This window comes from Eupeodes corollae, chromosome 1 (assembly GCF_945859685.1).
Source record: "Eupeodes corollae chromosome 1, idEupCoro1.1, whole genome shotgun sequence".
In the NCBI taxonomy this organism is placed as follows: domain Eukaryota; kingdom Metazoa; phylum Arthropoda; class Insecta; order Diptera; family Syrphidae; genus Eupeodes; species Eupeodes corollae.
The window spans coordinates 296892608-296964696 of record NC_079147.1 but is presented as its reverse complement, the minus strand read 5'-3'; the positions used below and the strand labels follow the sequence as shown (position 1 = coordinate 296964696).

The window sequence follows — 72089 nt, the reverse complement described above, 5'->3', positions numbered from 1 at the left end:
TCATTCCACAACGAAGGAAGGGTTTTACGGCTATATATATAAGAGACTCTAAAAGCTTTACTTAAAGAAGTTTCAAAGGTTATCACCTTTGATTCAAGGTTTCCTATCGATTCAGTTAGATTCGGTAAGTTGTAATTTACAACAAATTCTCCAAAAGTAAATCTTGTCATAGAGAGTGCTTTCTCAAGTTAGCCGTTTGGATTCGGCTTAAAAACTGTAGGTCCCCTCCATCCCTGACAACAGTACTCGCACACAGAAATGGTTGATGCTATATTATTGAAAGACTTTTATTAATCAATAAGTGTTCTTTATTTGAGCTTACAAAGTGAACTGAAAAATTAAGAAAATAGTCATTAATTTTTATGTTCATTTTGAGATAACTGTTGTTTAGACAAGTATGGTTAGAGATGGGACATTATACATCAGTTGAGAGTTGTAAGTCACTAGGCCCTAGTTCTCAACATGGTATTACCCAATTTTTTTATATTATACGTGACCATTTGTCTGACAAAAAGTCTCTTTATAAAAAACATCTTGTTTAAAATTAAATTGCCTCAATAAAAATCCAAATAAAAAAACTATAAAACTAAAATATCTAAAAAATCAAATCAATTCAAATTCTGCAACGGAAGCTATCTGATTTTCGATTATTATATCTGATGCCCTCTTTATATTTATATGTTCAACGTTCTTGCTCGTGCGAACATAATGCTTAACTCAAATCATAACTCACATCACGTCACACAAACATATCTTATAATTCCAAAAAGCAGTTTCAAAATCATAATAAAAATAAAAAAACAAATTAAATTACTCCCATCGTTATACATATGACATGATGTTGATGATATTATATAGATATGCATATGTATGTAACTATATACCTATGATAGTGTTATTATCCTCGCTCATATATGTATGCACATAATTTTATACATTTAAAGAATTTTTTGTTTTATTTTTTTTTCGTCTAATAAAATGGAAAAAAGGACATTTTGTCCGCCTTAACTGATTTCAATTCAAGCAAGAAAAAAACCGTTTAACGACATGTGGTTTTTATGGACGTTTCAGTGCTCGGTTGAATGCATCGAAGACGATTATTGGGACACCATTATAATCCAACCCAAACACCTCCTCTTTCCTAGTTTAGGGTCGTTCGGTAGCCAGCCAACTTACACTCAGCTCCGTAGGGGTATAGTGGCGCATCCGACCTAAAAGCTTCCTCCCAACTGACAAAAAAAAAATAAAATCCATAAAGATATTATATGACATGGATTCTATTGGATGTAGGGCGGGGTGGGTTTTGCGATATGGTGTGGATTTTAAGTACAAAAGCAAAATCCGCAACATCGAAATACAAAACAACAACAAAATAATAAAAAAGAAAAAGGTTTCGAGCTTTTGAACCTTCGATTTTAATGCCCTCAAAGTGTAATAACAATTTACCATCAACTTCAACTTTTATGGGAATATTATACTTTTGCTTGCGTCGTCTAGTGTCTCACATATCGGTCCTAGTCTTACTCTCAGTATCGGTGTTTTGGTTGTGGTTCTGGGTTAAGATTAAGAATTCGCTTGTTGAGCTACCTCAAAAGATTCCAACAGGAGAAGGAGCACAGCTGAGATCCAGACGCAGGAGCCGTCAACTTTTGAATTATCCTTTTGCACTGGATTAAGCTCGATATAAAGAAATAAAATCTACATACATACAGTTCCATATACGGATCAAGGTCGATTTAGGGCTACAATTGGAATGATTTTCTTCTTTATTTTATTTGTTTATATTCAATAAAATGTTGTGCTATTAAAGCTGTCTGGATAGGTACTGCAAAACGTCAATTTAACTTCATGTGAGTACTTCAACTTGCAAGAGCCTAGACAAAAATAAAGACGGTCCATCCAAAACATCTTATATAGGTGGGTTAGGTATCCAAAGCAGCAAATTCCACCTTCTCATCTCATCTTCAACATGGCAGGACGAAGGACTAAAATTGAAAACAAAAACAAGAATAAGAACAAGAAAACTTTTCCATTCAAATGTCTCTATTCATTGTCAATTCAATGGGATTTACCAAAATTCTTATATACCTTCTATAATGACACTTTTCGAAAATATAATCTGCAATAAAAGTTCTTAAAGTTCTTCAAACTTTTGAATGAAATGGGCTTTGTTATAGGTACTCTCACAATACTGGTACTTTTATATTTACCCTAACGATTGTGTTTTGCCAAAATCAGTATCATTCCAATAATTGGTCACTTTGTGTCTGTTTAATTCAATTTTTTATTTTTATCTTTATCAATTTAAATTATATCTTGGATTGTTACGAGACAGAAAAAATGAAGGTTAAAGAAAAGGTCGGTGATGAGTTGTCAGAAAAGGTGGGTTTACTTAGTCTGAGATATGTGTCGTTAAAATTAATGGGAAGTGCTTATATGAATTTGTGTTTTTTTACGCACAACAAAATTTATAAATTTAATTATTTTAAGATGGATTAAATTAAGTCATGTGTAACAGATTTGAGTTAAATTACTGCAAGCTTCATACATTACTTTTTTTCTGTCAGAAGATAAAGGTAATTCTAAATAAATGAAGAGAATTTAATTTTGGGAAGAAATATTTAACGCGACAACTGACGGATTATTTTGTTGATTATGAAAACATTTTAGACTGATTTCCTTAGATTTGGCCAGCAAGTGTATAAAAAACGTTAATGAAATACCGAAAATATAAATGTATCTATTAAAAAAGCTTAGGTTGAACTACTTAGGGAACACCTTATTGGGCTTCTACGGCATATTCAGAGCCTATGAATATAAGGAGCTAGCTCTAGCTCCACATCCTTGTATATGACGGCGACTGCTACCGAGAACAAAGACAGCGTCTGTTTGGGTGTGGTTTTTGTTGTTGGAACTAGACTTAGGAAAAAAGTCCTGTTAACAGTTAACAGTGTGAGCGAGCGCATCACGACAATCCGTATCAAAGCTAAATTCGCCAACATAAGCCTAATAATTATCAACAGAGGAGAAAGATGAAGACACCAAAGACATTATTCTTCGAGCTCTTGGACAAGACATATGAGCAGTGCCCTGGCTATGACATTAAAATTGTCTTAGGAGATTTTAACGGAAGGCTAGGAAGAGAAGACATCTTTGGTTGCATAATCGGGAGATACAGCCTGCACGACACTACCTCCGACAACGTATTCAGGCTGGTCGATTTTGCTGCGGAGCGAGACGTTCTGGTAGCTTGTACCCAGTTCAAACATCTTAATATCCACAAGAAACATGGAAATCTCCTGATCAATTAACTGTCAACAAGATTGACCTCATTGCGAACGACGCACGACACTTTTTTTCCAGTCCGAACATTCGTTGACGCCAAGACACGGCTACTGATATCCCTATTCAAACCAATACAAGTAAGTTCAGTAAGAATATTCAACGTAAGATAGCTACAATTGCAAGAGACTGCCATGTTCTTTTCCAATCGAGTCTCTATAGTAACCTCTCCTATGCTGCCTCCATTTACCTTTGGACACCAGTGGCAACATTGCCTTGCAGAAATTAGAGATGCCACCTCTGAAGTGCTATTGGTTTCACTCGGATACCACAGCGAAACCCTTGGTTTGATGACGCTTAGGTAAGCAACCGGCATACAGGCAGGTTTTTGGCAGGATGGTGATTAGCTAAGGTTGAGTTGGATCGCTGAATTGTTGTAACTCCTCAATAGTGCAACGTTCGGAAACCCAATTTAATCATAGTTTAGAGGTTCCTAATTTCAGTGAAGGTGTGAGCGTACTAGTACGAAAACCGTGCCGAAGAATGAAAGGCTGGGGGATAAACCAGCCGTTAACGAGCTCTTTCGGATGCTGTGGCAAGGTCCGTCATATTTCTGCCTTACCCTGGCAAGCGGCTCTGCCGGGGCTGACCGTCTGTCCGCCTTACTCGTGGGAATAAAATGAAAAAATTTAAAAATAAACAAACAAACAAAACTATCATAAAACAAAAAAATCGCACCAAGGCTGCCAATGCGGTCACATCACCTGAAAAGGCTGTCGAGCCAAATCAGGTGTGTGAACGTGTTGTCAACCGTGGTTGCTACTAGTGGCGAGAGTCCTTCTCCCTCTACTAGCCGCAACATATACTTGAAGGAATTACCCGTCAGTGGAACAGCTGTGACGCTTGGCAGTCCCAATGGCGGAAATTCCACACCCCACCTCTTCCCCGCTCCTGCTAGGACGTCGCAAGCGACCCCAAAAAGGGACACCCCATCCGGAGAGACAAAATCTGCGACATGTGGAACTGACTCAAAGGGTGAGGGCACACCCGGATTGGCATCGGTAGCGATTAAATCTGGAGGTGGACCCACATCTGTGACACACGGACATAGCTCTGGGCCGGCCAAAAAGAAATCCAAGAAGTCACAAGCCAATCGAGACCAACGCAATGCCGAAAGGATTCTAGCCGCAGTCGGTGTCATACCGGCGGCGGAAAGAACCCCAGAGCAAACGAGTAAACTCTAGTGGGCTAGTGGCTTTCTTAGCAAAAAAGCTAAACCGACCTACGGCGACTCAACGTCAAAGCGAGATAGGTCTTTCGAGGGTGACAAGCCCGAACCAAAAAGGCAGAAGGTGCTTTCCAACAGCACATCAGCCGTCAACAAAGATCTCTCCTTCAGCGACGCGCTCAAAGGTAAGATCATTGCCGCGGTCATTGACAGGAGTCATGTGGATGGTAACATCTCTCATGATCATTGGGCAGAGGTCAAGGCTCACCTCGGTTTCAGATTTTTATCTGTTATCGAGGAAAATCCGGGGCCTCTCCCAGATACAGCCGATGCAGGATGGTACCAAAATCGTATCAAACTCATCGCCTGTGGTGATCAGAGATCTTTCGATCTATACAGGGCTGCTGTCAATGGCTTGCCAGAAGTCTGGCCGGGTGCCAAGCTCGAGGTTGTTGCAAGGGAGAATATTCCTTGCCGGCCAAGAGCACGTATAATGGTCCCGGCTCTTCACAACTGTCCAGACATGATCATGAAACTGATCAAAACAAGTAATCCGGACCTGCCTACTCACGACTGGAAAGTACCAAAGGTTGAGAAGGAGACAGTGGGTCACTATAGATCGGCTCTCGTGCTGATCAATAGGGAATCACTGGCTCCACTGACCGCGACCAAAGGTGTGATTAGGTATGGTTTCGATGAAATCATGATGCGTATATATAAAAAAGATGAAGATACGCTAAACACGCCCCCCACAGAAGCCTCTTCAGCGGAGGGAAGCGATTCATTGGCAACAAAATTGGAGGTCGATGCAACACCAAAAGTGGAACCATCGACATCCACTGCCCCAAATAAGCCATCCGACGTGGAGGCTAAAACTAAAGTCGACAGTAACTCCGACATGGAGACTGAAGACGCCACCTTAGGCATCACCCAGAGTGAGGAAGACCTGCTTAGGTCCTCCTCAGACGAGGAAAACGCCGACAAAACAGTGGTGGAGGTTGATCTGACTAATATTAGCAATGCTGCGATTAGTACAGATTAATCTTCATCACGCCATCATGGCCACGAACAACCTGATACTCCGACTGCATATGAACAAGGAAGACATCGTCTTAATACAGGAGCCGTGGGGCTCAAACTCCATCATCAGAGGTCTCAGGACTCCTGGCTATAAAATATTGTATGCATCGGAGAAAGGTGAACCAAGGTCATGCATGTTAGTAAAAAATGACTTAAACATATTTTTACTCCCCAATTACAGCAACAAGGACACCACCACCGCTGTCCTAACAACGGATAAAGCCACCTACTGGCTCATATCCTCCTACCTTGGCCACGACAGACCAATTCCAGGAAACACCTTGAGGAAGGCAATTGCGGACGCGCAATCGAAAAAAGTTGGTCTCATAATTGGTTCAGACGCTAACGCCCATCACACGGTATGGGGTAGCTCTGATATAAATGAGAGAGGTGAGTACTTATTTGATTATTTACTAAGCACTAACCTAGTCATAAGTAATATTGGTAATGAACCCACTTTTTTAACCAAAAATAGGAAAGAGGTACTTGATATTACACTTACCTCTGACTCGATCCACAATATGATTTCAAACTGGCATGTCTCAAAAGAGAATTCCTTCTCTGACCACAAATACATTCAGTTTGAGCTCAAAGATGTAGCAAATACATCTACGGGATTTCGAAATCACCGGAATACAAACTGGGAGCGTTATAGGGAGGTACTAGCACAACTGCTTAATCACAACCTTCTTAAAAGCTCCTCCAGTAAAGATGAACTAGACCTTTCTGTAAATCATCTCACCGAAGCCTTAAATGAATCAATGAGATCTTCATGCCCTGTAACCATTTTAAAGGGTAAAAAGAAACCTCATTGGTGGCATAAAGAATTAGAACCATTCAGAAAGAGCTGTCGCAAACTCTTCAACAGATCTAAGTACACTGGATCTCCTTCTGACTGGGACTTATACAAACAAGCTCTAAAGCAATATAAAAAAGAATTAAGAAAGAGTAAGAGGTCTTCTTGGAGAAATTTTTGTGGTAAAATAGAAAATACTTCAGAAGCCTCAAGACTCAGGAAAATTCTCTCAAAAAGTCCAACAATACCTAGTGCTTTAAAGACAGAAGCAGGGACGTGGGCTATTACAGATGAAGAATCTCTTAATCTGTTATTAGACACCCACTTTCCAGGTAGTTCTAACATACTCAACGACTTAACATCAGAGTCTCAAGCTTCTACAAGCGATTTAGTTGATCTAATAACGCGGGAAAAACTGCAATGGGCCAAAGACAGCTTTGATCCATATAAATCTCCAGGACCAGATGGAATTATTCCGGCCGAACTACAAAAATGCTCAGACATGATTATTCCACCATTGGAAATCATTCTGACAAGCTGTGTAAGGTTGAGATATATTCCCAAAGCCTGGAGAATGGCAAAAGTAGTCTTCATTCCCAAAGCAGGGAAACCCTCACACGTTAACCTTAAAGATCTACGACCAATCAGCCTATCATCCTTCCTTCTTAAAACCTTGGAAAGATTGATTGAAATTTATATCAGACATAATTTAAAACCATGTCTCATTTCCACAGCTCAACATGCTTACTCTAAGGGAAAATCAGTAGAATCAGCACTTCACTCACTGGTACGTACTATTGAACATTCCCTCGAATACAAAGAATATAACCTGGTAGCGTTCCTAGATATTGAAGGAGCTTTCAACAACGTCAGTTACCAGGCGATCACAACAGCAATGGATAAGCTGAAATTAGAGAAGTCACTCATAGATCTTATAAGTCTCATGCTCAAAAGCAGGACAATAATTTCTAACTTGGAAGTTTTACTACCACCAGATCGGTGAATCGAGGCACTCCCCAAGGTGGAGTCCTTTCGCCTCTTTTATGGAACATGGTAGTAAACGACTTACTTACAACATTGGAAACAGAAGGTTTCAAGGTGATTGCCTACGCTGACGACGTTGCGATATCCGTATCTGGGAAGCACCCCCAAGTTCTCTCGGAACTCCTACAAAATGCCCTAAACAGGCTAACTAAATGGGCTAATCAATGTGGATTGGACGTCAACCCACACAAAACAGAATTAATACTCTTCTCGAGAAGATATAAAATTCCTCAGATTAGCCCACCCAAGATTAAAGGAATACCATTAAGCTTTTCCGACCAAGCTAAATATTTGGGCCTCATTTTAGACAAAAAACTAAATTGGAAGGCAAATATTGATGAAAGAGTCAAAAAGGCTACTGTAGCGCTTTTTACTTGTAAAAAGGCCATAGGATCAAAATGGGGCTTCTCCCCAAAAATAACCCACTGGCTATACACTTCGGTAATCAGGCCGATACTCATTTATGGAGCCGTCGTATGGTGGACCGCACTGGATGAGATGGTAAATCTAAATAAACTCATTAAAGTCCAGCGGTCAGCAGGTATGTGCATCACAGGAGCACTTCGCACAACACCAACCGCAGCACTGGAAGTGCTTTTAAACCTAACACCACTTGACATCTTCTCTAAAATGGTGGCTGCCAACTCATGTGTAAGGCTTAGAGCCACCTCTCAATGGACCAGTAACAATACTGGACATACAACTATTCTAGACAATTTCAGATCTATCCCAGATCGATTAGACTATACCACCCCAAAAATGGTATTTGGTAAAAGATTCCATGTGTCCATCCCTTCAAGATCCTCCTGGGAAGAAGACGGACCCCTGGAAGACGATGCGGTACACTTCTATACTGACGGTCCAAAGACCGATCACGAGTTGGAAGTGGTATCTTTTCAGAACAACTGAATCTCAGTCTATCCTATAGACTTCCCAATCAATGTAGTGTATTCCAGGCAGAAGTAATGGCGATTAAAGAAGCACTATCCTGGCTCAAAGAAAACGTTATATCTTGTAAGGATATACGAATCTTCTCGGACAGCCAAGCCGCTCTTAAATCTCTCGCGTCTGTCTCCACAAACTCTCGAACAGTCCACGATTGTCAATCATCTCTAAAGGAGATGACGGAACAGTTTAACATTCACCTCATTTGGGTGCCGGGCCACAGAGACATTCCGGGAAATTGCAAAGCCGATGAGCTCGCCAAAAACGGAACTCTTCTGCATTATGTTAGACAAAAACATAACATAGGAACACCACTTGCTACATGCAAATATCTTCTCAAGCAATATGCTTTAGAAACAACAAATACTATATGGTCACAAAGTACCACCTGCCTGGCAACCAAGCAAATATGGCCAAGTATTGACTTAAAACGGTCAAAAGGCTTGATATCACTAAGCAGACAAAGTATAAGCTCTACAATTGGAGTAATAACGGGACACTGCCTCATAGGTAGACATGCTCTGAGGCTAGGGGCCTACACAAATGACTTCTGTAGAAGCTGCATGGACGAGGAGGAAGAGGAAACAGTCCAACACCATCTATGTACATGTCCAGCACTCTCCATTAAAAGGAAATACTTTCTCGGTAATCCCTTCTTCGATAATACCAGTGAACTGGCAACGATTGACACAAAACGTCTCTCTAACTTTATTAGAAGTACAAAATGGTTTGTTTAAATTCATTACTCTCCCATGAGTAACCTCATTAGTGGTATCACAATGGACCCTTGAGGTCTACGTGTGTCAATAATATCTGGACAGCCACTCCAACCTAACCCTAGATGGATAAAAAAGGAGCATGAGAAGCGCGCGACCGAGGAAAACAAGGGATGTCGCAACAGGAATGAGGTTCGTAAATTTTACCAAAAGGTAAAAAAAACCTCCCAAGGGTACCAGCTACGAACCGAAGCCTATAGGGACGATCAGAGGAACATCGTAGTACAACTGCAGTCTATGTTGAGAATATGGAAAAGCCACTTCTCCAAATTATATAACGGCGATGACGAACCGAATTCCGCTGTAAAGGAGATCGAACCACTCAACAATTCCGCCCATCACCCGAACTCGACGAAGTGAAGAAAGCTATATCCAAACAGAAGTCTAACAAAGCTGGTGGAGCTGACGGCATTGTTGCCGAATTGTTCAAAAAAGCACGAGATGACTTGATAGGGAGCATGCACCAACTCATCTGCAAAATATGTTCGGAAGAAAGCCCGATGAGTGGAATCTCAGCATAGTGTGGCCGATACATAAAAACGGAGATCCTCTAAACTGCACGCTGCTCTATCAAGGTCGGAAAAGATCTCACCGATGTTTTGATGTCAAAAAAGGTTTAAGACAAGTCGATGCACTGTCATGCGACTTCTTCAATTTCGTTCTGGAAAGAATTGTGCAAAACTCAACGGTCCATCCAATTACTAGGATACACAGATGATATTGACACAATTGGAAGATCAAAGCGTGATGTCAGTGGAGCGTTTTTGAGCATTGCGACGGAAGCGAAGAAGATGGGTTTAGTGGCCAATGAGAGCAAGACTAAGTATATGCTTTCATCAAAAAGGGACATTGAACAACGGCGTCTTGAACAAAACGTCACCATGTACAGCTATAACTTTGAGGTAGTTAGGGACTTTATCTACCTTGGCACTGCTATAAACACAGACAACGACACCAGCGCTGAAATCAAACGAAGGGTAACTCTTGAAAACCGCTGCTTTTTTGAACTTAGAATGCAATTGAGAAGTAAAGTTCTCTCTCGTGTATCTAAAATCACCATCTATTAGACACTCATCATCCCAGTTCTCATTTATGGAGCTGAGGCCTGGACCCTGTCAAAGAAAGATGAGAGCGTCTTAAAATGCTTCGAGCTAAAAATTCTTCGGGTGAGTTTTGGTCTGCTATGAATAGATGGAGAATGGAGGAGAAGATATAACGATGAACTGTACGGGCTGTACAGCGACACTGACCTAGTTGGCAGAATTAAAGTAAGTATATATTTTTATTCTCAAGACATATAGGTGTCGAAAATTATTTTTTTCCAATTAGCACAGTAATATTCCTTGAAGGTTTTTAACTTCTCATAGTTAATAATTTAAAATCAATTTCGAATTGAAAATTTTGACATTTCTCGAAGTTCCTAAATCGAAAGTTCAGAATATATTTCACGTTCAGAATACGTAAAGAATCTTTTTTACCTCCAATATTTTAGAAAAAAAAAATGAAATGTCCCTTAGTAGAATTGTTTGCATCAGGGAATAACAATTTGTGCATCTTTAGGGTTTGAATGTTACAAACTTGATTGTGGTACCACATGGGTTGAAATACATTTTTTCGACTGCTGATGCTGAAGTACATTATTGGAAATTATTAAATGCACTTTAAAACTTGACAATAGGTTTTATGACTTCACGTAATAATAGATGTTGTTGAAATAAGTGTTCTTTTTTTATTGAAAATGTCACTAATGATATAATTGGGGAAGGGAATCAATATGTTTCAGAACATACCGTACAATTTAAACGAACCCAATGTTCGTAGATAGTTACAGTTTTCAGAATTTCAAAAAATAAAAAGAGGCTTGGATGCGACCGTCCCTTCCGTTGATTTGTCTTGCTAAAAAAGGTTTGAAGGTTTTTGTGTTCTGCTAAAAAAGTTTTCAGTTGTATTATTCTAAAAACATTAAAGATGTTTGCATATAATGAAATAGTTTGATTTCAAAATATATTTTTGTTTACGAGATTTTTAGTGGTTAAAAAATATAAGTAGCATCCTTAAAAGTTTTTTTTTCTTTATAAACAAATACAAATTGGATGAATTAAATTAATTTGAAGTCAATATCTTCTGTTTTTCACGAGATATCGAGAACCGAACATCAATTTTTACCAATTTTGCGTACTATTTTTTAAAAATTTTATTTTTTATGAAAAAACTGACTGTTATATTTTTATAAAAAAAATTACTGAATGTTGAAAACAATATTTTTTAAGAAATAAAATAAGTTTAAAGCCAATTTCTTAAAGTTTTGAAAAGTTATTTGCGTCGAAAATCAATTTTTACTAACTTTTATTAATTTTTGGTTAGGTTTTTACTTTTTATAAAAAATACTGTAAGTTTGAATTTTCTCAAAATTTCACCAGATCTTAAAAATGTTATTTTTTTTTAACACAATTGTTTTGGAGATAAAATCATTTTGTATTCGTAAAATTTTCGAGTTGACAAATTTATAAAAAAAATCGTTAATTGGATTTTTTTTTTTCAAAAAATATACTTGGTTGGTATCACGTTACAATATATTTTATAAAACTTTATTTAAGTCTCTTGAGTTTTTGATCCTAAGATATTGTTGAGAGAAAGCAAGCGTTTTTGTTTCTCTGTCTTTAAACTCCAATGCAAGATACGATCTTGATGGATTGCCTTATTAATTAGAGATTTAAATAAAGACACGGTCTTTACTTGTTCACAGTTTTATTAAGAAGAAGGAATTATATATTGTTACGTTTTGACAACCGGAAGGGTTTTTCTTAAAAGCTCTGATACTTCATAAAATTTACTTTGTAAACAACTCAAAAAAACATAGACTAATTTACAGGGTGCTTTAATTCAATTCAATTTTATAGGAAGTGTTTAGCGATGTTAAAAAATAAGTTTAATAATGAAAAAATTTAAATTAAAGTAAGCATCTGACATGAGTATATAAAATAAAGGTATGTTTAAGTCTCAACATTCTCCCCCCCTTGAATGGACTCAGGTTCTTCAATAGGAAGTCGTCGAATTCTCGTAACAGCTCGTTGGACTTCGCCGGTGGATGTTTTGAGAGTCACGACTCTCACGACATTATCCTTTCCAGGATGAACTTGGACAACTCTTCCAAGTCTCCATTTTAGTGGCGGAAGGTTTTCATCTTCGATGGTAACCAAATCGTTGATAGAAATTGGATACCCACACTTACTCCATTTAGCGCGAATTTGCAAGCCTTGCAGGTATTCTCGAGACCATCTTAACCAAAATTGTTGGAAATACCATTGTAATTGCTGATAACGTGTTAAGGTGTTGACGTTACAATTGTGTAACTGCGGCTCGACTGCTGCTGTGAGAGGTGTTCCAATCAGGAAGTGACCTGGAGTAAGCGCCTGAATGTCGTTAGGATTCTCAGATAAAGGTGTTATAGGCCTAGAATTAAGAATAGATTCAATTTGAATTAAAATAGTGTTAAGTTCGGGGTATGTTAAAGAAGAATTTTGTAAAGTTCGCTTCATATGAAACTTGCAGCTCTTAACGGCTGCCTCCCACAAACCCCCGAAGTGAGGTGATCTAGGAGGAATGGTTTTCCATTCTATCCCATCTGCCGCACACGTTTTTATAATCTCCTCCCTGTTCTCGTTCTGCATGAACATCTTATAGAGCTCATGTAATTGGTTACGTGCCCCGATGAAATTTGTAGCATTGTCACTGTAGATAACTGAGCACAGTCCCCGTCTGCCGATGAACCGCTTAAGAGCAGCTAGAAAGCTGTTTGTGGTTAGATCTTCCACTAACTCAAGATGGACTGCTCTGGTGACGAAGCAAACAAACACTGCGACATAAGCTTTCATAGGAGATGTACCTCGACGACGAAAATGTATACTAAATGGGCCGCAAAAATCAACCCCAACAATGTTAAATGGCCTCGACTGATGTACTCGTTGATGTGGCAAATCACCCATTACTTGAAGATTGCGTGATGGCCTTGCCCTTGTGCATCGTGCACATTTGTGAACCACCTTGCGAGCCACGATCTTACCATGTATGGGCCAAAACTTGTCACGAACAATGCTGAGCAGCGCTTGGGGCCCTGAATGAAAATTCTTTTCGTGCAGATGGCGAACCAAAATTGTGGTGAATGCATGGTCTTTTGGCAATAACATAGGATACTTTGCATCGAAATTCAGAGCAGAGTTAGATATTCTACCTCCTACACGAAGTATACCATCACTGTCCAGGAATGGTGCAAGCGATTTGATGTGACATCTTGAGGACAGTTGATAGCCTTTGGACAATGTTTCGATTTCTGTTTGAAAACTTACGAGCTGCACGTATTTTACCAACCCCTTCAGAGATTTGTTTAGTTCTTCAACAGTAAGTGGTCCAAATGTGTTTATATTCTTCTTAATCCCATTATGTCTGTATCTAAAAATGTAAGCAACTATTCTGACCAGAGATTCAAAGTTGTTGTGGTATTTTATGTTTTCAATAAGATCAGGTTCTACACAAATTTTAAAAATAGTTTTGGTTCTTTTTCGCTCAAGCTGGGGATCATCAACATTCAATATTACATTTGAAGAATTCCAAGTGCTTTCTTCCAGCTTCAGGAAAGAAGGTCCACTGAACCACATTTCATTTTTAATTAATGCTGACGGATATGATCCTCTCGATATTACGTCCGCAGGATTCAATTCCGAAGAAATGTGCCGCCATTGAGAAACTGAAGAGTGTTGATGAATAATTGAAACACGATTGGCTACGAAGGTCTGAAAGTTGCATGATTCCTCAGAGATCCAATTCAGTACAATTGACGAATCCGTCCAATAAGTTATATGATGTAGGATGGAACCAAAAATCTCCTTTAATCGTTGCACAAGCTGAACCATCATCACTGCAGCACATAACTCCAAACGTGGTAGGGTTACCTTACGCACAGGTGCTACTTTAGATTTGCCACATAGAAGGTTAGTTCTCACCGTACCATTATCATCCACAGAACGTATATATACACATGTACCAAAAGCATCTTCTGAGCTGTCGGAAAAAGCATGAAGCTGATAGTTAGCTGGATGACCAAAAAATACACGGCGACCAATGTGCATGTTGTTGAGTTCACCCAGATTTTTTCGAAACTTCAACCATGAGTGATAAAATTCTTGGGGCAAAGCTTCATCCCATGTAAGTTTCAGACGCCACAGCTGTTGCATAAAAATTTTAGCAAGCACAATCACAGGGTTTATCAGACCTAATGGGTCAAAAAGATGAGCAATATCAGAGAGAACCGTTCTCTTTGTTATGCACGTTGAAAGCAGGGGAGTTATCTCATAGTGAAACATATCTTCGACTGGGCTCCAAAAGGTACCTAATGTTTTGATCACCTCACTACCCTTTATTTTGAAACATTGCTCACGATCATTCTCTGGAACTTCTTCCATAATTTCAAGAGAGTTTGCACACCATTTCTTTAGAATGAAACCACCGCTACCTAGCAATGATATTAATTCTGATTTCAACTCTTTTAATTGATCGAGAGAGTCACAGCCAGTGATGAGATCGTCAACATAAAATTCAGAGATAATAGCCTTAGCCGCTGCAGGAAATTTTTCCCCTTCGTCGATGGACAACTGCTTTAACGCACGCGTCGACAAAAATGAGGCACAGGCAGTGCCAAAGGTTACCGTGCACAAACGATAAATGGCAATTTCGTTCTCACAATTTCTCCATAAAATATAATGAAATCGTCGATCAGACTCATCTAACCGCATTTTTGTTATATCAGCTGTCATTACAAATTTGTGTCTCCGAAATCTCAGAGCAATTGAGAACAAATCTGGCTGAATGACAGGACCTACCATCAGAATATCATTCAGTGATTTTCCAGAACTTGTCTTGGCTGCAGCATCACACACTACACGTAATTTTGTTGATGAACTTGTTGGCTTTATTACACAGTGATGAGGGAGAAAATAATGTGGAGAGGTAAAGTCTACTTTATTATCCAATTCCATGTGAGAATTCAGCAGCATTTCGTTCATAAAGGCAGAGTATTGTTGGAACAGGTCTGGGTTTTTAAGAAATCTTCTTTCTAGCGACAGAAGCCTCCTTTTGGCTATGTCATAGGAATTGCCTAGTAAGCGTGGATTCTGTTTAAAGGGAAGTTTGACACTAAAGCGACCAGACTCTAAGCGCGAATAGTGTTTCACAAAATGATTTTCACATTCCTTTTCTTCTGCTGACATAACATCTGTTTGACTGCTGAAGCTTTCAATTTCCCAGAATGCCTTTAACGTATTGTTCAGTGTTCCATCTGATTCGGATTCATGCGGAGTGTTTCTAATAGCAAAACTACGTCGGTTGGACGTGCTCGGATTATTGGATTTTGGAAGTTGACCTGCCACTACCCACCCAAATAAAGTATTTTGTAACGCAGGTAAGTTCGATCCCAACTTGATTTGTCCAACGCATAGTAGAGTGTAAAATAAATCTACGCCAAGAAGCAGATCTATACGCTGAGGAACATTAAAATGTGGATCAGATAAATTAATATTGTTTGGAATGTTCCATCCTTTGATATTAATTTTCTTATCAGGTAGCAGTCCCGTTATTTGTGGTATCACAAGCGCCTCAATTGTAGCTGTAAATCCATTGATGCGAGAGCCAATGTTAAGAATTGTCTTATGTTTAGCTATTGTAACAACGTTATTGGCACAAGATAAAGTGGTATGGGATGGAAGACGTTGCGTTCCAAGGCACTGCATGAGCCTTTCAGATATTAAATGAGTTTGGGACCCTGAGTCCAAAAGTACCCGACAGGGTACAATGTGCTGCAGTTTATTTATTATATTTATGACAGCTGTTCCTAAAATACTATTTTCAGTAGAGCTGGAGTACATTAAATGAGAAGTTGAAGCAGGCATTTCTTTAGAAGCAGTGAGATTTTCAGAAGCCACTGGGTGACTACTTGAACTAAGTGGAGCTTGTGGTACAAAACTTGTAGCATTTTCAACAAGATGCAAAAGTGTGTGGTGTTTCTTTCCACAATGACGACAACCACTAGATGGACAATTGGCGCTACTGTGATCTGAAGACTTTAAGCAGTTGTAGCATAGATTCATATTTTTAATTTTGTGTATACGTTCCGGAATAGAAAGATTTTGAAATTTGTAACATCGATAAATAAAGTGACCGGGAACTGAGCAGAATATGCAAGTGTTTTTTGTGGTAATAAATGCTTTTACACAGTGTTTTGAACTAGACTTCTGACCTTTTTGATTATCAGATTTTATTGAAGAGTCAAGAGTAAATAATTGATTTGTAACATTACCTTCAAGATGTTGAGCCCTCTTTTTAAGAAAATCTGAAAGTTCCTTCAGACTTGGTAGTCTATCTGTTGGTGCGTCATCATTCCACTTACTTAGAGTTGCAGGATCCAGCTTGGATGTCATTATGAAAACAACAACATCGTCCCAATGTTCGCAAGGTCTCTTCAGATTACTCAAACCGGTTAAATGGTTGCTGATTTTATCCACCAAGTTTCTTAAATCTGGTGCGGAAGCCTTATGAATCTTAGGATGATTGAATATGCGTTGAAGATGCTCCTGCGCAATTATTTTCTTGTTTTCGAAACGTTCTTTTAATCTTGCTAATGCCACATCGTAGTTGTCGTCTTCTATTTTGAGCCCTTCAACTGGAACAATTGCCGTTTCGCTTAATTTCGAAAGAAGGTAATGAAATTTAGCTTGCTTGGAAAGTTTGGGATTGTTATGCACCAATGATACGAAGCGATTATACCAAACCGTCCACTTAGTCACGTCACCTGAGAATGAAGGAAGTTCAATTACTGGCAATTTGATTGAATCATGTTTATTAGAAATTGATTGGGATACGTCCAATGTTTCATCCTTGTTCGCTTGTTTGGTGTTCAGAAGAACTTTAAGGGTGGCGATGGTTGAATAATAGACTTCTTCGTTATGAGAGCGCTCCGGATTAGTAATTTCCTCGTTGTCAACTTCTTCAATTTTCATTTGTGCCACCTTAAAATTGCTAAAGGCAGACTCTAGAGCTTCAATACGGACTTGCAGATCGGGCACAGACGTCGTGGCAGATTTTTCTTTGGCTTGAACAGAAAATAACCTCACTCTTTCAATCTGGTCCATGGCCACAAATCTTCGAGTTTTTAGAGCCTCTAAGCCTTTGATTTTCTTCTGTTGGGCCTTTAGAGTAGCGGCATCCATAGGTTCGACTGTTGTACCCTTCTCTGAATCGGTGGATTTCTTTGCAGTGCAGTCATCAGTCATTGCGAAAGGTGCAACAAATATTGTTTAACAAACGTTGTTGAAATTTGTGATAAGATCACGTCGGGGTCACCAAATAATGTTGAGAGAAAGCAAGCGTTTTTGTTTCTCTGTCTTTAAACTCCAATGCAAGATACGATCTTGATGGATTGCCTTATTAATTAGAGATTTAAATAAAGACACGGTCTTTACTTGTTCACAGTTTTATTAAGAAGAAGGAATTATATATTGTTACGTTTTGACAACCGGAAGGGTTTTTCTTAAAAGCTCTGATACTTCATAAAATTTACTTTGTAAACAACTCAAAAAAACATAGACTAATTTACAGGGTGCTTTAATTCAATTCAATTTTATAGGAAGTGTTTAGCGATGTTAAAAATTAAGTTTAATAAAGAAAAAATTTAAATTAAAGTAAGCATCTGACATGAGTATATAAAATAAAGGTATATTTAAGTCTCAACAGATATTTAGGGTTAACCAAAATGTTTGCCTTTTTTTAAACTGCTTTCGTAAAAAAAAACCACCAACACAATTTTCTTGAGAGCCCTTTCTAAGTCTTTCTGCACTGTTAACTGTAAATTTATTTGGAGTCAATATCAAATATCTTTTAGACTCAATTATTGAGATTATAGCTTCCAACTTTGTTATGTTATAAATTATATTGTTTTCAACATTCGGTAAAAATTTGAGAAAAATCGAATAGACAGTTGTTTTCCAAAAATAAAAACCTAACAAAGAAACAATACTAAAACTTGGTAAAAGTTTACTTTCGACTCAAATAGATTTTCAAAAATTAAAAATATTGTCTTCAAAGTTTTTTTTTTTAACAGAAAATATTGTTTTCGATATTCTATAGTTTTTTTTTTTTGTAAGAATCCAACATCCGTTTTTTTTATTAAGACAAATTAAATCTACAAGAAATAGTACGCAAATTTGGTAAAAATTGTTGTTCGGTCCTTGATATTTCTCAAATTAATTTGAATCATCTAATTTGCAAAAATTTATGAAACGCTACTGAAATTGGTACTATTTTATTGTATGAAAAATATTAAAAATATTTTAAAGAATAATTCAACTGAAAACTTTTTAACCACCATAAAAACCGACACACTTTTAAGCAAGACACATCGACAGACAGGATGGGAATTTATCAGTGTGGTTCGCATCACAGCCTCTTTTTTGAAGTAAGACGACGAAAAAAGCTTCTTGAACCTACGTACATTCACACGCATTCACATCTCTCTAAAATTCGTCCAGAAATTCAATTTGACAAATGGGACCGAATAAAATAACTACATACAGAAAGTGAAAATTGATAAACATTTTATTTTCAAACAATGTATTTGCTTGAAAACTGACTTTTCTGACTATTTCATTATTATTATTATTATTGCTCAGAAAAATCCAATAAAATTTTTTCTTTACAAAAAAACTTTCAAAAAATACTAAAACTTGGTTGAAATTGATTTTTACTGCATTATCTTCGAAAAAATTAATGATGTGGACTTTAAGGTTGTTTCATTCCACATAAATATCGTTGTTAATATTTTGATATATTCTAAATACTACTGTATTGATGTAACTTCTCGATTATATCTATTGTTTTCTTCAAAATTCAATAACCTTCAAATGTACAACTTTTAAAAAATGGGGGTTACAATGTTATTTAAATTTTTGAAGATACATTATCGAATTTTTCAATATGCTAGTATTTCTAAGCAGACTCTTTGGAAACAGGAGCAAGTTCGGTTGACTCCGTCCTACATTTTATTTTAAACGCATTATTACTTCCATTTTAGAGATGTCTTGAGCAAAAGGTAAAAACTATGCTTTACGGTTAACATTAAATAGTGGATGAATTTCTCCATATCTTCTATCCTAAAACTATATTTTGTATGTCACAATCATTTGTAATAGAAAAAAAAAACCAAAAGAAAAAACAAATAAAATTATTGTACATTATCCTAATTGAATTTAAATTGCAAACATACGTATGCATGTATGTAATAGATTGTACATATTTCTATTTAATTGAATTTGAATTTTTAATTAAGTCGGCAAACAATTATAAAGTTTTTTCTAGCCCATAAACCAACAATACCAAATTTAACACACCACTGCAAATTAAATTGTTAAAAGTCAAGTTACATACATAAATGTTGATTATATGGCAACAAAAATAAATTAACAAAACATACAATTATTTTGTTCATATAAATAAAGTTTAACATTTTACTTAAATTATAGATTACTAAAAAAACTGTCACGGTCTTCCTCTACTTTACCCATATATTTAAGTCGTTGGACTGTAATTCTGTATTCTGTACAGCCCATACAGTTCGTAGTTGTAACTTTTTGTCCACTTTCCATGTATGCAAACGGGACCAAGAATTGTTCTCTCTAACTATTTTAAGATGCTTTCATCTCTCTTTGACAGGATTCAGGCCTCAGCGCCATAAATGAGAACTGGGATAGTGAGTGTCTTATAGAAGGTGATTTTAGATGCTCCAGAGAGGACTTTACTACTCAATTTCAAGAGTTATTCTTCGTTTGATTTCAGCGCTGGTGTTTTATAGCGGTGCCTAGGTAGACAAAGTCCTTAACTTCCTCAAAGTTTTAGCTGTCCATGGTGACGTTTTGTCCCATACGTCGTTGTTCAATGTCCTTTTTTAATGACAGCATATTCTTGTTCTTGCCATCATTGACCACTAAACCCATCTTCTTCGCTTCCGTCGCAATGCTCAAAAACGCTCCACTGACATCACGCTTTGTTCTTCCAATTATGTCAATATCATCTGCGTATCCGAGTAATTCGATGGACCTTTGGAAGATTGTGCCTCTAGTGTTGACGGTTAAGTTTTGCACAATTCTTTCCAGAACGATGTTGAAGAAGTCGCATGACAGTGCATCGCCTTTGTAATGAAATTATTTATGTAACATTCCAAAAGTACGATACAACATACATAGCCAATTTTTGGTTCACCCTATAATCGATGTTAACGGACCATAAATGGTTCTTGTTCGAAAGAACCACTGAACTGATTGTACAAATTGGTTCAGATCGGTTCGAAGATCGACAAATGTGCATCTTGCTAACCAATTTCCGATCTCGATCTTTCTTTGACTACTTACTCCCGACAAAGACGATTCAATAGCAGCCCCGTGACGTGAGAATAGTCCAAATATTTAATATTACACAGCATATGTAAGTTAAAAACCTATTTAGAGTTCTTAATGTACAATGCATTTCAAACTATTTTTGCTATTAATTTTTTTAAGTGAAAATCGTATGGAATTGGGGTAATACTCCGGAGTGTCCAAAACTGTGCGTGTAACTAAGACCTGTACATCCAGTGTAGCTATTCAATTAATTGTGTTATAATAAATATTACATAAAACGTAAGTCAAGCTAAATTTTGTTGTTTAAAACACAATTAATTCATTAAAATTATTGATAGATTGACACACGGAGAAGCGATTGATAAATCAAAATCTCCGTGAGAGTCATCCCGTACAGAAATTTCATGTGATATATGTACCCTGGTGCTTCTTTTCTATCGCCACTACCGTGGTCTCTAAGCAAGACGTTACCTAATAGCTTTACAGCCAGTAAGGCTCAGTTGTAAAGAAGCTCCGAAGAGTGTAACAATTGCCACGTGGAATTGACGCCCATGGTACTTCATCGGACATTGCTGGAGCACCCAAGATCCACAACATGATAAACCCTCCATAACCCTAACTTACCAGACCATCGAAAATTGCTGGCCGAAAAAAAAAGTTTAGCATAAATTTTCTTAGCTCAAATTGAAAACAAATAGGAAAAAAGTGAACAAAAAACTAAAACAAAAAAGAAAAACAAGCTAAAACAGAAAAATTAGAAAAAAAGGTTAATAAGTCAAATAAACAAAAAGGAATTATCATTTAATATTAAAATATATAGTGTGAGAGTGAAAAAAAAAAGGTAGAAATCAATGATCATAAAAAAAAAAAAAAAAAGAAAACCCTGTTTACCAATCCCCCAACCTCCAATCAAATCATATAAACAAAAACCAAAATTATATTAAATCATTTCGAAAAATTAATGAAAACAAAACAACGAAAACTAATAACGAGGATCTACATCAATCTTTGTGCGCACAACGTTGGATGGATCCTCAACACAACAAGTGAGTAATTTGAAAACAAATTGGTTATTTTTTTAAGCAAAAGGTATTGGTAAACGTCTAAGCAAAATAGTAATTTTTTTATCACTCCTAATATTAAATACAATTTTTATGCTTAATTTCATTTATTTTTTTTTATTTTATTTTATTTAATTAAATTTTTTTTTGTGTTGAGGATTTAATTTCCTTAAAGACCAAAAACAAATTTATGAGTCATAGTTGATGAAGATACGCTTTCGTTATACTCAAAGAGAGTAAAAAAATCACTCAATAGCGTGCAGACTGATTCGCACTCATTTTTTTCACACATAAACAAAATAATACATTGCACCTTGCATTGAGTGCAATTTAAGTTTAACAGAAAGAAATAAACAAAAATGAACGAGTGTTATTTGAGACAAGTCTGTTACTCATTTATTTGTTCAATTTGAGTTATCTGCAAAGCCAGTTGTATAGACAACTTGTAAATGAAATGTCAATTATTATTTTTGTTTACAAATTTTGATTTTCTTTTGTTTTATTATTAGAACGTAATTGTACATTGGAACTTTAAGTTATGTTAAGAAATTAAATATAATGAATTTTGAAATAGAATGTTTTAATATTAATGATTTTTTTTTTATAATAATGGATTGCTAGATTATTAAATGAAAGGGGAAAGGTAAGTGATAAGGATTGTGTAGGTAGGAGGAATATGTGACATAAGAGGGAAAAGGGGCTACATCTTCATTTACTTTTGGCATGAAATGTAGCATGGTGGCAGCACAAAATGCTGCAGGATAAGGGTTGCCACATAGCTTTGGCTAGCACAACAAAACATCGGTTGTGTTGATTTCAACTTCTTGGATTTGTGCAGAGTGAGACGATTTTAGTCTTTTCGATCGATTTTTTTTCGATTTATCGTAAAGTAATTTTTGAGATTGGCACGAGTATTTTTTTATTTATTTTTGAGGGTATAATTCAGCAAGATCCCCCCCCATCCGACGAGTAAAGCCGTGCGTCGACAAGCGTGCCACCTGCTGATATACAAGGAAAATTAAATCTTACTTCCAACCTTCACAAAATAATTGGCGCCCAACGACTAGGCCTGTTCTTATCAAAGCTTGCTTTGACAGATGGAGTTTAGTATTTATGTTTTAGAAAGTAATGTGTTGCCGATAAGCGTTTTTAGTTCAAAAGGAAAAAAAAACCAATCAGTGCGACATACATACAATCATTCAGTTGTTTTCGTTTACGTAAGTTAGTGGTTTTCCTTATAACCAGTAAATTATTTTTCTAGTAAAATAATAGTCGTTTTTGTTTCCATCACTGATGGTTTAGAAAAAAAAAAATGATGATAAGGAAAATCCAGCTTAGTTTTTTTTTGAGTTGCAGTGGAAGATGAGTGTTTCCGCAACTTATTTTCGCTCATGTTTCCGCAACTTATTTTCGAAAGAACAAATTTCGCTCAACAATGCACAAAATCTAGTCACATGTTCCATATGCATAATCCAGTTCTGTCTCTTATCTTTCCCCGATACAAATGAATATAAACACCCAACAATATAAATAAAGTACAATTGTTATTATAAACAATATTTTTTTTCTCTTCATATTCAGTTCCAAATTCTGCTGTATTATCCGAGTCAGGTTAGGGTATTATGTCAGACGTTCAAGGTGATATACTTAATCAAAATAGTGGTGCAATTCCAAAAAAGAAGGACAAGGGTACAAGTGGAACTACACGTTCCGGAAATAGATATAAACTAAATTTTGGTAGAAATCAAAATCATAACTCACCATTTAGATCAAACCCTCGAGTAAAACATACACCAAATAAAGAAAATCAAATAATTCCTTTGGTAGATAAGATGGCAGAGGGAAATAATTTGAACTTGCCCGACCCAGTAGAGTCTATTCGAGACTTTAACATAGAGACAGAAATAGAAAATAATGTCGAACAACTAGCTAACTTGATAGATCGTGAAGAAATAGGTTTCGAAATAAATGGAGAAAACACTCAGATTCAAAATAATACACAAAATGAGTCGTTAAAAAACTATGTATCTAACGTTTTGCAACAAGGTTTAAAAAACTTACATTCACAGCTTTTACTATCTCTTAATGAAGCACTCAGAGATAGCATTGAAAAGACAGTTTTACCCACTGTGAGAAATATAGTCCACCATGATCAGGTAGCTGGTCATAAACCAAAAAACCGCAGACGAGACAAAAGAAATAGTAATTATCAAATTGAAACATCCCAGACAAGAAATAATTTAAGTTTCCAAGCCAATGCTCAATCTGCGGCAGATGGACAGATTAATACTCACTCAGAACTACCGCCTCGTACAAACAATAGTCATCCGACTTCCGGCAATTTAAATTCCTCTTCCACATCCAACACCAACAACAATTGCTCTGGCTTGCCATTTAATCAAGATCCCTACTTTAATGCCAATTTTTTGTATCAATCTAAAAATAAATTTGATCTTGATCGTTGGGGAATTAAATTTGACGGAACTGAAAAGTCGATGTCGATTGAAGACTTTATATTCCGAGTAGAGACTCTAAAAGAAAATTATCAAATGCCTTGGTCCGAAATCGTCAAAAACTTCCATCTTCTCTTGAAGGAAAAAGCTCAAACTTGGTTTTGGCAGTACTTGCAGGATAATCCCCGCCTAGAATGGCAGGAGTTGCGTAGTGCCATACTTAAAAAGTATCGCAGTCATGAAACTGACTTTGAAGTTATTAAACAAATAATGGAACGACGCCAGTTACCAAATGAATCGTTTGATGATTACTATAATGCCATTCTTGATCTCCGAAACCGGTTGCGAGAACGAATGCGAGAGAACTATCTATTAAAAATTGTAAAAAGTAATATAAACAATCGTCTGATGCAGTATATCTATCCTATGTCGATATACTCACTAGAACACTTGCGCGACGAATGCAAGAAGACTGAAAGAATGTTGACATCCAGAGATACATATCGTCTCCGATATAATCAGACCGGATGTCAACGAAATGTTCATGAATTAGATAAACCAGATTGTTATCACGAGGATGATATAAATGCCATTGATAACAAAAATATTCCTGCACGGAATCGAGTATGCTTTAATTGTAAAAAAGAAGGACATAACTTCATGATTTGTCCATCCCCAGAAAGAAAATTATTCTGTTATAGATGTGGCTTGGATGGATATACGACTCCGCATTGTCCGACATGTAACCCACAGGCGGAAAACCGGAAGGCGAGCGAGAAGTATTCCGGGGAGTCTCGCTCCTTTCTGACCAATCCAAACCCGGTCCAAAAACAGTAAAAATTGCCTTACATTCGGAGGAATCACAGTGTTCCCAAAACCTACCAACAGTGGTCACAACCTCTGGATTGAAAAGTAACAAACCTAACCAATATAAAACTTACGAAGAAAGACTCACGCGATATAATGAAGTAAGGGCAAAAATATTTTCAGTTGAAGAATTCAACATAGTTAACCCTTTTAAAAAACCAAACAAAACTTCAATTAGGAAAAGAAAAAGGCGTTTATTCTCAAAATTAATAGACTCATCACAACTTATGGATGAATATGACCGCCGACCCTATGCCACTGTGCGTATTGGAAACGAGGATGTCAAAGGACTCCTCGACAGTGGTGCGTCTATTTCTTGTCTAGGTACAGGTTGTGAAGATTTTGTTAAACGAAACAAATTAAAAGTTATAGACTTCAAATCAGGAATAAAGACAGCCGATGGAAGCAAACAACGCATAGTAGGAAGAGTAAATATTGCAATGAACTATAAAAACACTTGTCGCAGAATCGATTTATATCTTGTTCCCACTCTTACTCAACCGTTGTACCTAGGCATTGACTTTTGGTTAGAGTTCCAGATTTGTCCAAAACTTATTTCCGAAATTGTTGACTATGACACTAAGACCAAACATGACTTGACTCATGAGCAGAAAAAGGCATTAGAAAATATAGTAGAAAAATTCCCTTCCTTTTCTAAGTTAGGACTAGGGAAAACTAATGTTGACACCCACGTTATAGACACAGGTAGCGCAGATCCGGTAAAACAACGGAGTTACCCTGTTTCACCTGTTATTCAATCGCTCATTAATGAGGAAATCGATCGGATGATGGCTTTAGGTGTAATCGAAGAAAGCCAAAGTCCATGGTCATCACCAGTTGTACTTGTTAGGAAACCCGGAAAAAACCGATTATGTATTGATTATCGGAAAGTCAATGCCCTAACAAAGAAAGATGCCAATCCTATTCATAACATTGATTCCATACTAAGTCGCCTTGGTGATACTTATTTTATATCCAGCATCGATCTTAAAGACGCATACTGGCAAATTCCGCTTGAAGAGAAGTCGAGGGAGAAAACAGCATTTACAGTGCCAGGAAGACCATTGATGCAATTTACTGTCATGCCGTTCGGTACATGTAATGCTCCGGCAAGGATGTGTCGCGTAATGGACAAAGTTATTCCATCAGCACTTAGGGACTATGTTTTCGTCTATATAGACGACCTGCTTGTCATCTCTGCGGACTTCGAAACCCATCTTCGTCGACTGGAAACTGTGGCTCAATGCCTTAGACATGCGAACCTTACAATAAATGTTGAAAAATCAAGATTTTGTCATTGTGAACTAAAATTCCTAGGGTATATAGTAGGTAACGGTCATCTCCAACCTGACCCAGAAAAGGTTCAAGGTATAAACGATTTTCCGATTCCAAACAGTGCGAAGCAGGTCCGTAGATTCTTAGGGATGTGCGGCTGGTATCGCAGGTTTATTAAAAACTTTGCCAGTCTCGCAGCTCCAATAACTGATATGCTCAAGAAGAGCAACAAAAAATTTCAAATGTCTTCTGAAGCTTTATTAGCTTTTGAGGAACTCAAAACAGCGCTATCAACGGCTCCATTATTGAACAAGCCTGATTACAATAAAATGTTTTCGGTGCAGTGCGATGCATCAGATCAAGGTGTCGGAGCTGTTTTGTTTCAAATTAATAATGAAAACGAAGAGCAACCCATTGCATTTTATTTGCAAAAATTGAATCCATGCCAAACCAACTATACAGTCACTGAAAAAGAGTGTCTTGCAGCTATTTTGGCCATTAAAAAGTTTCGGCCATATATTGAAGGGTCACACTTTCGGGTCATTACTGACCATTCTAGCCTTAAATGGCTAATGACTCTTAAAGATCTGAGCGGTCGATTGGCTAGATGGTCACTTAAGCTGCAGGCATACGATTTCGAAATTGAACACAGGAAAGGTTCAGCCAATGTCGTGCCAGACGCGCTGTCACGAGCGTTTGTTGACAGCATTGATGCTGAAGACCCAAATGATTTGGCAATAGATCTTGAATCCGATGATTTTAAGAGCGAAGATTATAGATCCTTAATTTACAAGATTGAACAAAATCCAAACCAATACTTGGACATTAAAATCCAAGAAAACCGAATTTACAAAAAGTTTTTTCCAGCTGACGATGACATTGTTAAAACAGACCTTCAATGGCGACTCTGGATACCACCTAGTCTCGCTCCCGAACTTATCCGAAAAGCTCACGTGCCACCTAACTGTAGCCATGGCGGCTTAGCTAAAACTTTGTCAAGGTTGCGAAACTATTATTTTTGGCCGAAAATGGCAAAGGATGTTAAAGAATTTATATCACAATGCGTTGTATGTAAAGAAAGTAAAAAAACAAACAAAATCATAAAACCACCAATGGCCTCCCACATTGCGTTTGAAAGGCCATTCCAAAAGGTCTATATAGATTTCATGGGGCCTTATGTGAGATCAAAGCAGGGAAATACATATCTTTTCGTGTTATTAGATCATGTTACAAAATTTGTGCTGTTAAAGCCTATAAAACAAGCAAATACACAGACAGTCATTAACTTCTTGAGCCAAAATGTGTACAGTGTTTTTGGAGTGCCACAGTATATCCAATCAGATAATGGCAAACAATTTGTGTCTACTGAGTTTCAAAAACACCTCGCTAAACATGGTATACGACACATTAAGACAGCTCTATACTCGCCTCAGGCTAACGCGTCAGAACGGGTGAATCAATCAATTCTATCAGGAATACGCTCTTATATTAAAAAGGATCATAGGGAATGGGATAAATATATTCCCGAAATTCAACAATCTCTTTGCACTGCAGTCCATCAGTCGACGTCAAAAACTCCTTATTTTTCATTATTTGGGACGCAAATGGTTACGCATGCCAGCTGGTATCCACTATTACAAAACTTGCAACTTCTGAATGACCCAGAGTTTCAAGCAGTGAGTAAGGCCGATCGAATTGGGTTGATTCAAGATCAACTGAAAGATCACCTTAAATTAGCGTTTGACAAACATGCAAAAAATTACAATCTTAGATCGTCAAATAAAAAGTTTCAACCAAGAAATTTATCGTAAGAACTTTGTGCAAAGTGATGCGAGTAAGAAAATAAACGCTAAATTCTGCCCAAAATATCTCAAGTGTAGAGTAGTACGCGGAATAGGAAACGCACTTTATGAAGTAGCTGATACTAAAGGCAAAATTGTTGGAATTTTCCACTCAAAAGATTTAAAAGCATAAAACAAAATGAGACTTTTATCTCAGGGCATGGGTCGAGCCACACGTCTTGTTATAACAACGAATTATAATTTCCATTTATTTCTCACATGACCATGTTTCTAAATAAATGGTTTTGTAATGAAATTATTTATGTAACATTCCAAAAGTACGATACAACATACATAGCCAATTTTTGGTTCACCCTATAATCGATGTTAACGGACCATAAATGGTTCTTGTTCGAAAGAACCACTGAACTGATTGTACAAATTGGTTCAGATCGGTTCGAAGATCGACAAATGTGCATCTTGCTAACCAATTTCCGATCTCGATCTTTCTTTGACTACTTACTCCCGACAAAGACGATTCAATAGCAGCCCCGTGACGTGAGAATAGTCCAAATATTTAATATTACACAGCATATGTAAGTTAAAAACCTATTTAGAGTTCTTAATGTACAATGCATTTCAAACTATTTTTGCTATTAATTTTTTTAAGTGAAAATCGTATGGAATTGGGGTAATACTCCGGAGTGTCCAAAACTGTGCGTGTAACTAAGACCTGTACATCCAGTGTAGCTATTCAATTAATTGTGTTATAATAAATATTACATAAAACGTAAGTCAAGCTAAATTTTGTTGTTTAAAACACAATTAATTCATTAAAATTATTGATAGATTGACACACGGAGAAGCGATTGATAAATCAAAATCTCCGTGAGAGTCATCCCGTACAGAAATTTCATGTGATATATGTACCCTGGTGCTTCTTTTCTATCGCCACTACCGTGGTCTCTAAGCAAGACGTTACCTAATAGCTTTACAGCCAGTAAGGCTCAGTTGTAAAGAAGCTCCGAAGAGTGTAACAATTGCCACGTGGAATTGACGCCCATGGTACTTCATCGGACATTGCTGGAGCACCCAAGATCCACAACATGATAAACCCTCCATAACCCTAACTTACCAGACCATCGAAAATTGCTGGCCGAAAAAAAAAGTTTAGCATAAATTTTCTTAGCTCAAATTGAAAACAAATAGGAAAAAAGTGAACAAAAAACTAAAACAAAAAAGAAAAACAAGCTAAAACAGAAAAATTAGAAAAAAAGGTTAATAAGTCAAATAAACAAAAAGGAATTATCATTTAATATTAAAATATATAGTGTGAGAGTGAAAAAAAAAAGGTAGAAATCAATGATCATAAAAAAAAAAAAAAAAGAAAACCCTGTTTACCAATCCCCCAACCTCCAATCAAATCATATAAACAAAAACCAAAATTATATTAAATCATTTCGAAAAATTAATGAAAACAAAACAACGAAAACTAATAACGAGGATCTACATCAATCTTTGTGCGCACAACGTTGGATGGATCCTCAACACAACAAGTGAGTAATTTGAAAACAAATTGGTTATTTTTTTAAGCAAAAGGTATTGGTAAACGTCTAAGCAAAATAGTAATTTTTTTTATCACTCCTAATATTAAATACAATTTTTATGCTTAATTTCATTTATTTTTTTTTATTTTATTTTATTTAATTAAATTTTTTTTTGTGTTGAGGATTTAATTTCCTTAAAGACCAAAAACAAATTTATGAGTCATAGTTGATGAAGATACGCTTTCGTTATACTCAAAGAGAGTAAAAAAATCACTCAATAGCGTGCAGACTGATTCGCACTCATTTTTTTCACACATAAACAAAATAATACATTGCACCTTGCATTGAGTGCAATTTAAGTTTAACAGAAAGAAATAAACAAAAATGAACGAGTGTTATTTGAGACAAGTCTGTTACTCATTTATTTGTTCAATTTGAGTTATCTGCAAAGCCAGTTGTATAGACAACTTGTAAATGAAATGTCAATTATTATTTTTGTTTACAAATTTTGATTTTCTTTTGTTTTATTATTAGAACGTAATTGTACATTGGAACTTTAAGTTATGTTAAGAAATTAAATATAATGAATTTTGAAATAGAATGTTTTAATATTAATGATTTTTTTTTTATAATAATGGATTGCTAGATTATTAAATGAAAGGGGAAAGGTAAGTGATAAGGATTGTGTAGGTAGGAGGAATATGTGACATAAGAGGGAAAAGGGGCTACATCTTCATTTACTTTTGGCATGAAATGTAGCATGGTGGCAGCACAAAATGCTGCAGGATAAGGGTTGCCACATAGCTTTGGCTAGCACAACAAAACATCGGTTGTGTTGATTTCAACTTCTTGGATTTGTGCAGAGTGAGACGATTTTAGTCTTTTCGATCGATTTTTTTTCGATTTATCGTAAAGTAATTTTTGAGATTGGCACGAGTATTTTTTTATTTATTTTTGAGGGTATAATTCAGCAAGATCCCCCCCCATCCGACGAGTAAAGCCGTGCGTCGACAAGCGTGCCACCTGCTGATATACAAGGAAAATTAAATCTTACTTCCAACCTTCACACCTTATCTAAAACCTTTTTTGACATCAAATGCATCGGAGAGATATTTTCCGACCCTGATAGAGCAGCGGGCATTCTCCATCGTCATTCTGCATAAACGGATTAGTTTGACAGCAATGCCAAGACTAGACATTGCTTTGTTGAGCTCTTCCCTAAAGATGCTGTCTTACGCGGCTTTAAAATTGATAAATAGATGAAGGGTATCGATTTGAAGTTCCTGGGTTAGTTCCAAGTTCTCGAAAAGTAAGATTTTCAAAAAAGCTGTGAAAAATAGAATGGTGAGATTTTTAAAGAGAACAAAATTTTTCGGTGATGTTCAGTTTGGTTTTCAAAGCAATAAATCAACCGAAGATGCGTTATTACATTTCCGTTCTCAAATATTTGTAAGTCTTTATAGAAAAAAGAATACAGCTGGATTGTTTGTTGACATTTCAAAAGCCTTTGACATGGTAAATCACGAAATTTTGATTAGCAAACTTGAAAGTGCTGGGTTTCGAGGATTCATTAGTGATTGGCTAAGATCTTATTTAAATTTAAGAGCCCTAAGAGTGAAATTTGATAGTGTTAGGAGTGATATAAATACATTCGATTTGGGAGTTCCACAAGGTTCGGTTTTAGGACCAATACTTTTTTTGGTATACATTAATTCTTTATTCAGTTTGACTTTTAAGGGTTCTCTTATAGCATTTGCGGATGATGTTGGTTTTTCGTATGGATATAAATTGGGATCTCAGCTTGTTAAGAATCTGGTTTGCAGTGCACAAATTGATAATAAGTTCTAAAACCAAGATAATGTTTTCCAGTTTGTCTGGCAGAAAGATTGTTAATGCTGATCTCTTTTCCCACGCTACTGAGTGTCCAAAATTCAAGCTTTTTAACTGCACCTGTAATCCTATGGTTACTTCCATAACATTTACGGATTCCATGAGCTGTGGTAATAAATACTTCAAATTAGAAATAGTTAATGAATTGAACTATTTGGGATTAATAATTGATTCTAGAATGAGTTTTTATAACGACACAGAGAATCTTAGACAATATTTTCGGTGCACTCTTAGAAACTTCTTCTTTTTGCGTAAAGTTTGCTCTTCCAAACTGCTACTTAAATTTACTATGGCATTTTTCATTCGAAAGTGAAAAAGTGTTCTGAAGAAAATATGTGGTAAGCCTCGCCTGTATCCTAGTTTTCCACTATTTAGAGATTTGAAAATTCTTTCAGTGAGACATATGTATTGTTATAAAGTTCTAAAAATTTTCTTAAAGAGATCAGGTAATATTTATTTTAGAATAATTGATAATTATATTTTACGTGGAAATTTTGTATGGAAAGTGTTCTTTCCATATTCTTAACATAGACTGCGGTTATACTACGATGTTCACCTGATCGTCCTTACAGGCTTCGGTTCCTAGCTTTTACCATTGGGAGGTTTTTTTGTGGTGCCCGTGTAAAAACCTAGAACTTCAGAGGCGGCATCTCGGATGGCTGCAAGGCAATGTTGCCACTGGTGTCCAATGCTTAATGCATGCAGCATAGTACTTCTTAAGAGGTTATTAGAAACTCGATCGGGAAAGGAAATTGCAGACTCTTGCGATTGTAGCTGTCTTAAGCATTATTCACATGAGCACGACCAACGACCAACGAATGAACGAATATTCGTCGATTTTGACATTTCTTTCACATGAGGGTTTTTAATTCGTCGCGAATGAAGTTTGACTTTGGCCACCGAAATCAAAACAAGAATGATTTTTTTAGGTTAAATACGCGCGATTATTTTATTCGTTGCGAGTGTGGATAATGTGGAACGCGAATAAAGTTTGACAGTTCGTATCAACTGTAATTTTTTTCGCGACGAATAAATTTGTTTTCTTAAATTTATTAATATATGACATTGAAAAGTAAAATTATGCATCATAAATCAAAAAGAAACTAAATTGCTATCGTTTTGTTAAGAATTTGTGTGAAAATATTTCTTCAAACGTATACAAACTCACATTTTGTACTTCATTCGTCGTTCGTTGGTCGCGCTCATATGAATGCTGCTTTACGTTGAATATTTTCACAGAACTTCCTTGTATTAGCTTGGATATGGATATCATTAGCCGTACCTTGGCGTCAACGAATGTTCGGACTGGAAAAAAAGTGTCGTGCGTCGTTCGCAATGAGGTCAATCTTGTTGACAGTTAATTGATCAAGAGATTTCCATGTTTCTTGTGGAAATCAAGATGTTTGAACTGCGTACCAGCTACCAAAACGTCTAGCCTCGCAGCGCAATCGATCAGCCTAAATCCGTTGTCGGAGGTAGTGTCGTGCAGGCTGTATCTCCCGATTGTACCACCAAATATGACTTCTCTTCCTAGCTTTACATTAAAATCTCCTAAGACAATTTTAATGTCATAGCCAGGGCACTGCTCATATGTCATTTCTAAAGCTCGAAGAATATGTCTTTGGTGTCTTCATCTTCCTCCTCTGTTGGGGCATATGAGGCTTATGTTGGCGAATTAAGCTTTGATGCGGATTGTCGTGATGCGCTCGCTCGCACTGTTAAAAATCAAGACTTTTTTCCTAAGTCTAGTTCCAACAACACAAACTACACCCAAAGAGACTCTGCCTTTGTTTTCAGTAGCAGTCGCCGTAGTATACATCCCAGTCCTTTAGTTTGCTTTTGCCCGGTCTTTAGGTCTTTCGCTATTTGTTCGGCTGCACGTGGTCTGTTAAGGGACCTAAAATTCCACGTATAGATCTGAAGCTCGTTGTCCTTATTTCGTTTGCTTGGGTTGTCAACAGTGAATCCGTCCGTATCTTAAGGTATATTTTAAGTGACCAGGAAGTCACCACGACGCGACGGCCAGATCCTTAGTATATGTAACTCTAAGGAGTCAGGCCTGGGCTCCGAATGTGTTGAAGAATCCCTGTAAAGTGTTCACTGTAGACGCCACTTTGATTCCATCTCGATAATTCGTCCGCTGCGTTCTGGATAAGAAGAGATGCCTTAGTGGAAACACTTCTCCCCCCTCTCTCGTTTGCTGCCACCAACAACTTTTTACTGTGGTTAGAACCCAATCTCCAGTTGAGGTAATAGGCACCCGATGTTCACCGCGAGGAAGTGACAGAAGGAGTTGATAGACGGAGATGGGTTTTAAGAAAAACCTGTGGACGCTTGTGTGCTTTTGAATGCACATGTCTGCCATTTTAAGATTTTTTGTAGTTTTGATAAAAGTACGTCGTATTTAACAGTTTGTCAAAAACTCTAAATTTTACATAAAAGCTATTTTAAGGCTATACAAAATTTTTTGAATGGCCGAACGAAAAGCAATATTTTTAAATTAATAAAGTAGTCAACATTTTTTGTTCTCTACAACTGAACAAAAAAAAAAAGAAAAACCAACATTGAAACATTTTGAAACTATGGCAACCCTATTCAGTGAGAGGTTTAAGAGGAAAGTGATGGGATTTATTTTTTATAAGGAAAGGCAAGGTAAATTTTTTTAAAAAATTCCAGGTATAGCTCCTGCGTGTCAGAGGCCAGACAAAATACACAAATTAAATGGTTTTGAGCTTACATGAACGCATTTAAAACCAACAACTAACGACGAGAAGACACTTATACCTACATCAATTTTTAACCAAAGAGGGATAAATGGTCTACCTTTAATATCTCCTCTGGCATAGCTAATAAAACTTAAATATGTAAGTCTATTTCTTATAGCTTTTACTTTAACTCATGAATATGCATAGACAAACGGCTCGTCGCTTTCATCAGTTAAGTACTTTTAAATTGTCATCTTATACCCGTGTAAAAATATCTAAACACCTTAAATATTCTTGGAGCAATATCATTTACGTCAGAAAGGAAAAACACCCAGGATCCTTAATATTATTTTATTTTGCATAATAACCTTGAAAAATGGTTATCTGTTGTTTGATGAGAAGGTAGTGTAATACCTCGCCTCTTTGAGAAATGTATTCATCTACCTTCACCTCCTACATTTTTATTTGAATGAACAATAAGTATATTGAACAAATTACGAGTCTAAGGGAAGTGTGCCGCCATATGCAGCTTTAACGCACATTAATTCTGCAGAGTCTGGAAACCTGGAAACCTGTGCCAAAATATAAGTGCCCTAAAGGAAAAGTTATGTTCCCTTGTTTATTAGGGGATAATGCGTTACTGCCAAAGACGTGATTCAATGCTACCTACATATTTTCACATATCCCATGTGTTGTACATATTTGTTTTTCGATATATATAGCGACTAATAAACGTATCCTTACGTATCCTGCAATAATAATACTTATATGGATGTTATAGATTAATTGGCAACAAGAGGGAGCTTTGTGTTTCATTAGGGCAATCAATATGCTACTGAGGAATGTATGTACGTTCCTACACCTACGTAAACACAGTAATGGCCAAAATAATAGGATCATAACTTACTTTTTCGTAATTACTACTTTAGCATTCGTGTAAGGCAACAAATCTTGAAATTTTTGATTTTTTTTAATGATAAATATTTTGTTAATAGTTTTTTGTTTTCTGATTTTTAAAAATCGGTATTAATATTCGAAATTTTAGAGTTTTTTGCTTTGGCCAGTCCCAATGTAGAAACGTTTGATTTAAACTTAAAAAAAGAGGCTGGGATGCGACCCACACTGATAACTTCCCATCCCGTCTGTCGATTTGTCTTGCTTAAAAGTTTGTCTATATGTACTAGTATCAATTTTACCAAATTTGCGTACTATTTTTTATAGATTTTATTTTTTATGAAAAAACGGACTGTTGGATTTTTATATAAAAATCACTGAATATCGAAAACAATATTTTCTGGAAAATAAAATAAGTTTGAAGCCACTATTTTTAATTTTTGAAAAGCTATTTGAGTCGAAAGTAATTTTTTACCAAGTTTTAGTATTGTTTCTTTTAGATTTTTATTTTTTGTAAAAAAACCGTCAATTCGATTTTCTTCAAAATTCTATCGAATGTTGAAAACAATATTTTCTATAAGATAAAATTATATTAAAACCAATATTTTATAGTTTTGAAAAGATATTTTAGTCGAAAATCAATTTTTACCAACTTTTGTTAATTTTTTTTTAGGTATTTAATTTTTTGTAAGAAAACTATCAATTCGATTTTTTTCAAAATTTTACTAAATGTTAACAACAATATTTTTTGAAATATGAAAGTAGTTAAAAGCCAATATCTACAATTTTTGAAAAGATATTTGAGTCGAAAATCAATTTTTACCAACTTTTATAATTTTTTTTTTTAAGGTTTATATTTTTTGTAAAAAAAACTGTCAATTCGATTTTTCTCAACATCTTTCAGAATGCTTAAAACAATATTTCTTATAAGATAAAATAAGTTTGAAGTCTAACTTTCAAGTTTTTGAAAAGATATTTGAATCCATATTCAATTTTTACCAACTTTTGTTAATTTTTGTTCGGTTTTTAATTTTTTATAAAAAAACTGTCAATTCGATTTTGTTCAAAATTTTACTGAATGTTGACGACAATATTTTTTGAAAGATAAAAGTTAATTAAAGCCAATATCTGAATGTTTTAAAAAGATATTTGAGTCGAAAATCAATTTTTACCAACTTTTATTAATTTTTTTTTATGTTTTTATTTTTTGTAAAAAAACTGTCAATTCGATTTTTCTCAAAATTTTACTGAATATTGAAAACAATATTTTTTATAAGATAAAATGAGCTTGAAGCCTAAATTTCAAGGTTTTGAAAAGATATTTAAATCGATATTTAATTTTTACGAACTTTGAGTAATGTTTTTTTTAGATTTTTATTTTTTATAAAAAAAACTGTCAATTAGATTTTTCTCAAAATTTTATCAGATTTTAAAAACATTATTATCCGTTGATCAAAATTGTTTTGGAGATGAAATCATATGTAAGTCGTTAATTTTAGGAGGTGACAAATTTTTTTTTTCAGTTTTTTTTTGATTTAGAAAAAAAACCGTTATATTGATTTTTTTCAAAAAATATACTTCTTTGAGATCACGTTACAGTTTATTATATAAAATTTAATTCAAGTCTCTAGCGTTTTTGGTTCGTAAGATATTTAGGGTTAACCAAAATTTTCACCTTTTTTTCAAACTGCTATGGAAAAAAAACCACCCACGAAATTTTCTTGAGAGCCCTTTCTGCATCTTTCTGCCTTATTATCTGTATAACAAAATTTATTTGAAGTCGATATCTCTTTTGGTTCTTGAGCTATGGACGACGAAAAAAACGTCGCGAACGTACAGGCGTACAGACGTACGGACGTACGGACGTACGAACGTACGTACACACGCACGCACAGACATCTTTCTAAAAATCTTTTATTTCGACTCTAGGGACCTTGAAACGTCGAGAAATGTCAAAATTTTCAATTTGACAAATCGGACCCATTACAATAACTTCCTATGGGAAGTTAAAAATAATAAATTAAGAAATTTAGCAGCAAAAAATCCAGTTTTAAAAAATCTCGACACAAAACAACCCGAAACTGTTTGCACCATATCTAGTGGGATTTATTATAAGCTCAAAAATTATTATGGAGAAACAAGCTATGACAGGTATTTAGTTAAGTTTTAAAGTATATATTAATAAGTGTTTAATGATGATCAGTAGCCGATGGTGTGAGCAGTTCCATGCGTCCTTGTCGGTTTTTTTTGGGTAGGGTTTGGAATCGGATCAAAGGAGGAATTCCGGGCTTCTCTGGTTGCTTCAACCTCACTTGTGCCCCGGGCTGGTTGTTACGTAAAAGGTGCCGAAGCTTTCGTCTGTCGATATTTCGTCTGGTGTTGACTGTAATTAAATCAACAAGAGGGTTGGGATTTTCCTTAGCATGTTAGTGCTAAAGTGGTGGAAATATGCATCATTTGGCATAATTCCAACAGCTTCGCAAAGACGAGTACTGCTATAAAAGCAAACGGAATTTAGTTTCTTGCAGAGAGACTTGCAAGCTCGGAGAACCTTACGTTCAAAAACTTAAATATTCTTCATGTAGGTGCATAGGAACCAGTATGTTAGAATAGGACGAATGAGTTGCTTGTAAAGCAAGAGCTTCGTCCGGGTTTGAAGACCGCCTCTTTTGCATTTGGTCGTTTGGCGTATGACAGAAAAGGCATAGCGTGTTGGTTGAATTTTAATCTCTCAGATAAATGGATTTCAAGAGATTGCCAGGGAGGGTCAAGGATAACAGATTACATCTTGTCGCTAAACCATTCTTTGAGGCTGTTCTGAGACACGCTGATTCTGGGGTGGAATTGGCTAAGGTGATTGTTGACTATCAATTTTTTGATAGTCAAATTGACTATCATTTTCATTCCGTCTGTGTAAGATGATTTAACTCAATTCAATTCGATTGAACAATTTCAGATTCAAATTGTCAAAATTCGTTGTTGCCTTGGTGAAATTTTAAATTGATTCTTATAAAATATCTCAATAAAAGTTTCAAATTGGCTGATTTTGAATAAAATTCTTACTTTTCTTTCTTTTTTTCGAATGTCGTAGGCTTTGTCGGTCACAGGAATGTATTTTTTAAAAGAAACAAAGTGAACTAAGAAAAATTTCCAGTCGTTTGTGTAAGCGTCTGGTAGCTCTATTCGGAATAAACAAATTTGTTTGAAAACGACTATCACATTTTTTGTGATAGCTTTTTAGGTATCACCTTATGTAAATCAAATTCGATCATTTTGATTGTCATTTATCAACAATCACCTTAGCCGATTCCACCCCTGTTTTGGAGGGTTGATCTTTGGAGGCAATACTCCCGAGTCTAAAAATGTGCTCTTTGACTCAACGGAGAGCTAATTGAGGGCTTTTAGAGGTACTGTACGTTACTGAGTCGTCAGCGAATAGAAGTGTCTTTGTTTGTGGGTTATTGATCGGCTGATCAAGGACCGATCCTTGAGCAACCCCCGCCAGGACATTCCTAACAATCGAATCAGAGTTTCCTATTGAAACGTAAAACTCACGGTTTGAAAGGAAGCTGTGTACAAATGGACAAGGTAGGGAGGAAATTAAAAAGATTTTAATTTGAAGAGCAGACCCTCTTTCCAAACGGAATCAAATACTTTTTTTAATATCAAGCAAGCAGGCTATTGTCGTTTGGTCTTTGTTAAGACCAAAAGTTGTTTCATCGTAAAGCATCAGCAATGCATTGAACGTTTCGCTTTGAAGCCGATTATGATACAATTATGAAAAATTATTGTAAGGAAAATAGGAGTAATGGACGAAAATCTTTTTATCAGGTCCACATTGGATTGTCTTGATGAGATCAAGTGTATCGGTAAAGGAGTCGTCGATAGTCGTGAAAACTGACAAGTTATCCTCAGAGAACGATGTGAGAGGTTCAGGGGACTGAGAAGTTAGTCTCGAAACCTCACTATTGACGTTATCCAGGAAGTCAGGCAGGTGAACGGGAAGGTTAGGAATGAAATCACTTTCAAATTTGTTAGAAAAGGCAGTAACCTTTGTGAATCAATTCCTAAATTGTGAATCAATAAATGAATTTGTACTTTGATTTATAAGTGCGGTTAAGCATTTTAATTGGGAAAGTACACTTTGGTATTTATTTCCGTTTGCACTCAAAGTACGATGAAATATTCTTTGAAGAATTTTCCTAAGTTTTTGCCGATATTTATACATACATATTAGTGTTCGGGAAGGTCTTTGTATTCTGAGTCTCGGGGTTGTGCTTGTTCAACAATAAGAGTGTCTGTTATGGAATTTTCTAAGAAATTGACACCAGAATCGATTTCTAGGTTGCCTTAATTGGAGGATAAACTGGGGGATTGATTTTTCAATTTGTCAGTTAAGGAACCTTGGAAAATATCCCAGTTAATTCTGCTGAGATGATTAAAATCTGGAGCTGTGGTAGCTAGCATATTGATTTCGGATAGGGGACAGATTATAAGCTTGACAGCTAGATTATTAGAGTCTAAAACAATAGCTGTGCATGCGAAATTCTCAAAAGAGAGAATCCTACAAATGATGTTATGGGAACAAATAAAGAAATCGAGGGTCGAGGGCGGGCGTACTAGGGAATGTTGGAGTTGGTTGAGATATTATCTCAAAGGAGTGAGTGTGGGAGTTAGAATTGAGCCACTCTGAAATAGCTGCTTTTTGATTGTTGTCTTGGGAATCGAGCCATAATTAGTGCCGGACGTTAAAATCGCCGCCGATTATAAATTTAGAATGGTTTTTGCAGAATGAGTTGAGTATATTAAGGTCATGCTTAGTGTCCGTTTGGAACGCGTTACATCTATTGTAAAGGGACCCAAGTAGAATGTTCTCATTGTTGTCCAAAGTGAAGTATACGCAAGTCACTTCGAAGGTGGTTAAACCGTGAAGAATGACTTTACGAGAATGAAAGTATGAAGTAACTTAAATAGCAGTGCCTGTTTTTGTCAAAGTATTTTTATCCATTCGAAATAGAGAGTATTTTCCGAAGATTGGCCGATGCCTGGAGGCATCGGAAAGCAAATCGTCGTCGGGTGTATGCATCTCATTTTTAATAGTAAGGGTGACAACAATTAATGAGAATTAACGAGAACGAAGCGTCATATTATATTACTTGATTATTCAAAACGAAGATGATTGCACTGATTTCTTCAAAATTTGGCTAATGGCTGAGTACAAATTTCATTCAAAAAATGTAAAAAATATTCAGTTCAAACCCGTCAGCTCTGTGTTAAGCTGACGAAAAACAATTCATTTATTTTAAAACTAAAAATGATGCTGGTGGAAAGACTTTTTATTAAAAGAAATTAAATTAAGCCCGACAGTTGACGAAACAGATCCCTGGAGCCCACAGATTAAAAAAAATCTACTATTTTTAGATTAAGACTTAAAAGTTGTAAATAATACACATTTAAAACACTTTAAGGAAAATAAATATTACTTCAGAAAATGATTGGATTCTTTCAAGAACTTGACTGACTTGACAATATTTCATATATGTATATATAGAGACATTTAATTTTCTGATGCATTGTTGGTTGTATTGGGTAACTTCTAGTTAGTTTTTGGGGTGAAGATGTGTTTGTATATTTTTTGAACACATTCAAATATTTATTTAAACTTGTTTTAACGATAGAAGACTGCATTGAATGTTTGAACCATATTAAACGACATTGTACAAAGCTATGAAGATCGGAATTTAATAAGCTTATCATATTTTTTCGTTCCAGTTCCGAATCTAAATAGGAGGGATGTGATTCTGGAAACTAATATAAAAAGTTGGTTTCAGCAATTATACCGTCTACAAAAGATCACCAGCGGATTAATTATATTGGTGGTTATTAAGAAGCTTTTGTTTCTGAAGAAATGGCTTAAGCTAATAATAATTTATCAGCGTTTTCATGATCCCTTATTATTGGGAATTGGCTAAAAAAAGCTATTTTATAACTACTCGAATCGATCCCAGAAGAATGGGGTAGATGGATAAGCTTACAAAGGTGTTTGTCTAGCGTGAAAGAACACTTATTCAGAATATTAGCGAGGATACCAAACCGGCGGATTTATGTAAATTGAAATCGTCAAGGACTCTCGACACACTACAATTACGAAAAAAAAGATTGGCCCTATACAAAATCATAAGCAAACAAGGGCAGTCATGAAACTATCGGACAAGGTCCTTTCTCAATAGAGTTTTTTAAAAAAGAGTAATTAGCAACAAGCGTAGGGACAATTTAATTCAACATAATAAAGTGTCCCTACTATTTTGGTCATAATTGTATATACATATAGACAATACTTTATTACATATAGTTGTTGGCTTTCGACACTATAACTATATCGCTGTATGGCGTGGTGGTAAAGTCTATACGAATTTTAATTATATCCTAAAGCAAAATATAAATATAGAAAGCCGCATTTAATATATGAAGATCAAGCAAAGGAAATGATACATCACCCCCACCCGGTTTATTAACTAATTACGCACTTAGTGGAGTTAATGGTTTATATAGACGGCTCATTTGGTATTCTGTTTTAGGAAGGGGGAAACTTTATATACAAATAGGAAATCAAATTTTGTAAATGACTCACGAAAAGATTAAAGTTAGAAATGTAAGTAAAAACAAGGATTTGAAAATATCTTTGTTGTTTAAAAGAAGTATTGATTAAAGTTAAACTGCATTTGGTTATGTGAGCTTTGAGATGATGCTGTACAAAAAAATAAAGCAGAAAAAGGATAACAGTGTCAAATATAATGATATCGGTATGAGATTGAGTTTTCTTTGCAATCCGAATTCGAAAATCTTACTCGTTGACAAATCCATCGTTGAACCGTAATTCAGTGTACAAAAATATCCGTTTTTATGTTTGATTTGTTTTATGAAATGTTTGCCCGTTTTTAAGATATACATTTGCAAAAATTAAAATACAATCAGACATTTTTGATTACCAAATATAATTGAGACAAACAAATTATTTAAATCGTTTGATTAGTTCTTTAACTTAAAAACAAATTAACAACATACTTCTGGCGCAGTGCCAGAGTATATTTTGGATGTTTAGATACTGTTTTAAAAACGCATAAATGGCGTTTGTTTCCAATGAGATGTTAAAGAACGAAAAAAAGCATTTTAGACAACACTAATAAATATTTTGTAAATTTTAAATAAGTCACATATTTCGAAACTATAAGGGCATAGGCCATAAATTCGTATAAAATATAAAACAAATAAATTTTGAATTGTTACTTATTTTCAATTCTAAGGCCTTTTAATATAAAGTAATAAATTCAAACCAAAGTTATCGATTATAATTTTTCAAAATGCATGTTCATAAAATGTTAAATTGCATACATACTCGTAGCTTCATTTGTAATGCTTATTTGCATAATCTCTTAATTAATTTCATACAATAAATAAAAGCTTATTGAAACAGTTTAATTTTGCCCCCTTTATATGCTTAGGTAAACATTTTCATATACATACATATGTACGTATTTATGAAAATATTTTCCCACATCAGATAAATTAATATAATTGATTATGCTACTCAATTTTAAGATCATTTATTGTATAATCAATCAAAGAACGTTTTGTTGTTTAAATTGATTTTAAAATTCACATATTTATGAGATGCACAATGTAAGAGTTTTGGTCAATATTAATAAATATTAAGTGTTTTTTTTTCTGTTGCTTAGGATTTTGTATTCAAAGATTTAAAGAGTCTTGCGGATTGGGGTAGTCGAAATAACGTACAGGTAAAAATACAGTATTTAAAATTCTGAATTTTAAACTTCAATTACATCAGTACAGCCCGGTCTAGTTTAAAAACATTCCCTTATTTTACAGGAAAACACTCAATAGATTTTTAACACTTCTTCTAAATAACAATCAAGCCAAAAAACTTTCAACACTTATTAACTTCCCATAGGAAGCTATTGTAATGGGTCCGATTTGTCAAATTGAAAATTTTGACATTCCTCGACGTTTCAAGGTCCGTACGTCCGTTCGTTCGCGACGTTTTTTTCGTCGTCCATAGTTCAAGAACCAGAAGAGATATCGATTTTAAATAAAATTTGTTATACAGATAATAAGGCAAAAAGATGCAGAAAGGGCTCTCAAAAAAATTGCGTGGATATTTTTTTACCAAAGCAATTTGAAAAAAGGTGAACATTTTGGTTAACCCTAAATACCTTACGAACCAAAAACGCTAGAGACTTGAATTAAATTTTATATAATAAACTGTAATGTAGTACCTGTAGCATGATGGTTAGTGCGTTGGACTGTCATGCAAGGGGTCTGGGTTCAATCCCTGCCTGTGCCACCTTAATTTAAAAAAAATAATTTTCGCGGGTATTGCCTCTTGCGAGGAATTGACAAATCCTTCAAGAGTAATTCTTGTCATGAAAAAGTGCTTTCTCAAAACTAGCCTTTCGGATTCGGCCCAAAATTGTAGGGTCCTTCCATTCCTGACAATAGTACTCGCACACAGGAATGGTTGAGAGTTGTAAGTCACTAGGCCCTGGTTCACAACGGACTGTTGCGCCACCCCATTTGATTTGAATGTTATACCAAACATGTATATTTTTTGAAAAAAATCCAACTAAAGGTTTTTTATAAATCAAAAAAACTGAAAAAAAAATTTGTCACCTCGAAAATTTTACGACTGAAATATGATTTCATTTCCAAAACAATTTTGTGCAACGAAGAATAATGTTTTTAACATCTGATAAATTTTGAGAAAAATCGAATTGGCAGTTTTTTACAAAAAATAAAAAACTAAACAAAAATTAGTAAAAGTTGGTAAAAATTGATTTTCGACTCAAATATCTTTTCGAAACTTTAAGATGTTGGCTTTAATTAACTTTTATTTTTCAACAAATATTGCTGTCAACATTCATTAAAATTTTGAAAAAAATCTAATTGACAGTTTTTTTTACAATAAATAAGAACCAAAAAAAAATGTATAAAAGTTGGTAAAAATTGATTTTAGACTCAAATATCTTTTCAAAAATTGTAGATATTGGCTTCAAACTAATTTTATTTTATAAGAAATATTGTTTTCAACATTCGATAATATGTTGAAAAAATCGAATTGACAGTTTTTTTTACAAAAAATAAAACTTTAAAAAAACAATACTAAAACTTGGTAAAAATTTATTTTCGACTCAAATAGCTTTTCAAAAATTAAAAATATTGGCTTCAAACTTATTTTATTTCACAGAAAATATTGTTTTTGATATTCAATAATTTTATATAAAAATCCAACAAACAGTCTGTTTTTTCATAAAAAGTGTTTTAAGCAAGACAAATTGACAGACGGGATGAGAAGTTGTCAGTGTGGGTCGCATCCCAGATTCTCTTTTTTAAGGTTTTTATCTTAAAGTGAGGAGTTTGATCCAACTTGAAAGATAGGATAGCTTACATTTCAATTTATAATTCCAATATTATTTTATTACAAAATGTTTCTCCAAATTCAAACGATTCTAACAGATGGCGCCATCTGTTGATTGTATGAAGTAAGTATTCAATAGATGCCGCTATGTCAAACTTTTAAACGTTTTCTATATGATGCAATTTAATGGCATAACCACTCCATGTTGCTGAAACTGAAGTATAGATTTAATTTATTTTGTTGTAAACATAATACAATGAATTTTACTTTTTCAATTTTTGGGTATAGCGGCCAAAGCCACATACTTGTTACTTATGCCCTTATTATGAGCAGCGAATTGAACGTTCGAATAAAAGCGAATGTTTTTGAAATCCAATATAGAGTAGAATTAATAAGGTTGAATTTCGCCATTCAAATGGGTTAACATATTTTTCAAAAAAATTGGCTTTCGATTATAGTCGAAAGTTCGATTTGCTTCGTAATAAGGGCATTAGACTGAGCTATAAATAAAATTTATATTATAGTAAATATATTAAAATCAAATACGAAACGCAATAAACTGCCGATTTCTGCACTGTTCTTCAAGAAAACAAACTTATTGATTCAGAGTATTTTTTGGGATATACAGAGTAATTACTTGAATCATAACTGGCAGCCAAAAATGTTGATATTGACGAAATTAACTTCCAGGTTTCTACCAGGCGATCTGATACCTTTTAAGCCAAATGATACTGTTGGTTATGAAAATGATAGTGTACATTTTCCAATGAATTTTTAAATTCACTAGACACATATACCTGGAATGCCACCACATAATCTTCGATTAAAGATTGGTTCGCCTTTTATTTTCCTGCGTAATTTAAATATATACCTTAATTATGCAACGGTTCACGTTTGGCCATCAAAAAGATCACCGGAAATATGCTTGAAGCAACCATTTGAATTGAAAAGTTTAAATGAAAATTCCAATCACATCTTCAGATTCTACCAAACCCTTCACAAAGTTACAGTTTGTGGTTTAGATTTGGAAAATCCATGTTTTTCTGATGGGCAGCAATGTGTTGCATGTTCACGTGAAGGAAAACCGTCGAACCTATTTTTGTGTTAGCGAAAGACTGGTTAACCAAAAATATTGTGCACCAATTAGTGCTAAATTAAATTGAAATTAAAAAATTTATAATTCAAAATAAAATACTCATAGTCCAAAAAGTCTCTGTACAGCAGCTTTCTTTTGTTGTTCCTTGGATAATATGTATTTATTATAACAATAAATTTAAAACAATTATTTTGTAAATCAAAATCACATTTTTTAAAATTTTTTTAAAAGGTGAAAACTTATTATTTTGTTTTTCAATGTTTGCACTTTGGTTTTTACTTTTATTCCTAGTACTTTCTTCTAAAGCATTCGTCACCTGTTTTACAAATGGCATTTATATAAAAAAGTATGGTGGTGTCCTTGTCTGATTTTCTAATACCGTTCCACTTAAGTAGCTAACAAAAATGATGTATGGCAACAAAAGTTGGCCACGCAACGCCTGGTCCAGTACACTGTGAATTCGTTTTTTTTTTTTCGAAATTCAACCAAATGTTTAAAACGTTAAACGTTTGGTTGCATACAATTATTTTGGATTTACATCATTAAAAATATTATTTTTTTTTAATTATAAAAAAAATGCTGATTGATTTTTATTTTGAATTTATACCAATCACAACGTAACCGGTTATAAATTTTGCAGTTTCAAATGTATAGGGCTGGAATTCAACATCTGTCAAACTAAGTTGCTAAACCAATTTTTTTTTGTTCAGTTTTACATTTACGAAAATGGATCGTTTAACTATTACAAAAAGCATACAAATTCTTAAAACCAAACCTTTTACAAAAATGGTGATATTGTGTTTATGATGATTCTATGGTTATATAATTGTCCAACAGCGCAAGCAATTGGCAAAATTGTGAAGAAATTTTGAAGAGACTGGTTTGTTCACAGATATTATTAGGCCTGTGCATCATCGTTTTGCTCGTACCACTGAAAATATTGCTGCTCTAAGTGAATGTGTTGCCGAAGACCCCAATTTGTCGATTCCTCGTTGTTCTCAGGAATAGGGATTGTCTTACGGAACATTTTGTCGTATTTTGTATTTGAATGTACACCTGCACAACATACTCGTATAACGTGCAGCTCAAATAACAACTGAAGCCAGCTGACCATCCACTACGTCATATTTTTTGTTGCAAAAATAATATTTCCTTAACGAATAAATATGTTGATTAAATTTTGTTTTTATCTTGAAGAAAATTTGCAAGAGTGTTTCAGAAATGTTTGTTAAAATAAGAAGATTTAACAGAGGTGATAAACGTAGCCATCTAATCTAAGTGTAATCTAAGTGACTTGAAACAGTAGAGCAAAAAGAAAAGGACCAATTCGAGTGAAAAAGTGGGAACAAAATATTTTTAACTGGTACGATTTGTCAAATTGAAAATTTTGATATTTTTCGATGTTTCAAGGCCGCTAGAGTTGAAATAAAAAATCTTTATAAAAATGTCTGTGCGCGCGTGTGTGCGTTCGCGACGTTCTTTTCGTCGTCCATATCTCAAGAACCAGAAGAGTTATCTATTTCAAATAAATTTTGTTATACAAAATTTTACGACTACAATATGATTTCATCTTCAAAACAATTTTTGCAACGAAGAATAATGTTTTTGACATCTGGTAAAATTTTAAGAAAAATCGAGTTAACAGTTTTTTTTATAAAAAATGAAAGTCTAAAAAAACATTACTCAAAGTTGGTAAAAATTGATTTAAGACTCACATATATTTTCAAAAATTGAAGCTATTGGCTTTAAACTGCTTCTATCTATCAAAAAATATTGTTGTTAACATTCAGTAAAGTTTTGAAAAAAATCGAATTGACAGTTTTTGTACAAAAAATTAAAAACCTAAAAAAAATTTAACAAAAGTTGGTAAAAATTGATTTTTGACTCAAATATCTTTTCAAGAATTTGAAATATTGGCTTCAATCTAATTTTATCTTATAAGAAACATTCGATAAAATTTTTAAAAAATCGAATTGACAGTTTTTTTTTTACAAAAAATAAAATTCTAAAAAAAAAACAATACTAAAACTTGGTAAAAATTTACTTTCTACTAAAATAGCTTTGCAAAAATTAAAAAATTTTTGCTTCAAAGTTATTTTATTTCATAGAAAATATTGTTTTCGTTATTCACTAATTTTTATATAAGAATCCAACAGTCCTTTTATTCATAAAAAATAAATTCTACAAAAAATAGTATAAATTTGGTAAAAATGTATGCGAGTAAATGTAGACTACCTTTTAAGCAAGCAAATCGACAGACGGGATGGGAAGTTATCAGTGTGGGTCGCATCCTAGCCTCTTTTATATTTTTCTTTTGAGAGTAGTTGGTTATCACTTTCCTCGGCAGAATCATTACAAGTGCTATCATTGACAAAAAGTTCAAACAAATCCTTATTCGGAATATCCATTTTAAATTGTTTTGAAAAATAAAAGAAACTGCTCGTTCAAATTCTAAATGATTATTTTAGTCTAATATTTCATCTTTTTATACCTTAGAGTAAATACCTGCATTCAAGACTTATAAGGATCAGGAAATCCAGTGAACTAAAAAGTTTTTTATGCGATAAACCTACTCGACACATAAATATTGCAAGCAGTTTTTCATAAACGGGCCACTCTGCGTCGTAGAAACGTCGAATGGGTGCTTGAATAACAGGCGGTGGATGGGCGATTTATCGAACAAAATTTTCTCCAGCGACGAAGCACTACGTGGGTATGAAAATAAACAATACTGTGGTATTTAGGGTTCCGAGAAACCTCAGGTAATTCAAGAGGGGCCATTACATGCAAAAAATATCGCTCTTTCGTCCGGAGGTGTGATTGGGCCACCTGTTAAAAATGACGATGGAACGACTGTCATCATCAATTCGGAGCGTTGTGATCCTGTGATAACAGACTTTTTTGCCTGCTGTTGAGGAATACGACTTATAAAATATGTGGTTACAACAAGGCGGTGCCACATGCCACGCAAGAGACATTTCCTGACTGTGTAATTTCACGGCGTGGTGATATCAATTTGCAACCAAGTTTATGCGATTTGAAACCGCTATACCATTTTTTGTGGGGCTACGCGAAAGATTGTGTTTGTGCCGATAACTCTTGGGCACTTAAAAACCAACATTCGTCAAGGTATAGCTGATATACCGCGTAATATGTGTCAAAAAGTGGTCGAAACTTACCTACAAAAAATCGATGTTTCCAATAATGCCAACTGTTCAAACTTTATATGAAAAAAGAAATATCATGGGACAAAAGTATTTTATTTGTATGTGTTTTATTTTTCTTTAACTTTTAAGCTACAGAATGGATAACCCCGTATTATCAAATACATATGGCCCTCTACATTACATTGCCTTAATAGCTATTTATCTATGTGCGTATCATGTTAAGATTTGGCAGATTTATATTAAAGTTTTTTTTAGGAAAAATGCTTACTTACTTACTTAATGTGGCGCTACAATCCTGGGCGGACCTGGTCTTTAACCAACATGCGTTTCCAGTTTCGAACGCCAAGTTGGTTTATGGTGAGAGGATAAATGACATACATTTTAAAAACTAAATCATTTCCAATTACTGGAAAAAATATTTGAAACTTTTCCTGACAGCTGTCAGGTTGACAATGTGATTTCTATATTAATAATGGATGTGTTCAATAAGATTGTCAATGACCTTGTGTGACCACAATACTCGTATATATGTTTTCCAATCATTAAAGAAATAGCTGCAAATGGAAAAATTACATTTATTTCTTAAATCCGCGACGTTCCGGGTGAACTGTAACGTCTGGCAACGCTGGTCATGTTTTATTAAAGTAAAATAAAACCGAATTGAGTTATAGATTTCAACACTCAATCGGTGTTACATGCATTCTTTTTGTCGAAATTTCAATTCTGTTTTTTTCCTTAATTTTCTTTTTTTGCAAAGCCTTGGAAAATGGCCAACACATTCATCCTTTATAAGCAAAACATTCAGTGTTGTTGGGTTGGCTTGAAATTTACAACTTAATCCGTTTTGATAAATGGTGAATGGAATTAATTGCATAAACTCCTGTTTGGGGATGTATGCTGCTATATGCAACGATGGCGTCTCATCCATTTCGATGCACTATTAGTGCGCCACCCGCATTTCAGTGTTTGAGCCACCATTTGACTTTGGGATACATCAGGCATCATAGATTAATGGCGGCTATATGTAAGCGATAAACCATTATCGAATCCCTTTTCTACGTTTATGTAATTTTGATGATGATGATGAGATGAAAACTTTGCCATATTCATGTGCACACATCAGGAAATAGGATATCCTCTGAATTTGTTAGATCAAACGATATATTTGGTCTATATGGATGTCTCTGTCAGAAGGGGATTATAAAATTATTAAATTAGGTATAAGGACTTTTATTGGACTTCTGTATTGATGGAAATTGGCAATTTGTGTTATGAACATCATTTCTATATTCCTGTGCTAAAACTACCCGTAATTAAGTCAGATTAGCTTTATGCAACCATATCATAGCCAAACGAAATTTGAATTGATCATAGAAGATAGTTAGCGGTTGTATGGATTGTAAAAAAAAGGAATTTAAATGACGTGGATGATGGCTATCCAGGCTCAGTCACATCTAAAGCATCTGTTAAAACATCAGTTGCATTAAGCTTCGTAAGGTATTCCACATTCATGAAGTACGGCTTTAGAACGAATTTCGAAATGGGGCTCGATGGTATACCAATGAGTAATTTTGGAGGACCGAGGTTAATAATTGAACTGTTTAAGGGGAGACATTTAGCTAACTTTTTCACTTAACCTAAGTCCGTTAAAAAAGCGAAACAAAGGTTGGAGCAAAAAACGCGTCACCATTGTTCGAGTGACGTAAATGGTTCAATGATATTATCATCATCATCAGTCATTTTAAAGAATCTTCATTTTATAAATTTAAAGAATAAGCCCAGAGATGTGGGTTAAAATCAAGCTCTTATTGTTAAAGGGTTTCTTCAATAAAGATTTGAAACCTCGTCCAATCGGAAAATATGCGTGTGGTTTCAAATAATAAATAAGTTTAAATTTCAAAATCAAAAAAAATCAAATGGGGTGGCGCAACAGTCCGTTGTGAACCAGGGCCTAGTGACTTACAACTCTCAACCATTCCTGTGTGCGAGTACTGTTGTCAGGAATGGAAGGGACCTACAGTTTAAATTTAAACATCTTAAATTCCTGACAACGTAGTCTAAAAGACTGATTTTGATCGTTTTGCTACGGAGGTCTGAACAGCAGTGATAATTATCAATACAATATTACAGAACTAGAATTAAGACAAATATTTAATATGTATCGGATTCTTCAATAAGAGCGCTACAAAACTTTTTTTTATTATCTAATACAAAAACTTTTTTGGATAACAATAAAATTCTTTATTTCTGTACTTTCACGTTCGATGCCATTATGTATAGAACTCGATTTCTTTAGAATGGCCACCGCGGGCACGCTCGCAGAAGTCCAAACGCTGAGCCAGATTCTGCTGCAATTTAAAGCTCGATATTTGTACGAAGTTTATCAATCGTCGCTGGCTTGTTGGTATAGGCCATAGACTTGACGTGGTCCCACAGGAAAAAGTCTAACGGAATGTCCTCCAAGTCCATATCATACTATTGGGGCCAAAAATATTCTGTAATCATTGAACAGTAGCGACCCTTAACAGTAATGAGCCGGTCTTGATCATCGCGGAAAAAGTACGGACCAATGACGCCGCCGGCGTGCCGGACCATAAACCACACCAAACCGTAATTTGTTTGGGATGCAATGATAACTCATCCAATACGTGTGGATTGCTGCCTGACCAATACCAGAAATGAGCCTCATCGCTGAAGATGATTTTTCGATGAAAATCCGAATCATATTCAAGTTGTTGCTCAGCCTAATTCCCAACATATGACGGTTCTGGTGGTCAAGCGGCTTTGCGTTAATTTAATCTTGTAAGGATGTAGACCCAGATCTTTTCGCAAAATTCACCACAATGACGTTACAGAGATGCCCAACGTTTGAGAACGACATGTGAGATACCCATTTGTGCTTTATACAACTGAAGCCTCAGCGGCAGCAATTTTTCCAAGCTACGGTCACTTCTTTGTCTCACTGGCACGGGAATTTTAACCATACGGACAAAACCGTCTCGTGTGAAAGAGGCCTAAGTCAACGGATTTCGAAAACGGCTATATGTCTTCAATTCCTTGATTAAATAAGTTTTTTTGTTTCTGGTAGGATTAAAACAGCTTCTCTTGCCACTTAAAAGACACCCTATTTCAACGAGTTTTCGGCTCGTTTCACACTACACGGCTCTGACCGTACGGCAAAAAACCGGACGGCATAAACCGGATAAATGTCTAATTACACATTATACGGTTTTAACTGAACGGTAAAACACGATACATGCAGGGTTCCTGTGTATACTTTTTTACAAGTTAAGTACGAACTCTGCCGCACGATTAAAATAGTATGATGTGAAAACATGGATTTCGTCACGTACTCCACTAAGCTTATCGCGCCATCCGGCTGCCGTATACTGTAGTTGCAGTAGACGGTTGCTACACGGCGCGGCGCCTCCATTTTGCCATGACCGTATAATATGAAAGCGTATATGCTCTTCTTCGCGCCTCTAACAAAATGTTGCCCTCCGGTTTTTTGCCGTACGGTCAAAACCGTGTAGTGTGAAACGAGCCTTACCCGGCTTACGAAATTTAGTTGTGGAGGCTAAGTTGTGATAGAATAACTCTCCTAGATCTCCTAAAATTCGACTTTTGCGATATTGGTAAACAGACTATTTTTCCCGAACAATGAATAAAAATTAAGATAGCAAGAATTTCTAGGTCCGCGCCTGTACAATCCATTCTTATACCTTTTTTATTTAAACTCAACTTTAAATTGATTGTACCAATTTATAGGTCGAGAATATTTAAAAAAAAAATTCCTTAAACGCTATCTAAAAAAAACTATAACACATTAAATTCATTATCAGTATTTTGATGAAAAAAACCTTCATAAACATTTAAATGGACTGCTGCTGATAGTAAAAACTACGAAAAAGGTTAATGGAAAAGGTAAATATTAACAAAATAGTAACGTGATGCTCTTATCATACATTTTTGTACGTACTTATCATTTTGAATTTCTGAGTAAAAAAATTATGTGACCTTAACTTCCGCTAAGTGGTTTGATGCTTCAAGATGCACAGGGTTCGGATTTCGATGGAAATAGATATTAATCTCTATCACAGAGTTCCTCCTAGCAAAGTTCCGACCGATTTGTTACCCTGCGAAAAGTAATAAACACACATCATGAGCTTCAAACGGAATCAAAACGGAATTGTCTAACAGAAATCACTATTTTGGAGTTTTAAAAACGCTCTTTTCTGTGACAACAAATCAAGAGCAAAACATTTTAATTCCTTTTCAGAAGTCTTCGAATCTGACAGTGAGTTTTCATAAACGCCTGCTTGACTTTGAACACCTTTAGACATGTTCATAGAGTCAGATTTGCCATCGAACGAAAACGCAAAAGAATTGCAGAAGACATTTTCATAAACTTCATAAATGACATTAGCTTGTGGGGTAGATAAATTTAAAACGTCAAGTTCGAAAAATTTAGGTTTTACAATTAAATTTATCTTCTTTAAATGAAAAAAGAAGAACGTGTCTAACAAGTATTTCTCGTAGCGGCCATTTCTGTTTTTTGTATGACATTTATAAGCATTCAGCAACTATCTACTTAACATTTTAACCAAACAGATCTGAACTTCACACACTCTGCAGAATTGGTGTGTTCATAAATGCAACAAAACAGAAAGACAATTGTACCGACGCAGATTTTTGACGTTTATGAAAACCCTTATTTATTCCTATTTCTTATTCTACTTATTCTTATTCATTCACAATAAAAATTTCCTGTTGTTAATTCTTTCTGTATTTACCAATTTGTGTTATATTAAACAAGTCGAAAATTAGAACTTCATAAAAAAATAGTACATTTTATTTCAAACATCCCTTAGTACTACACATCTTGCTCTTTGCATCCCAACCAAAGCCCCTTGGACATTCCTGTCTATTTAAGACTCCTTTCATACAACGGTAATAATAATGGCAATCATCTGGATCGGCAAAATTTCCAACAGTCTTTCTAATACATTCTTCCTTCAGATCAGATGCGACTTCACTTTTGACTGTTGAACTCGTCGGTAACTCAGTTTGATAGGTTGTTTGTAGTTTTTGTTTTTGTTGGTGTCTTGGGGGCCTTAGTTTTTGGATTGGATTTCGTTGTTGAAGTATACGAATTACTCTCAGTTGGTAATCGTGATGATTCTTAAAATTTAACAGAATTAGAATAATTTATATTCTCACGAAGGCAGAGCATTAGATAAACCTCGTTTACCTGTTTCCATTTCTGTTTCATCTGATAAAGTTGGTAAGGCAGGTTCTTTTGATTGAACAGGAACATTTTGAGCCCCTTGGGGTGTCGGTATGTTAATCGGTGACGATGGTTTTGTTGAACTTTTAGCTGAAACTGTTGTTTTTGGTTTTCTTGATGTTGGCTTAACAGTCGATCTGCGATTTGGAACAACTGATGTCTTTGGTGTATTTTTTCGTGTTGTTGATAGAACCGATGGAGTTAGCTTTGTTGGTTGTTGGGAATGCTTTCTGGTTGGCACAGGTCGATTGGAATTTCTTGATGTGGTCCTCGAGGTTCTTCCTGGGGGTGTAGGATATTGCTTCGTTAAAGCTGACAAAACGTAAAAACAACAGAGTTTTTAAATTGTTCTTAATTATAATTTAAGATTCTACCTGTATCCGAACGTTTCTCAAAAACAATCGATGGCGACTGCGACTCTTTTGGTGAATCATTGATGTCCTAAAAATTCAAAGATTAGCTCAAAATACACACTTGCACTTTTTTATTATATTTTCTACCAACCCCTCTTCTTCTAATATCAACTTCATTACCATCACTACAAAACACATTTTCTCTATCTTCACAAGTTGATTTAACCGGATTAAATGCTAACCCAAGGGAACACAATTCTTGGAAGGAATTTTCTCCATCGCAGTATATAAATGATCGACAACCACTGATCTTCCGATAGTCTGCGACGTAAGTTCCACTCGGTTTTCCATGACATTCAGGAAACGTTTTGCAATCGACGATGTAAGCAAAGCACAAACCCAAAATAATTAAAACTTTCATTCTCTATTCTCCTAGATAGTAATATTCGGATAAATAGCAAGGCACAGTGCCAGGCCCTATATATAGAGTCGTAGAAAATTGAAAAACAAAATTCGGCATTCTCGAAAAAGATAGCTACAAACAAATCTAACATTCCCTCCCCGAGATAGCATCAGATAGAAATTTAATGGATTTTTGTAATCGAAAACCAGTCAACATAATGTTGTTGATATGGTTACATTTATGGTTGCTGATAAGGAAACATTGTTTCAATTACAAGAAAAAGCTGAATTGTTGGTGGTAGAACCTAATTTTAAGTTTAAGTTAATAAAAAGTAAAAAAAAAACTAAATAACTTTGTAATCATGATTCGAATAAAAATTGGGCAGTTCCGGTATTGATGATAAATGCTCTCTGACGATTGTTGATGTGTAGTAAAACATCTTCATAGGTTTGCAACTCTTTGCAGCTACTTTAAAAATTGAAACATAAGATAGTGCTAAAAGCTTTTATCATGCTGAAAATCAATTATGAAGAGTGCTCTCAAGACATTACAACAATGGTACTTGATAATAATTCATCAAAATGCAATTAGAGTGCAATTATTCTGATTAATTTGGTCCGGAATTGCACTTGAGGTTGTTTAAATAGCTTATCATGAATATTTTTGAGCTCAAGTGGTCAGACACTTCAAAATAATGAGTATAAAAGACAAGTCAATGGTGCTGGAGATATAAGTCCTTTCGCTTTCGATTGAGACTTGGACAAGATGTCGAAAATAAATCGTGAACTCGGTAGTTTACCATTGGGATTCGTTTTCATTGCATTGTCAGTTTTAGTTTTATACCCGGACAGTGCCAATGGACAAAGTAGTGCAAATTGTGTTGGAAAACCTGATAAATACAAATATCAAGATCCTCTAGATTGCCATGGATATTTTATTTGTCTCCAAGGTGTTAGCTATCAGACTTATTGTGATCATTTCGAAAAATTCGATGAAACTAGCGGAAAGTGTGTGACTGGAAAGTGTCCGCCGTGCAAGGACTGTGGAAATTGCCCATCAACAAATCCCTGCACCGGAAAGCCAGATGGGCTTTCATGGGTTGACCTCACTAACTGTGCACAATTCTACACTTGTGTTGGGGGCCAAGTTAGCTTGGGAAAATGTGGTGAAGGGTTACTTTTTAATCCGGTAACTTTAAAGTGTGAGTGCAGCCAAAATGTGATTTGTTCCACACCAACAGTACCAGATAAACCAACAATACCAGATAAACCATCACCAACAATACCAGACACACCAAGTGGCGGTGGTTCCTGTGGAAGCCGGAATCATGGAGATATGTGGAGAGACCCTGCTGATTGCTCCAAGTTTTTCGTCTGTTCATGGGGAAACATTTTATCACAAAACTGCCCCGCAGGGTTACAATTCAACGAACAGCTTAATGTGTGTGACTGGTCTCAGAATGTGGGTTGCTCAAAGGATCAACCAACACTAGGTTCTTGCCAAGGCCGGCTGAACGGGGAATTGTGGAGGGATTCTTCAGATTGTTCGAGGTATTTTGTTTGCAACTGGGGAGTAGTCACATTGAAGACATGTAGCACAGGCTTCCAATTCAATCCAAGTACAAGCACTTGTGTCAATAGCCAAGTTCAGGGCTGTCCTTCAATTAACCCCCCTTCACCAACACCAACACCAACTGGATCCTGTCAAGGACGAGTGAACGGAGAAATGTGGAGGGATTCAACAGATTGTTCGAGGTATTACCTTTGCACATGGGGTATTGTCACACTGAAAACGTGTAGCGCAGGCTTCCAATTCAACCCAAGTACAAGCACATGTATCAATAGCCAAGTTCAGGGATGTCCTTCAATTAATAATCCTTCGCCAACACCAACACCAACCGGATCCTGCCAAGGTCGGGTGAACGGGGAAGTATGGAGGGATACTACGGATTGTTCGAGATATTATGTTTGCACATGGGGTGTTGTCACACTGAAAACGTGTAGCGCAGGCTTCCAATTCAACCCAAGTACAAGCACATGTATCAATAGCCAGGTTCAGGGCTGTCCTTCGATTAATCCGCCTACGCCAACACCAAGCGGATCCTGCCAAGGTCGAGTGAACGGGGAAATTTGGAGGGATACTACGGATTGTTCGAGGTATTATGTTTGCACATGGGGAGTTGTCTTACTAAAAACATGTAGCGCAGGCTTCCAATTCAACCCGAGCACAAACACATGTATCAATAGCCAAGTTCAAGGTTGTCCTTCAATAAATCCTCCTGCGCCGACACCAACACCAACTGGATCCTGTCAAGGCCGGGTGAACGGAGAAATGTGGAGAGATGTTACGGATTGTTCGAGGTATTACGTTTGCTCATGGGGAGTTGTAACACTGAGAACATGTAGCACAGGCTTCCAATTCAACCCAAGTACGAACACATGTGTAAATAGCCAAGTTCAAGGCTGTCCTTCAATAAATCCCCCATCACCAACACCAACACCAACTGGATCCTGCCAAGGACGAGTGAACGGAGAAATGTGGAGGGATGTTACCGATTGTTCGAGGTATTATGTTTGCTCATGGGGAATTGTCACATTGAAGACATGTAACACAGGCTTACAGTTCGATCCAAACACAAACATTTGTGTCAATAGCCAAGTTCAGGGATGTCCTTCAACTCCTGCTTCATGTTCAGGGCGACCTAATGGAGATATGTGGGGAGATGCGACCGATTGTCAATCGTATTACGTTTGTTTGTCCGGCACTGTCATGACATACAAGTGCAACAACGGCTTCCTTTTCAACAAACAAAAAAGTATTTGTGATTTAAGCTCAAACGTGAACTGTGGGTCAAATAATCCATCCATACCCCCATCGCCATCAACAAACACTTGTGAAGGTAAGACAAATAGGGAATTATTCAGTGATCCTTCGGATTGCTCACAATACTTTGTTTGCGCCGGAGGATTAAAATTGCCTGGAAAATGTCAAAGCGGATACTATTTTGACCCGAGAAAACTACTTTGCATGCCTCAGGCTCTAGTACAATGCAATAATCCCACAACACCAACCACACCCACCATACCGACGCCAACACCACCATGTAGTTCCTGTGCGAACCAATGCCAGGGTGAAACGAACTACGTGTTGTACAGAGACCCCTTTAACTGTGCTAAAGTTAATCTCTGCATCGCAGGAAAACAAGTAACTTACTACTGTCCTGCCGGTAAGGCTTTCGACAATACAGTGGGTGCTTGCGTGGCAGAAAGCTCAGTGAGTTGCAAATCGATACCCGTTCCAGGTCCATCAACTCCATCAACTAACCTCTGCGTTGGCCAGAGAGAAAACACATTGCTCCCGGATCCAACTAACTGTGCCAAGTATATTGTTTGCCTCCAAGGAACATATCGATCAGAAAATTGCCCCAATGGTAAATATTTCGATGTGAATCTTGGAGCCTGTAATGTTGCTAGTTTGGTAAATTGTAAAACTACTACAATTCCTACAACTCCAACAACTCCAACTACACCATTCAATCCATGCGATGCTTACACAGGCTACGCAATTTTCAGAGACCCAACAAACTGTGCCAGGGTTTTCATTTTCGTTAAGGGAGTCTTATCGTCCTATGAGTGCCCAGCTGGAAAATCCTTCGATTTGACCACCAGTCAATGTACCACTGATGCCAATTGCCAATCAACGGCTGTAATACCGTCACCGTCACCAGCACCAGCACCGTTGCCGTCACCGTCACCGCAACCATCACCACAACCATCACCGCAACCATCTCCACAACCATCGCCGCAACCTTCTCCGTCACCTTCTCCCTCAACGGTGAAAGACGGACAAGTTGATTTAAGCATTAAGGATTGCTTAACCAAACCCCATGGAGCACGTTTCAGAAGTCGTACCAACTGCAGAGTCTACTACCAATGCCGCAACAGCGAAGCCGTTAAATCAAGCTGTCCCGAAGGCCTTTGGTATAACGAGGAGAGAAATGTTTGCCATTTCTCTGATTTAGTTCCATGTCCCGCCGGAGTGGATTAATACAATAATTTATTCTAATTAATAAATATCTTAAAAATGTCTACCACAAAGTATCTTTAGACAATCTTTAAATAATTGAGAAGTAAGCTTTTGTCAAGCAATGTAATTTTTTAAAAATATTATCTTATGGTAGAATAAAAAACATATTCACGAGCATTTTACTCATCGTATTTATTTTGTACCGAATTTTATAAGATTTTTGTTTTTGCATTTATTTTGTGTTGGCAACTCTGGATCGTTGTAGTTTGATTGGCACTAGCTGCATTTAAAGGCCTGGTCTTAATGTCTGGACGGGGTTTCCAGCATTGATTTTTTTTTTTAATTTTGAAACAGCACACTTCTTAAACAATTTTTTAACACTATGGGAGTCGACGGACAGGTAAGCGTCACGGAGTTGCCCATGGACACCACTTAAAGATAGCTACCCTAAGATTGCGTTCAGTTACAGTAGGAAGATCCAACAGAATAACAAGTGCTCCAGAATTTAACATCGCTAGACTAAAGGATTCCACGACCGGTCACCAATTCAGGGACCACCTATACTATGCTGACAGAATAGTCGGTCGGAAAGAAGGAAGCAAAAACACCTGGCTTTCAGAAGACTCAGGGCTCAAATAACTGCTGCAAAAGAGAAAGAAAGAAACGAGCTCGTATCGCATGAAAAAGAGAGGGGCTCACCGCAGTGTACGCCGCCCGTGACAAGCATAGCTACATCAACGCATTAGCGCAAGAAGCAGAAGATGCTGCAAACAGGTGCGACGGACCGTTTCCAGAATAACCAAAAAGCTGACCGGTGCACACAGCTTAAAGCAACAACTGGTAAAAGAAGTAGACTGTACTTTGGTAAGCTCGGTGGGTCAACAAGTCAGCCTTCTAAAGCGCCCAAACAAACTAATCCAAGAATCCGCACCTCACATCCCTGCAAAGATGAAATCGGCGCCGCAATTAAAGCACTTAAGAACAACAAAACAGTAGGACCCGATGGAATTCCCATAGAGCTTTTACAAGTATCGCCAACGTCATCAAGCGAACTGCTTCATCCGCTCATGAAAGAAGCTTTGACCACCGTAAGCTTTCCCAATGAGTTAAAGTAGGGAACGATCGACAAGCTTCCAAAAAAAGGAGATCTTAAAAAGTGCAAAACTGAAGAGGGTAAGATCTCTGCCTGTGCCATCAAAAGTTTGTTTCACAGGTACTGCCTCTTGCGAGGTTCAGCTTGACTACGTGTAAGCGGATCGCTTTGCACGACCCCATCTGCGGCACTATACACCTTGCTCTACCTTACGCCTCTTGACATATTTAGCAAAAAAAAGCTTCGTCCCAGTGGACTAACAACAAAATTAGCCACTCCGTAATTCTAAGGTATTTAGAATCAATTGCAAAGCAGACAGACTACACCATCAACCAACTGCAATTCGACAGAAACTTCCAGATTTCTACACCTCCCAGATCTTTTTGGGAGGATATTACATTCTTGAAGGATGAGTCAATCCATTTTTACACAGATGGGTCAAAAACAAAAGAAGGGGTTGGTGGAGAGGTGACCTCTGAACTACTGAAATTGAGTGTCTCATTCCGCCTTTCCAACCATTGCAGCGTGTTCCAGGTGGAACTTTTGGCGATAAAGAAAGTATTGTATCGGCTCAAAGAAAACGTGATATCAACTTCTGATATCCGTATTTTCTCTGATAGCCAGGCCGCTATCAAGTCTCTGAACTCTGTATCTACAAACTCTATAACAGTTTATAACTGTCGATCATCTCTAATGGAGATGGCGCAACAATTTAATATTCACCTTTGCTGGGTCATAGAGACATTCATATCAGTGCAATCAGCCTCTCACGTTTCGTAAGGGACTCAAGCTGTTTCCATTGAGCTTAGGAGGAAGCCTCAAGATTCATGTGGTATTACAATAGGCCATTAAACTGGCCTAAGTGTGTCCGTTTACATCTTGGACAGCCACTACAACCTAAGCTAACCTCTTCCGAGGAATTGACGAATTCTCCAATAAGAGTAATTGTTGTCATGGAAAATGCTTTCTCAAGTTTGCCATTCGAATTCATCTTAAAACTGTAGGTCCCATCTATCCCTGACAAGAACAACGTTGTTCGCACACAGGAATGCTTGAGAATTGTAAATCACTAGGCACTTAGTTCTTAACGGACGGTTGCGGCACCCAAATTAAATTATAATTAAAGACTAAAGACTAAAGACTAAAGACTAGAGACTAAAGACTAAAGACTAAAGACTAAAGACTAAAGACTAAAGACTAAAGACTAAAGACTAAAGACTAAAGACTAAAGACTAAAGACTAAAGACTAAAGACTAAAGACTAAAGACTAAAGACTAAAGACTAAAGACTAAAGACTAAAGACTAAAGACTAAAGACTAAAGACTAAAGACTAAAGATTAAAGACTAAAGACTAAAGACTAAAGACTAAAGACTAAAGACTAAAGACTAAAGACTAAAGACTAAAGACTAAAGACTAAAGACTAAAGACTAAAGACTAAAGACTAAAGACTAAAGACTAAAGACTAAAGAGAAAAGACTAAAGACTAAAGACTAAAGACTAAAGACTAAAGAGAAAAGACTAAAGACTGTTCACATCACAGAAAAGAGTTTGACAGTTAGTTATATTCAGATTTCAATATCAATTTGTTTCTTAAATTTCTTCTATTTTGGTAATGAAAAGCTAATTTTTTTACGTTAAGATTCTTTAAGCTATGTTCCTACCGTTTTGTTTCTTGGTCTTTGATCGCTCTCATGTGAATAGCCCTTAAGAATAAAATACAAAGATAAGGAAACATTTAGATGAGTTTATTTGTCATTCGTTTAAATGAGTGCGTTCACGGTTTACACAAATTAAAAAAAAAATATTTTCATTTTAAAAGGTGGCACAAATTTCAAAAGGTTTATAAAAAAGTTGTTTTTGTGTCCCGGAGTACGAAACGGTGTCCATTTTATACTAAGGTGTCCTAAAAGAAACACTGATGACTTGATTGACTAGGAAAAAATCAATTTCACTCCCAAAATTTTAATTCACTTCTTATTAACTATTTTTTACTTTACGTCGTCTCATTTCACTGCATTTCACTTTTTTCATTTCATTTTCAAACCAGGAACACCTTAATATATACATTAACTTATATTGTACATGGTTTATAAAGTTTTTTAACAAAAACTTTGGTGCATGCCATGAACCGTATTCAATAGAAGTAATAATTAATTTCACGTCGCGGGAAATAAGGATAAGTTTTGTTGCGTGTAGTGTGTTTAAAATATGTGTTGAACACACATAATACTTATTTTGTAATTTAAATTAAACTACCACACACGAAACCATAACCAACTTCCGGATGGTTCGTACTCTAGCGGTGGGAAAAAACAAAGTTTTTTCTGTTAGCGTTTATTTTAAACACGAGAAAAGTGTACCTAAAGTAAATTCTTTTTTTGGCATTTTAATTTTATTTCATATTAATTTGCTTGTGTCTGGGATTAGAGAGTAAAAATTTGATGGAACAAAAACTTCCTTTAATAAACTTGAGGTCTGAAAAGCAAGTTCAGTTTCTGATAAATAATTAACTTTAATCTCAGTTTATTTTTATATTTTGTTGAGTTGTTTGTGTATAAGAGATAAGGGCATTTTATCATCACAGGAAAGAAAAAGATTAACTTAAAGCTTCAAGTTTAATCACCCAAAAAAATTTTCTCTCGAAGCATCCTAAGATGCTTTCATCTTTCTTTGACAGGGTCCAGGCCTCAGCGCCGTAAATGATAAGCGGGATGATGAGTGTCTTATAGATGGTGATTTTAGAGAGGACTTTACTTCTCAATTGCCTTCTAAGTCCAAAGAAGCAGCGATTTGCAAGAGTTATTCTTCGTTTGATTTCAGCGCTATTGTCGTTGTGTCTGTATTAATAGCGGTGCCTAGGTAGAAAAAGACCTTAACTACCTCAAAGTTATAGCTGTCCATGGTGACGTTTTGTCCAAGACGTCGTCGTTCAGTGTCATTTTTTGGAGACAGCATATACTTGGTCTTGCCCTCATTGACCACTAAACCCACCTTTTCCGCTTCCATAGCAATGCTCAAAAACGCTCCACTGACATCACGCTTTGATCTTAAAATTATGTCAATATCATCAGTGCTGAGTATCCGAGTATTTTTATGGACCTTTGGAAAATTGTCAATCTAGTGTTGACGGTTGAGTTTTGAGCAATTCTTTCCAGAACGATGTTGAAGAAGTCGCATGACAGTGCATCGCCTTGTCTAAAACCTTTTTTGACATCAAATGCATCGGTGAGATCTTTTCCGACCTTGATAGAGCAAAGTGCATTCCCCATCGTCATTCTGCACAAACGGATAAGTTTGACAGGGATGCCAAAACTAGACATTGCTCGGTAGAGCTCTTCCCTATAGATGCTGTCATACGCGGCTTTAAAATCGATAAAGAGATGGGGGGTATCGATTTAAAGCTCCTGGGCTTTTTCCAAGATCTGCCGCAGTGTGAATATTTGTTCGATATTGGACTTTCCTGGTCTGAAGCCACACTGATAAGGACCAATAACGTTGTTGACGAACGTCTTTAGAAGTTCACATAATACGGCAGAGATTATCTTATACGCAATGTTAAGGAGACTGATGCCTCTGTAGTTGGCGCAGTTTAGAGGGTCTCCTTTTTTATATATCGGGCAAACTATACTGAGATTCCACTCACCGATCATATTTTGCAGATGAGTTGGTGCATGCTTCCTACCAAGTCATCGCCTGCTGCTTTGAATAGTTTGGTCGGGTAGGCGGAATTGTTGATCTGCGTCGCCTAGGTTGAGTGGTTCTATCTCCCTTACAGCGGAATTTAGTTCGTCATCGCCGTTATATAGTTTGGAGAAGTGGTCTTTTCATATTCTCAGCATCGACTGCGGTTCTACTACGATGTTTCTTTGATCGTCCCTACAGGCGTTGGTTCGTAGCTGGTATCCTTGGGAGTTTTTTTTATCTTTTGGTAAAATTTACGAACCTCATTCCTGTTGTGACATCCCTCCATCTCCTCGATCGGGCGCTTCTCATGCTCTCTTTTTTTCCATCCAAGAAGCCTGTGTACCTCTTTCCTCTTCTCGTAGAGCTCGTGAGCAGCTCTAGTCCTTTTGTGCAGCGCCGTTTGTATGCCTGTTGTATCGCTGCGTGCTCTTGCCGGCATTCGTCGTCAAACCAGGGATTTTTACTTTACTTTTTTATTATTTTTAATCGTTTAACTTCACTTCTCTTTGATGTACATTACTTTACTTATTTTTATCTAATTTGATATCATTTAATATTTTGTTCACATCACTTTGTTTAGCTTTAATTCTCCCTACTCTTGTTTTCGTTTTTATTTTTAATGCAATCTATTTTATTTAATTTTATTTATAACCATTTTATTTTACTTTACTTCATTTCAATATATTCGTTTCGATGTCTTCGTTTAATTTTATTTCACTTCACTTTTATTCCGTTTATTTCAGTTGGCTTTTCTAATTTCACTTTTATTCTATTTTACGTTACATAATTTTTACCTCACTTTATTTCTCTTTATTTCACTTTTCTCCATTTAATTTAATTTATTTTATTTCATTTGATTTCATGTCATTTCATTTTGTCTCCACTTCGTTTTACTTTACTTTGCTTCACTTTACTTCACCTTACTTTACTTCACCTTACTTCACTTTACCTCACTTTACTTCACTTTACCTCACTTTACTTCACTTTACTTGACTTCACTTTAGTTCACTTTACTTCACTTTATTTCACTTTACTTCACTTTAATTCACTTCATTCCACTTTACTTCACTTCACTTCACTTCATATCACTTCACTTCACTGTATTTCACTGCACTTCACTTCACTTCAGTTCAATTCAGTTCAATTCAGTTCAATTCAGTTCAGTTCAGTTCACTTCACTTCTCTTCTCTTCTCTTCACTGCACTGCACTGCACTTCACTTCTCTTCACTTCACTTCACTTCACTTCTTTTCACTTCACTTCACTTTAATTTACTTCACTGCACTTCAAATCACTTCAATTCACATCATTTCGCTTAACTTCACTTCACGTAACTTACCTTGACTTCACTCCACTTCATTTCTCTTGTCTTCACATTATTTCACTTCACCTCACTTCAACTCACCTCACTTCACTTCACTTCAATTCACTTCACTTCACTTCACTTCACTTCACTTCACTTCACTTCACTTCACTTCACTTCACTTCACTTCACTTCACTTCACTTCACTTCACTTCACTTCACTTCACTTCACTTCACTTCACTTCACTTCACTTCACTTCACTTCACTTCACTTCACTTCACTTCACTTCACTTCACTTCACTTCACTTCACTTCACTGCACTTCACTTTAATTCACTTCACTTCACGTAACTTAACTTGACTTGACTTGACTTGACTTGACTTGACTTGACTTCACTTCACTTCACGTAACTCACTATCATTTCACTTCACTTCACTTCACTTCACTTCACTTCACTCCCTTCACTTCACTTCACTTCAATTGCAACCGAATTGCACTTCTCTTCAATCTGCTTATAACGTCCATAAGTATGAGTAATGTAAAATTTTGTAGTGTAAAGATTTTAAGGTCGGTTTATTCTCATTACGTATAAAATGTTTCAATAGGTTATTTATCCTTAAAGCCCTACCTATCAGTAAGCAAACCATAAAGAAAATTCCCCAAAAATGGATTTTTGGAGAGTCTTTGCGACTCGACGTCTTTTTCAAGTTATTTTTAGTTTTCGAACAAACAAACAAAATTTACTCATCATCTTTTGTATCCATTAATTTTTCTCGTCGACAAGGATATCATTGGAAAATTGCCATCATTGCAAAAGCAATATTATTCAGACTTAAAACTTGCCCTCCATCTTCATCATTATTATAGCCTTAATTTAGTTTTTTACATTTTGAAAACTTTGCGATTACAAACTCATCGTCACTTTTTCACTATCTACGAGTAGAGCATGATTTTTCACTATGCTATTTCCTTAAAAGAATAAGGACGAAACTAAAATGAAATTATGGCCTCTCTATTTTAGAATAGTAATAGTAAAATCCTTTTGGTCCTTGCGAACGAACGTTCATATAAAAGTCGTATAGTTTTATTATGAAATGGTAGCAGGACTCGCATTGGCTGAGTGGCAGAGAGGCTGATGAAGATGAAATATTACGTGTTCCTTAAGTCATGACATTAAGACACAATAATGATAACGGGTTTTGAAACTAGGTCCTTCCTCAAGGATGTAATATAAATGATGTTTATTGTTTAGTAGCGATGATGGAACGAAAATAGTGTTTGAGCCAAGGACCGTAATGGGCATGCCTGATTAAAAGTATTAATTTTTTCATTTGATTTATACACTCAGTCCAAGGATAATGCAATATTTTCTTTTTTTTAAGGTTAAATCCTTACAGCCACGGATTATGTTCTATCGACTGCTGTTAGTATAAAAATACGACAAAACGTGTACATCAAGTGGTGGAGAATGAGCGACATTATGTGGGTTGTGGTGAGAAATATTGGTGATGTTGATTTCCTTTTTTTTTTATTATTATTTATCACGCCTCTATGCAACAGGATAACGATGGCGATAGCGATAGCGATGATGATAATGAGATGGTGTTTATTTCGCAAAGTAGTCGTTTCCTTACATATTTTTAGCTGAGCTGAGCTGCGCTGAAGCTTATATAAGTTTTCCGGACTACGGATGCATTATATTACGCCTTAGCATCTAGAATTTTATTATCCTTTCAGCTGTTGTTGTTGTTATTATTGTTGTTTTATTTTTCATTTTAATTTAAAATGAAAAAAAATACCTACCTAGCTAAAACTTTTTTATATCTCTTCTAAAGATGGTTGAAATTCATCATCTCGCTGTACGACGTGTTAGGTCAGGGCTCAGAAATAAAGTTTTATAGGATAATTATGATTTTTTGTTCGTCTTCAAACCATGCGTAAATGTTTCAGGGTTATGGTAGGAGGATGTTTGGATTATGACAACAAAAATAAACTTTCGAAGGATTTTTTTTCTATCGTTTTGTTAAATTGATTAAAAAAGTTCTCTGTTCTTTAATAAATTTTTACTGTCTAGACAACATACATTGTAGGTTTTAACTTACGCACAAAATTAAATGTTTATTGTCCTTTTCACATAGATTGGGAGTTGGAGGGACGTGGTGTGAGATTCTGTTCTAGAAATAAATTGATAAATGAACTATAGTTTTCCAGTCTTCTGTACCAATTGAAGTAAGCTAACTTGGTCTTTGATAAGTAGATGAAAAATAAGATAAACATTTATTTTGGTCTATGTCATATTAGGTATTTGTAATTTTGTGTTTTTACTTACGACATAAATAATATCAAACTCGAGATTTTATTCAAGCATGGCATTACCATGGTATAGAGATACCTTGTGTCTGTCTGTATGTCCCTGCCTCTTCAGCCTACACCATTTGATCCATTGTGTTCAAACTTTGATACACAATGGTTTAAAGCACATTTGCGTAAGGAATTGTTTTCTTTTTTATGAAGACCAAATAGAATTGGATTTGATAATTCGAAATTCTTCAGAAGCCTCCCACACATTTATATGAAATTTTCTCTTATTTTGTTTTCTTAACTAAACCTCTTTCAATTAAAAAATGTAACCCCTTCAAAACTGTTATTTTGTTTTTAAACTTTCTCAAGAACTAATAAACCAATATAGCTCATTTTTTTTAACAGCTTATATGTTTTTGAAATGATGATGACACTTAACATTAACAGTTTTTGAGCACCACTTAAAAATGTTCTTCAATGTTCTCAAAAGATTGATAAGGAAATGGGTGCATTAAGGTTCAAAATTTTATAAAATAAAAACAAAATATTCAATATAATATTTAGATAGATAAGTTCTTTATTTTTTCAATTTTCTTATAAGTACAATATTTCATAATGAAAGATATAAAAAGCATGGGTTTATAAGCCGTCTGCCGAAAAAAAACTAATTAAATAAAAAACAAAAAAAAATTAAAATATGGCAAGCAAATAAGTTAGGAAGAAACATTGTTTCTGCACGCAATTTTTCGTAGTACGGAAATGGCGTTACCTGCTTGCGCCACTTCTGCATTATGCATTTTATTTAAATTAATTAATTCCAAAAAAATACGCCATTTCTGCACCAAAACTGTACAGTAAGCTAAATCAAACATGAATTGCGTCTTAGAAAAGCGGAGTCGGCTAGAAATGGCATTATAGAGATGATGCGGCAAAAGCAAAGGAATCTAATGACACTTCCGTAATTGCATTTGATGTTATGAAAACCTTGCCAACTCCAGTCATTTCAAGAAGTGTGTGCTATAATTAAAAGAGGCAGCTTTGGACAAATTGTATAGTTATCCATGACATGATAAAGAACAAAGCTTACATGCATATTTGGGATTAGTCGGTTTGATCAAGAGGTCCCCAAGAATTTTGGCAGCTGCTTATTGCATTATATATACAAACATACAAATAGATCACATATTTCTATTGATTAGCCACTCTTACTTACCTTGTGATCAGAACATCTACAATAATCACAGATCTCGAATTACTGTTTCCAAAAGGAAATGCTGTAAGTAAAGCAAAAAAAAATAACTCGACTTACTAAATTGTATTCCTCCGAGTTACCAGGATTTTTATAAGAACTTGACAACTGCTTCTACAGACAGAGACGTTAGCTTAGTTGAATACGTACATAACAATGAAGAGTGATGGTTTCATAGCAGTCTTAACTCATAACTTGATACTATTTTGTACTTAGAAATTCATAATAAAAAAAGAGGCTGGGGTGCAACCCACACTGATAACTTCCCAACCCGTCTGTCGATTTGCCTTGCTTAGAAGTTTGTCTGTATGTACTCGTATCAATTTTTACCAAATTTGCGTACTATTTTTTGTAGATTTTATTTTTTTATGAAAACACGGACTGTTGGATTTTTATATAAAAATTACTGAATATTGAAAACAATATTTTCTGTGAAATAAAATAAGTTTGAAGCCAATATTTTTAATTTTTTAAAAGCTATTTGAGCCGAAAGTAAATTTTTACCAAGTTTTAGTATTGTTTTTTATAAATTTTTTTTTGTAAAAAATCTGTCAATTCGAATTTTTTAAAAATGTTACCAAATGTTGAAAACAATATTTCTTATAAGATAAAATTAGTTTGAAGCCAATATTTTAAGTTTTTTAAAAGATATTTGAGTCGAAAATCATTTTTACCAACTTTTGTTAATTTTTTTTTCGGTTTTTATTTTTTTGTACAAAAACTGTCAATTCGATTTTTTTCAAAATTTTACTGAATGTTGAAAACAAGACTTTTTGAAAGATGAAAGTAAATTAAAGCCAATATCTCAGAGTTTTGAAAAGATATTTGAGTCGAAAATCAATTTTTACCAACTTTTATACATTTGTTTTTAGGTTTTTTTTTTTTTTGTAAGAAAAACTGTCAATTCGATTTTTCTCAAAATTTGTCGTAATGTTGAAAACAACATTTTTTATAAAAACAAATTAGTAAGAAGCTATTATCTCAAAGTGTTTACAAGATATTTGAGTCGAAAATCATTTTTTACCAACTTTTATTAATTTTTTTTTTCGGTTTTTATTTTTTTGTAAAAAAAACTGTCACATCGATTTTTTTCAAAATTTTACTGAATGTTAACAACAATAGTTTTTAAAAGATAAAAGTTAATTAAAGCCAATATCTCAGAGTTTTGAAAAGATATTTGAGTCGAAAATCAATTTTTACCAACTTTTATACTTTTTTTTTTAGGTTTTTATTTTTTGCAAAAAAAACTGTCAATTAGATTTTTTTCAAAATTTTATCAGATGTCAAAAACATTATTCGTCGTTGCACAAAATTGTTTTTGAGATGAAATCATATTTCAGTCGTAAAATTTTGGAGGTTACACTTTTTTTTTAGTTTTTTTGATTTATAAAAAAACCGTTATATTGATTTTTTTCAAAAAATATACCTGTTTAGTATCATGTTACAATATATTATATAAAATGTAATTCAAGTCTCTAGCGTTTTTGGTTCGTAAGATATTTAGGGTTAACCAAAATGTTCACCTTTTTTCAAACTGCTATGGTAAAAAAACAACACACGCAATTTTCTTGAGAGCCCTTTCTGCATCTTTCTGCCTTATTATCTGTATAACAAAATTTATTTGAAGTCGATATCTCTTCTTGTTCTTGATCTATGGACGACGAAAAAAACGTGGCGTACGTACGATTATTTAAAGTTGGTAAAAATATCGATTCAAATATCATTTTAAAAACTTAAAATTAAGGCTTCAAGCTTATTTTATCTTTCAAAAAATATTGTTGTTAACATTGTTAAAAAATTAAAAACCTACAAAAAATTTAACAAAACTTGGTTTTCGACCCCCCTACATCTTTTTAAAAATTTTAAATATTGGCTTCAAACTTATTTTATTTCATAAATAATATTGTTTTCGATATTCTGTAATTTGTATTTAAAAATCCAACAATCCGTTTCTTCATAAAAAATAAAATCTACAAAAAATAGTAGGCAAATTTGGTAAACATTTATACGAGTACATACAGACAAACTTTAAGTAAACCATATTGACAGACGGGGAGGGAAGTTATCAGTGTGGATCGCATCCCAGCCTCTTTTTTGATATTATGTCATGAGTAATTAAGCTTAGTTTGTCGTAAAACCATGTTGAAAAACTGAAATGTGGCTATAGCAAACGAATATGAAAGTTTGTTACAAACTAGTTTTTCAAACAATTTTGGTACGGCAGACATTTAACATATTAATCTTCAATATGTGATTTCTTGCACTATCCCGATTCAAGAATTGGAGACATAAATAATATTTTCCAAGTTTTTAAAAGATTTGCCTCAGGCAAGTAAAAGTGAAAATGATTGAAAGTGTTTCAACTGATGCAATTTCAGAATTTTTTAAAAGACTGGAAGGAATTCAATTGGGTCCTTCACCTTTAACTAGGATCTAATACAGGTAGGGCCTCTTCCAGTTCTAAACAACTAAGATTAACCAAGCCGATGTTGAGAATTCTATTAACCAAAAGGCATCTCGTGGATAGAAGACACATCTAATGAATGCAAATATTGAAAATAATTAGAGATAAAATTGCATATTTTTTTAATCTCACATTGTGTTTTTGGCCCAGTCCTCATATAAAAGGAGTACTTTTTGCAATAATGTGGAACGCAATAAAACCCAAATGTTATTTTTATTTATATAAAACTAGCGGCCCGTACCGGCTTCGCACGGGTAGACTTAAATAGCTACAGATATTTAAGTTATAAACATGCTAATTAAAACGACCATGAACCACTAAATTAGGAAAAAATTGTATGCTTAACGGCAACTGTATGTGGCACTTTCACGATTAGGCTCTCCTGAAAATCAATACGTTTTGTTGGCACCTATAAATACCACAACCAAAACGTATTGTACAGGGAGGCTTTTCCTTAAGTCAACTATGGAAAAAGTTTGTCCCTGGGACAAACATTAATTGAATGGCCGGTACATAAGTACATCTGAAGAAGTGTTGAGGATATTAGAGTTGTACCTATTTATGTCTACCCGTGCGAAGTCGGGACGAGCCGCTAGTACTAAGTATAGCCTATGTTACTCAGTGATAATGTAACTTTCTAATGAGTTTATTCGGTACACACAAAAATACAAATCTTTCTTCTTTATGATATTAGTCTAGATAAAGAATTTGAGCTATTAAAGCGTCATATCCATTAACACAATATGATAAGTTTTGAATTCAAAGAAATTGCAAGGAAAATTAAAAAAAATCCTCTCCCAGATTGGGTCATGACTCCTACGACACCTCTGAATCCGGCATTGATGTAGGCTAAAAGAACCTTGAAAAATGTGAATTGCAGATTAATTCCTGAGACAACAATCCATGTCTATTGTATATGCATTGCATCACCGCTCGTTTAAATGACGGAAGTGTGCACGTAGGTTTATGCAGGACTTTCTTTGAAGGAATGAAAAATAGGGGTTTGATAACTTGAGGTATCTTTTTTAAGTTATGTTTTGATTACTTTCTAACGAAAGATAAATATAAAGTAAGTAAGCTTCCAAGTACACTTTGTTTTTAAAATAGTAGGCCTGTGCAGTGTGTACTCTATGCGTATAAAATTAACTACTGCTTTTGAAATATTTA

At 35.3% G+C, this 72089-nt stretch overlaps 3 protein-coding genes across 3 annotated transcripts; 1 reads left to right on the top strand and 2 right to left on the bottom strand.

The window, feature by feature from the left end:
- Positions 1-12144: 12144 nt before the first annotated feature.
- Positions 12145-17472, bottom strand: LOC129951646 (uncharacterized). Its single transcript, XM_056063896.1, has one exon. It carries the CDS (start codon positions 17470-17472, stop codon positions 12145-12147), a length of 5328 nt encoding a protein of 1775 aa, XP_055919871.1.
- A 36126-nt stretch (positions 17473-53598) lies between these two features.
- On the bottom strand, positions 53599-54383 carry LOC129942716 (uncharacterized). Its single transcript, XM_056051760.1, has 2 exons — positions 54010-54383; positions 53599-53939 (listed from the first exon to the last, which is right to left on the bottom strand). Exons 1-2 carry the CDS (start codon positions 54073-54075, stop codon positions 53610-53612), a joined length of 396 nt encoding a protein of 131 aa, XP_055907735.1. The 5' UTR covers positions 54076-54383; the 3' UTR covers positions 53599-53609.
- Positions 54384-55555: 1172 nt separating this feature from the next.
- LOC129942715 (chitin-binding domain protein cbd-1-like) lies at positions 55556-59009 on the top strand. Its single transcript, XM_056051759.1, has one exon. It carries the CDS (start codon positions 55567-55569, stop codon positions 58846-58848), a length of 3282 nt encoding a protein of 1093 aa, XP_055907734.1. The 5' UTR covers positions 55556-55566; the 3' UTR covers positions 58849-59009.
- The last annotated feature ends 13080 nt before the right edge of the window (positions 59010-72089 follow it).

Bases quoted from the DNA above. Each gene is read 5' to 3' on its own strand.
- LOC129951646 (XM_056063896.1), bottom strand. From the start codon at position 17,472: ATGACTGATGACTGCACTGCAAAGAAATCCACCGATTCAGAGAAGGGT.
- LOC129942716 (XM_056051760.1), bottom strand. From the start codon at position 54,075: ATGTTCCTGTTCAATCAAAAGAACCTGCCTTACCAACTTTATCAGATG. The intron at 53,940-54,009 runs GTAAACGAGGTT...TTAAATTTTAAG, and splicing joins TGAAACAGAAATGGAAACAG to AATCATCACGATTACCAACT.
- LOC129942715 (XM_056051759.1), top strand. From the start codon at position 55,567: ATGTCGAAAATAAATCGTGAACTCGGTAGTTTACCATTGGGATTCGTT.